At 38.2% G+C, this 60,948-nt stretch overlaps 8 protein-coding genes across 14 annotated transcripts; 2 read left to right on the forward strand and 6 right to left on the reverse strand.

Annotated features, from left to right (window-relative positions):
- Window positions 1-13,463: 13,463 nt before the first annotated feature.
- LOC141598557 (N-terminal acetyltransferase A complex catalytic subunit NAA10-like) lies at window positions 13,464-18,978 on the reverse strand. The gene is made up of 2 exons (XM_074418231.1): window positions 18,575-18,978; window positions 13,464-13,995 (listed from the first exon to the last, which is right to left on the reverse strand). Exons 1-2 carry the CDS (start codon window positions 18,872-18,874, stop codon window positions 13,744-13,746), a joined length of 552 nt encoding a protein of 183 aa, XP_074274332.1. The 5' UTR covers window positions 18,875-18,978; the 3' UTR covers window positions 13,464-13,743.
- Window positions 18,979-25,417: 6,439 nt separating this feature from the next.
- On the forward strand, window positions 25,418-30,939 carry LOC141598565 (NADH dehydrogenase [ubiquinone] flavoprotein 1, mitochondrial). Its single transcript, XM_074418245.1, has 3 exons — window positions 25,418-25,687; window positions 28,292-29,790; window positions 30,517-30,939. The coding sequence occupies exons 1-2, from the start codon at window positions 25,685-25,687 to the stop codon at window positions 29,774-29,776; spliced, it is 1,488 nt and encodes a 495-aa protein (XP_074274346.1). The 5' UTR covers window positions 25,418-25,684; the 3' UTR covers window positions 29,777-29,790; window positions 30,517-30,939.
- A 2,064-nt stretch (window positions 30,940-33,003) lies between these two features.
- LOC141598558 (uncharacterized) lies at window positions 33,004-37,638 on the forward strand. 4 transcript variants are annotated; one of them, XM_074418234.1, is made up of 10 exons: window positions 33,004-33,235; window positions 33,560-33,636; window positions 33,904-34,533; window positions 34,783-35,513; window positions 35,600-35,849; window positions 35,950-36,165; window positions 36,283-36,456; window positions 36,603-36,767; window positions 36,856-36,969; window positions 37,102-37,638. In XM_074418234.1, the coding sequence occupies exons 3-10, from the start codon at window positions 33,913-33,915 to the stop codon at window positions 37,432-37,434; spliced, it is 2,604 nt and encodes an 867-aa protein (XP_074274335.1). In that variant the 5' UTR covers window positions 33,004-33,235; window positions 33,560-33,636; window positions 33,904-33,912; the 3' UTR covers window positions 37,435-37,638. The 4 variants fall into 4 exon arrangements, with proteins under 4 accessions (XP_074274335.1, XP_074274336.1, XP_074274333.1 ...); XM_074418232.1 differs by having other exon boundaries at window positions 33,095-33,235; window positions 33,478-33,636; XM_074418235.1 differs by lacking the exon at window positions 33,560-33,636.
- A 131-nt stretch (window positions 37,639-37,769) lies between these two features.
- Window positions 37,770-40,479, reverse strand: LOC141598559 (E3 ubiquitin-protein ligase AIRP2-like). The gene is made up of 5 exons (XM_074418236.1): window positions 40,273-40,479; window positions 38,931-39,093; window positions 38,777-38,843; window positions 38,252-38,486; window positions 37,770-38,151 (listed from the first exon to the last, which is right to left on the reverse strand). Exons 1-5 carry the CDS (start codon window positions 40,353-40,355, stop codon window positions 37,944-37,946), a joined length of 756 nt encoding a protein of 251 aa, XP_074274337.1. The 5' UTR covers window positions 40,356-40,479; the 3' UTR covers window positions 37,770-37,943.
- A 1,557-nt stretch (window positions 40,480-42,036) lies between these two features.
- On the reverse strand, window positions 42,037-44,780 carry LOC141598564 (E3 ubiquitin-protein ligase AIRP2-like). The gene is made up of 5 exons (XM_074418244.1): window positions 44,422-44,780; window positions 44,065-44,227; window positions 43,555-43,624; window positions 43,112-43,340; window positions 42,037-42,577 (listed from the first exon to the last, which is right to left on the reverse strand). The coding sequence occupies exons 1-5, from the start codon at window positions 44,514-44,516 to the stop codon at window positions 42,361-42,363; spliced, it is 774 nt and encodes a 257-aa protein (XP_074274345.1). The 5' UTR covers window positions 44,517-44,780; the 3' UTR covers window positions 42,037-42,360.
- A 948-nt stretch (window positions 44,781-45,728) lies between these two features.
- On the reverse strand, window positions 45,729-47,995 carry LOC141598563 (uncharacterized). Its single transcript, XM_074418243.1, has 2 exons — window positions 47,813-47,995; window positions 45,729-46,996 (listed from the first exon to the last, which is right to left on the reverse strand). Exon 2 carries the CDS (start codon window positions 46,880-46,882, stop codon window positions 46,094-46,096), a length of 789 nt encoding a protein of 262 aa, XP_074274344.1. The 5' UTR covers window positions 46,883-46,996; window positions 47,813-47,995; the 3' UTR covers window positions 45,729-46,093.
- Window positions 47,996-49,475: 1,480 nt separating this feature from the next.
- LOC141598561 (putative LRR receptor-like serine/threonine-protein kinase At1g67720) lies at window positions 49,476-60,294 on the reverse strand. Of its 3 annotated transcripts, none has more exons than XM_074418238.1 (15): window positions 60,119-60,284; window positions 58,657-59,197; window positions 58,017-58,528; window positions 57,777-57,909; window positions 57,594-57,665; window positions 57,356-57,424; window positions 57,195-57,266; window positions 57,043-57,111; window positions 56,756-56,928; window positions 56,416-56,669; window positions 56,180-56,306; window positions 55,739-55,804; window positions 55,470-55,656; window positions 55,222-55,351; window positions 49,476-50,106 (listed from the first exon to the last, which is right to left on the reverse strand). In XM_074418238.1, the coding sequence occupies exons 1-15, from the start codon at window positions 60,186-60,188 to the stop codon at window positions 49,783-49,785; spliced, it is 2,799 nt and encodes a 932-aa protein (XP_074274339.1). In that variant the 5' UTR covers window positions 60,189-60,284; the 3' UTR covers window positions 49,476-49,782. The 3 variants fall into 3 exon arrangements, with proteins under 3 accessions (XP_074274339.1, XP_074274338.1, XP_074274340.1); XM_074418237.1 differs by lacking the exon at window positions 49,476-50,106 and adding an exon at window positions 54,363-55,015 and having other exon boundaries at window positions 60,119-60,294; XM_074418239.1 differs by lacking the exons at window positions 49,476-50,106; window positions 60,119-60,284 and adding exons at window positions 54,363-55,015; window positions 59,554-59,847.
- LOC141598562 (putative nucleoredoxin 1-1) lies at window positions 50,197-52,587 on the reverse strand. Of its 2 annotated transcripts, none has more exons than XM_074418240.1 (2): window positions 52,434-52,587; window positions 50,197-52,323 (listed from the first exon to the last, which is right to left on the reverse strand). In XM_074418240.1, exon 2 carries the CDS (start codon window positions 52,305-52,307, stop codon window positions 50,307-50,309), a length of 2,001 nt encoding a protein of 666 aa, XP_074274341.1. In that variant the 5' UTR covers window positions 52,308-52,323; window positions 52,434-52,587; the 3' UTR covers window positions 50,197-50,306. The 2 variants fall into 2 exon arrangements, with proteins under 2 accessions (XP_074274341.1, XP_074274343.1); XM_074418242.1 differs by having other exon boundaries at window positions 52,439-52,540.
- Window positions 60,295-60,948: the final 654 nt, after the last annotated feature.

Here is a 60,948-nt window from a genome sequence, read left to right on the forward strand (position 1 = left end):
GAAGACATTTGGGGGTGACGGTGTGCCACAAACCAGCATTCGCCGAACTTCGGATTATCGTGAAAAATGTGTTAAAGCTCGTTATTTCAGGCTGAAATCGAACAGATTAATTCCTGAAATGAGCTCGGACGCGTGATTTAAAAACAGGAAGAAAAAAAAAACAGTGTCTAGTACGACCTTCCGAACGGCTGAAATTGAAGTATATAATACACGGTTTTTCGGGATTCCGGGGTCGCGGAACAAAATTCTCCGGAAATCACGCGGAAAGTTCCTCTGGTCAGATAAAGCGGCCACGCAAAATTTGAGCACCAACGGAAGACATTTGGGGGTGTCGGTGTGCCACAAACTAGCATTCGCTGAACCTCGGATTATCGTGAAAAATGTGTTAAAGCTCGTTATTTGAGGCTGAAATCGAACAAGTTAATTCCTGAAAAGAGCTCGGACGCGTGATTGAAAAACGGGGAGAAAAAGAAACAGGGTCCGGTACGACCTTCCGAACGGCTCAAATTAAAGTGTATAATACACGGTTTTTCGGGATTACGGGGTCTTGGAACAAAATTCTCCGGAAATAACATATAAAGTTCCTCGGGTCAGATAAAGCAGCCACGCAAAATTTGAGCACCAACGGAAGACATTTGGGGGTGCCGGTGTGCCACAAACCAGCATTCGCCAAACCTTGGATTATTGTGAAAAATGTGTTAAAACTCGTTATTTGAGGCTGGAATCGAACAGGTTAATTCCTGAAATGAGCTCGGACGCGTGATTGAAAAACAGGGAGAAAAAGAAACAGGGTCCGGTACGACCTTCCGAACGGCTGAAACTGAAGTGTATAATACACGGTTTTTCGTGATTCCGGGGTCCCGGAACGAAATTCACCGGAAATCACAAAGAATGTTCCTCAGGTCAGATAAAGCGGTCACGCAAAATTTGAGCACCAACATAAGACATTTGGGGGTGCATGTGCCACAAACCAGCATTCGCTGAACCTCGGATTATCGTGAAAAATGTGTTAAAGCTCATTATTTGAGGTTTAAATCGAACAGGTTAATTCCTGAAATGAGCTCGGACGCGTGATTGAAAAACAGGAAGAAAAAAAACAGGGTTCGGTACGACTTTCCGAACGGCTGAAATTGAAGTGTGATACACGGTTTTTCGGGATTTCGGGGTCCCGGAACAAAATTTTCCGGAAATCACATAGAAAGTTCTTCGGGTCACATAAAGCGGACACACAAAATTTGAGCACCAACAGAAGACATTTGGGGTGCCGGTTTGCCACAAACCAGCATTCGCTGAACCTCGGATTATCGTGAAAAATGTGTTAAAGCTCGTTATTTGAGGCTGAAATCGAACAGGTTAATTCCTGAAATGAGCTCGGACGCGTGATTGAAAAACAGGGAGAAAAAGAAACAAGGTCCGGTACGACCTTCCGAACGGCTGAAATTGAAGTGTATAATACACGGTTTTTCGGGATTCCGGGGTCCGGAACAAAATTCTCCGAAATCACGTAGAAAGTTCCTCGGAGTCGATAAAGCGGCCACGCAAAATTTGAGCACCAACGGACGACATTTGGGGATGCCGGTGTGCCACAAACCAGCATTCGCCGAATCTCGGATTATCGTGAAAATGTGTTAAAGCTCGTTATTTGAGGCTGAAATCGAACGGGTTAATTCCTGAAATGAGCTCGGACGCGTGATTGAAAAACAGGGAGAAAAAGAAACAAGTTCCGGTACGACCTTCCGAACGGCTGAAATTGAAGTCTATAAAATACACGGTTTTTCGGGATTCCGGGGTCCCGGAACAAAATTCTCCGTAAATACAATAGAAAATTCCTCGGGTCAGATAAGCGGCAACGCAAAATTTGAGCACCAACGGAAGTTATTTGGGGGTGCCGGTGTACCACAAACCAACATTCGCCGAATCTCGTATTATCGTGAAAAATGTGTTAAAACTCGTTATTTGAGGCTGAAATCGAACAGGTTAATTCCTGAAATGAGCTCGGACACGTGATTGAAAAACAGGGAGAAAAAGAAACAGGGTCCGGTACGACCTTCCGAACGGCTGAAATTGAAGTGTATAATACACGGTTTTTCGGGATTCCGGGGTCCCGGAACGAAATTCTCCGGAAATCACAAAGAAAGTTCCTCGGGTCAGATAAAGCGGTCACGCAAAATTTGAGCACCAACGGAAGACATTTGGGGTGCATGTGCCACAAACCAGCATTCGCCAAAACTCTGATTATCGTGAAAAATGTGTTAAAGCTCGTTATTTGAGGCTGAAATCGAACAGGTTAATTCCTGAAATGAGCTCGGACGCGTGATTGAAAAACAGGGAGAAAAAGAAACAGGGTCTGGTACGACTTTCCGAACGGCTGAAATTGAAGTGTATAATACACGGTTTTTCGGGATTCCGGGGTCCCGGAACAAAATTCTCCGGAAATCACATAGAAAGTTCCTCGGGTCAGATAAAGCGGCCACGCAAAATTTGAGCACCAACGGACGACATTTGGGGATGCCGGTGTGCCACAAACCAGCATTCGCCGAATCTCGGATTATCGTGAAAAATGTGTTAAAACTCGTTATTTGAGGCTGAAATCGAACAGGTTAATTCCTGAAATGAGCTCGGACGCGTGATTGAAAAACAGGGAGAAAAAGAAACAAGTTCCGGTACGACCTTCCGAACGGCTGAAATTAAAGTGTATAAATACACGGTTTTTCGGGATTCCGGGGTCCCGGAACGAAATTCTCCGGAAATCACAAAGAAAGTTCTTCGGGTCAGATAAAGCGGCCACGCAAAATTTGAGCATCAACGGAAGACATTTGGGGGTGCCGGTGTGCCAAAAACCAAAGATTCGCCGAATCTCGGATTATCGTGAAAAATGTGTTAAAGCTCGTTATTTGAGGCTGAAATCGAACAGGTTAATTCCTGAAATGAGCTCGGACGCGTGATTGATAAACAGGGAGAAAAACAAACAGGTTCAGGTACGACCTTCCGAACGACTGAAATTGAAGTGTATAATACAAGGTTTTCGGGATTGCGGGGTCCCGAAACAAAATTATCCGTAAATCACATAGAAAGTTCCTCGAGTCAGATAAAGCGGCCATGCAAAATTTGAGCACCAACGGAAGACTTTTGGGGGTGCCGGTGTGCCACAAACCAGCATTCGCCGAACTTCGGATTATCGTGAAAAATGTGTTAAAACTCGTTATTTCAAGCTGAAATCGAACAGATTAATTGCTAAAATGAGCTCGGACGCGTTATTTAAAAACAGGGAGAAAAAGAAACAAGTTCCGGTACGACCTTCCGAACGGCTGAGATTGAAGTGTATAAATATACGGTTTTTCGGGATTCTGGGGTCCCGGAACGAAATTCTCCGGAAATCACAAAGAAAGTTCTTCGGGTCAGATAAAGCGGCCACGCAAAATTTGAGCATCAACGGAAGACATTTGGGGGTGCCGGTGTGCCACAAACCAAAGATTCGCGAATCTCGGATTATCGTGAAAAATGTGTTAAAGCTCGTTATTTGAGGTCAAAATCGAACAGTTAATTCTGAAATGAGCTCGACGCGTGATTGAAAAACAGGAGAAAAAGAAACAGTTCCGACGACCTTCCGAACGGCTGAAATTGAAGTGTATAATACACGGTTTTTCGGGATTGCGGGGTCCCGAAACAAAATTTTCCGGAAATCACATAGAAAGTTCCTCGGGTCAGATAAAGCTGCCATGCAAAATTTGAGCACCAACGGAAGACATTTGGGGGTGCCGGTGTAACACAAACCAGCATTCGCCGAACTTCGGATTATCGTGAAAAATGTGTTAAAGCTCGTTATTTCAGCCGAAATCGAACATTAATTCAAATGAGCTCGGACAAGTGATTTAAAAACAGGGAGAAAAAGAAACAAATGATGTCCGTACGACCTTCCGAACGGTTGAAATTGAAGTGTATAATACACGGTTTTTGGGATTCCGGTCCCGGAACAAAATTCTCCGAAAATCACATAGAAAGTTCCTCGGGTCGATAAAGCGGCCACGCAAAATTTGAGCACCAACGGCGGACATTTGGGGTGCCGGTGTGCCAAAAACAAACATTCACCGAACCTCGGATTATCGTGAAAAATGTGTTAAAGCTCGTTATTTGAGGTCAAAATCGAACAGTTAATTCCTGAAATGATCTCGGACGCGTGATTGAAAAACAGGAGAAAAAGAAACAAGTTCCGATCGACCTTCCGAACGCAGTGAAATTGAAGTGTATAAATACACGGTTTTTCGGGATTCCGTGGTCCCTGAACGAAATTCTCCGGAAATCACAAAGAAAGTTCTTCGGGTCAAATAAAGCGGCCACAAAAAATTTGAGCATCAACGGAAGACATTTGGGGGTGCCGGTGTGCCACAAACCAGTATTCGCTGAATCTCGGATTATCGTGAAAAATGTGTTAAAGCTCGTTATTTGAGGTGAAATCGAACAGGTTAATTCCTAAAATGAGCTCGGACGCGTGATTGATAAACAGGGAGAAAAGAAACGAGTTCCTGATTTACCTTCCGAACGGCTGAAACCGAAGTGTATAATACACGGTTTTTCGGGATTGCGGGGTCTCGAAACAAAATTCTCCGGAAATCACATATGAAGTTCATCGGGTCAGATAAAGCGGCCATGCTAAATTTGAGCTCCAACGGAAGACATTTGGGGGTGACAGTGTGCAAACCAAAGATTCGCGAACTTCGGATTATCGTGAAAAATGTGTTAAAGCTCGTTATTTCAGCCGAAATCGAATGTTAATTCCGAAATGAGCTCGACGCGTGATTTAAAAAAAAGGAGAAAAAGAAACGATTATGCGTACGACCTTCCGAACGGTTGAAAATTGAAGTATATATAATAAACGGTTTTTCGGGATTCCGGGGTCGCGGAACAAAATTCTCCGGAAATCACGCGGAAAGTTCCTCGGGTCAGATAAAGCGGCCACGCAAAATTTGAGCACCAACGGAAGACATTTGGGGGTGCCGGTGTGCCACAAACTAGCATTCGCTCAACCTCGGATTATCGTGAAAAATGTGTTAAAACTCGTTATTTGAGGCTGAAATCGAACAGGTTAAGTCCTGAAATGAGCTCGGACGCGTGATTGAAAAACAGGGAGAAAAAAAAACAGGGTCCGGTACGACCTTCCGAACGGCTCAAATTAAAGTGTATAATACCCGGTTTTTCGGGATTACGGGGTCTCGGAACAAAATTCTCCGGAAATAACATATAAAGTTCCTCGGGTCAGATAAAGCAGCCACGCAAAATTTGAGCACCAACGGAAGACATTTGGGGGTGCCGGTGTGCCACAATCCAGCATTCGCCAAACCTCGGATTATTGTGAAAAATGTGTTAAACCTCGTTATTTGAGGCTCGAATCGAACAGGTTAATTCCTGAAATGAGCTCGGACGCGTGATTGAAAAACAGGGAGAAAAAGAAACAGGGTCCGGTACGACCTTCCGAACGGCTGAAACTGAAGTGTATAATACACGGTTTTTCGAGATTCCGGGGTCCCGGAACGAAATTCACCGGAAATCACAAAGAATGTTCCTCAGGTCAGATAAAGCGGTCACGCAAAATTTGAGCACCAACATAAGACATTTGGGGGTGCATGTGCCACAAACCAGCATTCGCCGAACCTCGGATTATCGTGAAAAATGTGTTAAAGCTCATTATTTGAGGTTGAAATCGAACAGGTTAATTCCTGAAATGAGCTCGGACGCGTGATTGAAAAACAGGAAGAAAAAAAAACAGGGTTCGGTACGACTTTCCGAACGGCTGAAATTGAAGTGTGATACACGGTTTTTCGGGATTTCGGGGTCCCGGAACAAAATTTTCCGGAAATCACATAGAAAGTTCTTCGGGTCACATAAAGCGGACACACAAAATTTGAGCACCAACAGAAGACATTTGGGGTGCCGGTTTGCCACAAACCAGCATTCGCCGAACCTCGGATTATCGTGAAAAATGTGTTAAAGCTCGTTATTTGAGGCTGAAATCGATCAGGTTAATTCCTGAAATGAGCTCGGACGCGTGATTGATAAACAGGGAGAAAAGAAACAGGTTCCGGTACGACCTTCCGAACGGCTGAAACTGAAGTGTATAATACACGGTTTTTCGGGATTGCGGGGTCTCGAAACAAAATTCTCCGGAAATCACATATGAAGTTCATCGGGTCAGATAAAGCGGCCATGCTAAATTTGAGCTCCAACGGAAGACATTTGGGGGTGACAGTGTGCCACAAACCAGCATTTGCCGAACTTCGGATTATCGTGAAAAATGTGTTAAAGCTCGTTATTTCAGGCTGAAATCGAACAGATTAATTCCTGAAATGAGCTCGGACGCGTGATTTAAAAACAGGGAGAAAAAGAAACAGTGTCTGGTACGACCTTCCGAACGGCTGAAATTGAAGTATATATAATAAACGGTTTTTCGGGATTCCGGGGTCGCGGAACAAAATTCTCCGGAAATCACGCGGAAAGTTCCTCGGGTCAGATAAAGCGGCCACGCAAAATTTGAGCACCAACGGAAGACATTTGGGGGTGCCGGTGTGCCACAAACTAGCATTCGCTGAACCTCGGATTATCGTGAAAATTGTGTTAAAACTCGTTATTTGAGGCTGAAATCGAACAGGTTAAGTCCTGAAATGAGCTCGGACGCGTGATTGAAAAACAGGGAGAAAAAAAAACAGGGTCCGGTACGACCTTCCGAACGGCTCAAATTAAAGTGTATAATACACGGTTTTTCGGGATTACGGGGTCTCGGAACAAAATTCTCCGGAAATAACATATAAAGTTCCTCGGGTCAGATAAAGCAGCCACGCAAAATTTGAGCACCAACGGAAGACATTTGGGGGTGCCGGTGTGCCACAATCCAGCATTCGCCAAACCTCGGATTATTGTGAAAAATGTGTTAAACCTCGTTATTTGAGGCTCGAATCGAACAGGTTAATTCCTGAAATGAGCTCGGACGCGTGATTGAAAAACAGGGAGAAAAAGAAACAGGGTCCGGTACGACCTTCCGAACGGCAAATGGCCAGAGTGTATAATACACGGTTTTTCGGGATTCCGGGGTCCCGGAACGAAATTCACCGGAAATCACAAAGAATGTTCCTCAGGTCAGATAAAGCGGTCACGCAAAATTTGAGCACCAACATAAGACATTTGGGGGTGCATGTAGACCTGGCAAAACGGGTCAACGGGTCGGGTTCGGGTTGGGCCAATTCGGGTCGGGTCAATTCGGGTTTCTCGTTGAGTTCGGGTTAATTCGGGTCGGGACGGGTCTTTTCGGGTTTCGGGTCTACTTCGGGTTTGTTGTCGGGTCTGTTTCGGGTCAAGCGGGTCGGGTCATTTTGGGTCGGGTCATTTTCGGGTCAATGAATAATAGAGAAATAGTCATTTCAAGTCTTTTCGGTTCAATTAGAGTTATATTTTGTCGGGTAATTTTCGGGTTTAGTGGTTCTGGATCAGGTTATTTTCGGGTCGGGCCAGTACGGGTCAAGGAAGTTCGGGTCATGTTCGGGTCGGGTCGGGTCAATTCGGGTTTTCGGGTCACATTCGGGTGATGTAGTTCGGGTCACTTCGGGTCTCGGGTCAGCTTTTTCGGGTCGGGTCAATCGGGTCGGGTTGCTTTTGCCAGGTCTAGGTGCATGTGCCACAAACCAGCATTCGCCGAACCTCGGATTATCGTGAAAAATGTGTTAAAGCTCATTATTTGAGGTTGAAATCGAACAGGTTAATTCCTGAAATGAGCTCGGACGCGTGATTGAAAAACAGGAAGAAAAAAAAACAGGGTTCGGTACGACTTTCCGAACGGCTGAAATTGAAGTGTGATACACGGTTTTTCGGGATTTCGGGGTCCCGGAACAAAATTTTCCGGAAATCAGATAGAAAGTTCCTCGGGTCACATAAAGCGGACACACAAAATTTGAGCACCAACAGAAGACATTTGGGGTGCCGGTTTGCCACAAACCAGCATTCGCCGAACCTCGGATTATCGTGAAAATGTGTTAAAGCTCGTTATTTGAGGCTGAAATCGAACAGGTTAATTCCTGAAATGAGCTCGGACGCGTGATTGAAAAACAGGGAGATAAAGAAACAAGTTCCGGTACGACCTTCCGAACGGCTGAAATTGAAGTCTATAAAATACACGGTTTTTCGGGATTCCGGGGTCCCGGAACAAAATTCTCCATAGATCACATAGAAAATTACTCGGGTCAGATAAGCGGCCACGCAAAATTTGAGCACCAACGGAAGACATTTGGGGTGTGCTTGGTGTGCCACAAAACCAACATTCGCCGAAACTCGGATTATCGTGAAAAATGTGTTAAAACTCGTTATTTGAGGCTCAAATCGAACAGGTTAATTCTGAAATGAGCTCGGACGCGTGATTGAAAAACGGGAGAAAAAGAAACGGTCCTAGACGACCTTCCGAACGGCTGAAATTGAAGTGTATAATACACGGTTTTTCGGGATTCCGGGGTCCCGGAACGAAATTCTCCGGAAATCACAAAGAAAGTTTCTCGGGTCAGATAAAGCGGTCACGCAAAATTTGAGCACCAACGGAAGACATTTGGGGGTGCATGTGCCACAAACCAGCATTCGCCGAAACTCTGATTATCGTGAAAAATGTGTTAAATCTCGTTATTTGAGGCTGAAATCGAACAGGTTAATTCCTTAAATGAGCTCGGACGCGTGATTGAAAAACGGGAGAAAAAGAAACGAGTGCAGTACGACCTTCCGAACAAATTTGAAATTGAAGTGTATAATACACGGTTTTTCGGGATTCCGGGGTCACGGAACAAAATTCTCCGGAAATCTCGTAGAAAGTTCCTCGGGTCAGATAAAGCGGCCACGCAAAATTTGAGCACCAACGGAAGACATTTGGGGTTCCGGTGTGCCACAAACTAGCATTCGCCGAACCTCGGATTATCGTGAAAATGTGTTAAAGCTCGTTATTTGAGGCTGAAATCGAACAGGTTAATTCCTGAAATGAGCTCGGACGCGTGATTGAAAAACAGGGAGAAAATGAAACAGGGCCCGGTATGACCTTCCGAACGGCTGAAATTGAAGTGTATAATACACGGTTTTTCGAGATTCCAGGGTCCCGGAACAAAATTCTCCGAAAATCACATAGAAAGTTCCTCGGGTCAGATAAATCGGCCACGCAAAATTTGAGCACCAACGGCAGACATTTGGGGGTGCCGGTGTGCCACAAACAAGCATTCGCTGAACCTAGGATTATCGTGAAAAATGTGTTAAAGCTCGTTATTTGAGACGGAAATCGAACAGGTTAAGTCCTGAAATGAGCTCGGACGCGTGATTGAAAAACAGGGAGAAAAAGAAACAGGGTCCGGTACGACCTTCCGAACGGCTCAAATTAAAGTGTATATAATACACCGTTTTTCGGGATTACGGGGTCACGGAACAAAATTCTCCGGAAATAACATATAAAGTTTCTCGGGTCAGATAAAGCAGCCACGCAAAATTTGAGCACCAACGGAAGACATTTGGGGGTGCCGGTGTGCCACAAACCAGCATTCGCCAAACCTCGGATTATTGTGAAAAATGTGTTAAAGCTCGTTATTTGAGGTCGAATCGAACGGAGTTAATTCTGAAATGAGCTCGGACGCGTGATAGAAAAACAGGAGAAAAAGAAACAGGGTCCTAGTCGACCTTCCGAACGCAAATGGCGAAGTGTATAATACACGGTTTTCGGGATTAAAGGGTCCCTGGAACGAAATTCACCGGAAATCACAAAGAATGTTCCTCGGAGTCGATAAAGCGGTCACGCAAAATTTGAGCACCAACATAAGACATTTGGGGGTGCATGTGCCCTGAAACCAAAGATTCGCCGAACCTCGGATTATCGTGAAAAATGTGTTAAAGCTCGTTATTTGAGGTTGAAATCGAACAGGTTAATTCCTGAAATGAGCTCGGACGCGTGATTGAAAAACAGGAAGAAAAAAAAACAGGGTTCGGTACGACTTTCCGAACGGCTGAAATTGAAGTGTGATACACGGTTTTTCGGGGTTTCGGGGTCCCGGAACAAAATTTTCCGGAAATAACATAGAAAGTTTCTCGGGTCACATAAAGTGGACACACAAAATTTGAGCACCAACAGAAGACATTTGGGGTGCCGGTTTGCCACAAACCAGCATTCGCCGAACCTCGGATTATCGTGAAAAATGTGTTAAAGCTCGTTATTTGAGCTGAAATCGAACATGTTAATTCTGAAATGAGCTCGGACGCGTGATTGAAAAACAGGAGAAAAAGAAACAGGGTCCTGCGACCTTCCGAACGGCTGAAATTGAAGTGTATAATACACGGTTTTTCGGGATTCCGGGGTCCCGAAACAAAATTCTCCGGAAATCACGTAGAAAGTTTCTCGGGTCAGATAAAGCGGCCACGCAAAATTTGAGCACCAACGGACGACATTTGGGGATGCCGGTGTGCCACAAACCAGCATTCGCCGAATCTCGGATTATCGTGAAAATGTGTTAAAGCTCGTTATTTGAGGCTGAAATCGAACAGGTTAATTCCTGAAATGAGCTCGGACGCGTGATTGAAAAACAGGGAGAAAAAGAAACAAGTTCCGGTACGACCTTCCGAACGGCTGAAATTGAAGTCTATAAAATACACGGTTTTTCGGGATTCCGGGGTCCCGGAACAAAATTCTCCGTAAATCACATAGAAAATTCCTCGGGTCAGATAAGCGGCCACGCAAAATTTGAGCACCAACGGAAGACATTTGGGGGTGCCGGTGTGCCACAAACCAACATTCGCCGAATCTCGTATTATCGTGAAAAATGTGTTAAAACTCGTTATTTGAGGTCAAATCGAATGTTAATTCTGAAATGAGCTCGGACGCGTGATTGAAAAACAGGGAGAAAAAGAAACGAGGTCCTCGACCTTCCGAACAGGAAAATTGAAGTGTATAATACACGGTTTTTCGGGATTCCGGTCCCGAACGAAATTCTCCTGGAAATCACAAAGAAAGTTCCTCGGGTCAGATAAAGCGGTCACGCAAAATTTGAGCACCAACGGAAGACATTTGGGGGTGCATGTGCCCAAAACCAAAGATTCGCCAAAACTCGATTATCGTGAAAAATGTGTTAAAGCTCGTTATTTGAGGTCAAATCGAACAGTTAATTCTGAAATGAGCTCGGACGCGTGATTGAAAACGGGAGAAAAAGAAACAGTCCCAGTCGACCTTCCGAACGCTGAAATTGAAGTGTATAATACACGGTTTTTCGGGATTAAAGTCACGGAACAAAATTCTCCTAAATCTCGTAGAAAGTTCCTCGGGTCGGATAAAGCGGCCACGCAAAATTTGAGCACCAACGGAAGACATTTGGGGTTCGGTGTGCCACAAACTAGCATTCGCGAACCTCGGATTATCGTGAAAATGTGTTAAAGCTCGTTATTTGAGGCCGAAATCGAACAGGTTAATTCCGAAATGAGCTCGGACGCGTGATTGAAAAACAGGAGAAAATGAAACAGGGCCGGTTACCTTCCGAACGGGTTTGAAATTGAAGTGTATAATACACGGTTTTTGGGATTCCTGGTCCGGAACAAATTTCTCCGGAAATCACATAGAAAGTTCCTCGGGTCAAATAAAGCGGCCACGCAAAATTTGAGCACCAACGGCAACATTTGGGGGTGCGGTGTGCCACAAACCAAAGATTCACCGAACCTCGGATTATCGTGAAAAATGTGTTAAAGCTCGTTATTTGAGGTCTGAAATCGAACAAAGTTAATTCTGAAATGAGCTCGGACGCGTGATTGAAAAACGGGAGAAAAAGAAACAAGGTCCTATGACGACCTTCCGAACTAGTGAAATTGAAGTGTATAATACACGGTTTTTCGGGATTCCGGGGTCCCGGAACAAAATTCTTCGGAAATCACGTAGAAAGTTCCTCGGGTCAGATAAAGCGGCCACGCAAAATTTGAGCACCAACGGAAGACATTTGGGGGTGCCGGTGTGCCACAAACCAGCATTCGCCGAAGCTCGGATTATCGTGAAAAATGTGTTAAAGCTCGTTATTTGAGGCTGAAATCGAATAGGCTAGCTCCTGAATGACCTCGGACGCGTGATTGAAAAACAGGGAGAAAAATAAACTGGGTCCGGTACGACCTCCCGAACGGCTCAAATTGAAGTGTATAAATACACGGTTTTTCGGGATTCCAGGGTCCCGGAACAAAATTCTCCGGAAATCACATAGAAAGTTCCTCGGGTCAGATAAAGCGGCCACGCAAAATTTGAGTAGCAACGGAAGACATTTGGGGGTGCTGGTATGCCATTAACCAGCATTCGTCGAACCCGGATAATCGTTAAAAATGTATTAATGCTAGTTTAATGCTCGTTATTTGAGGTTGAATCGAATAGGCTAGCTCCTGAAATGATCTCGGACGCGTGATTGAAAAACAGAGAGAAAATGAAACTGGGTACGGTACGACCTCCCGAACGGCTCAAATTGAAGTAAGGCTCAAATTGAAGTAAGACCTGAGCAATTAATCTATCAAACTCGGAATCATTATAAACAACAGTTCATCTGCAACGGAATGTTGGGGAGAAAGTCAGTTGTAAATTCATTATTGGCCGCATTTGTCGCAAGACTTGAGCAATTCATCTATCGGAGGACTCGGACAAGGCAATCGTCGCATCAGAATTTTGCAAAATGCGTTTACAGGACGCAAATCGTCGAAAGTTATTGTAGCTCTTCACGTATCAACTCTCACAAAGCAGTGAGTCACAATTACCCATTTTCCATTTTTGCTAAACCGATTCACTATTTTCGTTTAGTATTAACTAAACCAATTCTTTTATCATCATTTTTGGGTAAATTTCGACTGTCCAACAAATATGACATATACACGACATGACATATTATACCTTATCGCGAGTCACTTGCCTTTTTCTTTAAATATGTGCCATACGAAATGAAGCTAATCCAAGTAACTGGAGGGATAACTAGCAATCCGAAGTCTGGGTATAAAATTTTGGTATCGCACTCCACACATTACAGACACACCGTGATCCAAAGTCCTTGAAAAGACGAACTTAAAAAGATTAAGATTTGAGTTAAAACTGGACAGTTTCAAACACCAAAGAAGATGAGTCTATCTATCACTACTTTTCAACTCATGGTTCACAAGATGTTCAATGACTATGAAAGAGGGTTGAAATGGCCAACTCCGGCGAGACGTATCTCTCAAGTAAAAGGTTATGTAATCAAGATGTTCAACCACAATCCAAAGATACTCCTTATAAACAACTACAGTCCCAATTCACGGTTTCTGGCTTTCAGAGAGCATAGGTCCTCAGCTTTTACTTATAGCACACATTGCGATTTGTGAACTATTGAATAGTAGCACAAAACAGCATAGCCTCGCATCAAAATCTTCCATTCACTTTCATGTTAATCTAATACCTAAAATAACAACACTTCTCGTTTGATATTCACTTGCAACCACTTAACATTCATCAATCATAATTCATATCATCAAAAGTGAACCAACATTCATACTTTCACAAGATACTTTTTCGAATCCAGATTCTCCATTATAAATATGGAGAACACAAAACAAATTCATACTTAATTTAAATACTTGCAACGAAAAACACCATCTTGCATCCAGAATTCCACATTATGGCAATATTATCATAAATTCATCGTGACAACTCCGAAATACGGTAACAAGAACTGGACTTTTACCTCTAAGACCTCAACCCTACGCACCACCAGAAGCATGAGAAGAAGAGCAACACCCCCCGCCATGATGATGATGGTGTCCGTGTCCATGTCCATGCCCTTGTACAGCTTTAGGCTTAAATGTCTTCCTCATATCATAAGCATCTTCTCCATCCGCATAGTACTTAGCCTCAATATCATGAATCTTATAATGCAAAGTTTCAGTATACAGCTTGAATGCAGCTCTATTACTCTTCCTCACATGAAGCGACACATATTCCGCTCCATACACCTGGTCCAATGGCGTAATCAGTACTCAAAGTTAGGGGCCTAAACAATAAGTTGAAATCTTAATGCACATCAAACTATTAATGCAATCGAGTAACTAGAAACAAAATATTAAAAAATGATTATTTCAATTTTTTGATTGATTATGGACCATTAATACAAAGCGGAGACTGGATTTAAGGTTAAGGAGCTAAACAATTTGCTGACTTTCTTTAGAAAAGACAAAACAGTAATGCAATGAGTAAAATCAAAAAAACTAAAAATTCAGATTTCTTATTGACTAGCTGCCATTAAGCTAGTCCAGTGGCTGTGTCACGATTCAAAGTTAGGGAACTAAACGATATGTTGACTTTATTTAGAAAAGTCGAATTAGTAATGCAATCGAGTAACTTCCGATAAACTCAAATATTAACAAAAAAATACTATCTAAAAGTTCCAAAATTTCAGGGCCAATGGGGTAAATGATTGAAATTGCAGGGACGTTGAACTAGTAATGCAAAACAGTAACTTAAAACACAATCAAATTCTAGTGACAAATGGAACTGACTTGAGTAGAGGGAGTAACAAATACCTACAAGTTCCAGATTTTTCACGGCTAAACAATATGCTGACCATCAACTTAGTAATGCAAGGAAGTGTGAATAAAATTGAAATGCTGGGAACATCGAATTAGTAATGCAATCGAGTAACTTAGACTACAATCAAATATAACAAACAGCTAGAATTTTGATAGATTAGAGACCATTAACATGGTTAAGTGGCGGAGACAGGATTCAAAGTTAGGGATCTAATTAGGGATCTAAAAAAGATGTTCCCAGCATTTAGTTTATCATACTTGATTGCAATACTAACTAGACTTTTCAATAGATAGTCTCATTTTTAGAATGAGAGAAACAACCATTTGCACATGCAACCTATCTATAATTGTGAACAATTCGGTAATCTTTGTCACATGTGAGTTCTAAAGTATCAAATTTTAACCATAATAGAAAAATATTGAGCTAGAGAATAAAACCTTAAAGTAGGTGTTACTCCGAAACTTCACTTAACTGCCGTGTCGCGTGTCAAAGTGTAAATTTGACACGGTAATCAAAGTGTAAATTTTAGCCAATAACTAATTAGCATAAAAAATGCAGCAATAACATTATCGTTCTGGTTGCCTCAAAGAGAAATTATCCATATACTTTAAAAGTACAAGTCATATCAAACAAGCACAAGTCATATCAAACGACACGAAACACAGCAATTCAGCAAGCTAAAAGCTACTATGCCTTTAGCAAATTGTTGCGTTTCTTGGGTGCTGATATGACTCGTACTTTAAAGTATATAGACAGAAGTCTCTTTGAGGCAACTGAATGATAATGGTCATGCTGAATTTTTATGCTAATAACGAGTTATTCGGGAAAATTTACGCTTTCATTACCAGGTAAATGTTTGCGCTATGTAGTATGTTCGTGTGTAATCATACATGCAGAGCAAATTGTCAAGGAGCATTACATGTTATTCACATGTGACAAAAATAACCGACAGGTTCACAACTTCACCTAGGTTGAATGTGCAAATGGTTGTTTCTCTCATTCAAAAAAATGTTGAGTTATTATTGCAATCAAGTGTGATAAACTAAATGTTGGGAACATCGTATTAGTGAAGCAATCGAGCGTAGAATTAATAATGCAATCTGAGTAACTTAAGACTAAATGAAATGTAAAAAAACAACTAAAGTTTCAAACTTTTCATTACTTGTAGGGCCATTAACTTGGTCTAGTGGCGGTGTTAGGATCCAAAGTCAGGCGATTAAATAACAGATTGAAATTCAAGGGACGTCAAATTAGTAATGCAATCGAGGAGCTTAAAATACAATCAAATATATAATAAATAATTACAAGTTTCAATCTTTTCATCGCTTAGGGCCATTAACCTGGTCTAGTGGAAGACTGGCAGTCTCAGAATCGGTTTATTGATATTAATAATAATAATAATGCAATCAAGTAGTTTAAGCGACCCGATTGCAGAGCAGTGGTGGTCACGGTGGTGGAAATTCGGCAGGTGGGTGCGAGGACTACGCCACGGACCAGTTGTTTGCGAGCTCCCCATTCCAGCTCATTTTATGCACCAGCCGGGTTCGGCGGCTGCGTATGTGCCGGTGGCGGCGTTGCACCACCAGCAGATGGCAGCGGCGGTGGCAGTCGGACATTATAATCATCATCAGCAGCAGCAAAGGCAGATGGGGGAGGGGACACTTTGGGGGACCGGCACCTCAATTTGATACTAGTAATCTGTTTTTGACAAAGCAGGCCCAAACAGTAACGGAAATGGAAAATAATTCTTGCTCCCACTCAACTTCATGTATAATCATGATTCTTCAATCATGTGAATGAAACCATTCTCAATTATCACATGAACGAAAAGTATAATCCTTTGATGCTTGCTCAGAATCATTCTAGGATTGCTTAAGTAAGCTCACTTTCTAAGAAGACAGCCTCACTAGACACAAACACTTTGTTTTCATGAGGTTTGTAGAAGTAATAGCCTCGGGAGGTATTAGGGTAACCTATAAAGATGCATTTTTCTGATCGTGGGGCTAGCTTGTTGTCAGTCTTTACCCTGACGTAAGCATCACATCCCCAAATCTTCATATAGGATATATTAGGAACCCTTCCTTTCCACATCTCATATGGAGTCTTTTCGGTTGCTTTTGTTGGACTATTGTTCAATGATTTGATTGCGGTTTGGATTGCAAATCCCCAAAACGAGTCGGGTAACTCGGTTTGACTCATCATAGATCGAACCATATCTAGTAGGGTTCGATTTCTCCTCTCGGCAACACCATTTAGTTGTGGTGTACCGGGTGGGGTGAGTTGTGACACAATGCCACAATCTTTAAGTGTGAATCAAATTCATTACTAAGATACTCTCCACCACGATCGGATCGTAGTGCTTTTATCTTTTTGTTCAATTGGTTTTCTACTTCATGTTGTGGTGTGGAAGTGAAATTTACATCAATAACATAAATTTCAGAAGAAATTTTACCGAGTGTAATAGCAAGTCCATCCCTAATATTTCCCAGATATATGGGGCAATTCCTCATCCAATGTCCCATGCCATGACAATAATGGCATTCATCATCAACTTTGGCTCCTTTGGTAGTCTCACTAGCCATCTTGTTTCCATTGTTAAATTTTCTACCTTTCTTTCCCTTCCTTTTGAACCATTTTCTTTTAGTTGCAAGAGCTTGCTTGCTAGGACTCCCACTAGTTTCGGCATCCCTTTCTTCCAAAGACAAGGATCCCATAGATTTAGTGACATGGTCTTCCCGAGCCACATTCACAAAAGTTCCAAATTCATATTAACTAGTGGGAGTCCTAGCAAGCAAGCTAGATCTAATATGAATTTGGAACTTTTGTGAATGTGGCTCGGGAAGACCATGTCACTAAATCTATGGGATCCTTGTCTTTGGAAGAAAGAGATGCCGAAACTAGTGGGAGTCCTAGCAAGCAAGCTCTTGCAACTAAAGGGAAATGGTTTAAAAGGAAGGGAAAGAAAGGTAGAAAATTCAACAATGGAAACAAGATGGCTAGTGGGACTACCAAAGGAGCCAAAGTTGATGATGAATGGAAATGGAAATGGAAACGGAAATGGTAATGGTGTGTTGTTGCAGACTAATTCCGGGTTTATTTTTTATGTCGAAAAAACTTTTAAGATGTTCTAATTCTTGTCGGTAACTTTTTAAGTGTAATTCCATTCACAATTGTTTAATCATCGTCTAGTGTAATTAAGTTATGTTCAACAGTGATTTTTACCTTCTTTTTTTTACTTGGGTTTCTAGTGACCGAGTCATTTCGATCGTAATGTCACTCTTGGGGGGGAGCAGCCTGTGACTTTAATCATACTTTATTGGGTTTTCGGAAGTGATTGGAAATTGAAAATGATGATAAAGGAGATATCTTGGTTGATGAGGGCAGCTGTAATTGGTTGGAAAGGTCGATTTGTGTTCGAGATGAATTCTTAGGTAAGGCGGTCGAATTCTGTCCAACATCCGCCTCCTTGAACTGCGTTGTCTCATAAGGTGCTAGAGTCGCCTCCAAGCGTTCTTGCTTAGCTATAGAATTCGAGCATTGGTCTCCTATGAGGAGACGGCCTCACAAAAAATGCTGTGTGAGGACTGTCTCCTCTGTGTTAGATTGGGTGCTTCAACATTCTTCCTAATCTAGACAACTAGGGATGTCAAATTAGTAATGCAATTGAGTGGCTTAACTACTCCATCCGTCTCAATCATTTGATATCTTTGATCAGTAAACCGCTCACAAGTCACAAAGAATTAAAAAGGAAAACAAATGAATGGGACGGAGGGAGAACGATCAAATTTCAGGGACGTCGAACTAGCAATGCAATCGAGTAACTAAAAAGTTAAAATACAATCAAATATACTCCCTCCGTCTCATTGATTTGCTTACCTTCATTATTCTTTGTGACGGTATTTTAATCAAAGGTAAACAAATGATTAAGACGGAGGAAGTACATATAACAAATAACTAAAAACTAAAAACTTCAAAATTTTCATAGTGATGAAGCGAATAATTAACCTGATCCATAGCAGATTGAGCAGCGGACATAAGCTTAGTAGCTAACCCTAATTTCCTATGAGTACGAAGAACAGCAAGAGAAGTAATATGTCCATGGCACTCGGAGCTTTCTTCATCCATCTTCGCTAACACGTAACCGACTATTTTACCGTTGTAATCTTCCGCAACGTAGAGCAATTGCGGCCATGAAAGGACATGATAGAGGTAGTATTTCATCTGGTAGTTTTCTGGAAGACATAAAAGATTGCATGCTTGCATCTGGAGAAGATCGTCTGCTGTTGCTTTTCTTATGCACACCATTGTTGGAATTCGAGGTGTGTTACGGTTAGGGTTTGGTTTTGATTTAATTGATTTGGGGATTTTTTTTTGGTTGGTGGTAGAAGAGTGAGAGGGTTGGGTTAGGGTTTTAAATTGGGGAAGATTTGGTTAATTTTTTTATTGTTTTTAGACTCTTTTTTTCCTTGATCTTTCCATAGTTTTATTTTACTACAAATAGATCGAAATTCTCCATATTATTTTTTTAAGAAAATTAATTAGATTCCGTTACAAATCTTCACTATGAAACTCGTAAATCATACCGAACAAATAATTCGCTTTATTAATAAACTTCGTTAATTGTTAATTAGCTTAGATTGATTTAATTTTTATTCAATTAGAGGAAAGGGTGGTGGTACACTGGTCGTGGGCGCAGATAACAACCATGATGTGGATAAGGCCACGAAAGGAAGGGCAGTCGGTGGTGATGTAGGTGTGGTGCGTAGTGGATTGTGGCAAGGGCATTGTGGGTTTATCTGCGAGTGGTGGGTCGAAAAAAGGGGATTGTGAGTTCGGTGAGGTGGCGGTGGTACAGATGGTGGCAAGTGCTTTTTTAAGTGAAACAAGAGAGTTAAGGCCCTATTCTTTTGGATTGAAACTGATCTGATCTTAACTTAACTTATAAGATCTTAACTGAACTGAACTTATAGGATCTGAATTGAACTTATAGAATCTGAACTGAACTTATCGGATCTGAACTGAATTGAACTTATAGGATCTGAACATAACTTAAATTAAGTGACATATAGGATCTGAACTAAACTAAAATGAACTTATAGGATCTGAACTAAACTGAACTTAACTTAACTTATAGGATCTGAACTGAATTGAACTTATAGGATCTGAAATGAAATTAAATTAAGTGACTTTAAGTCAAAAAAAAATAGGGCTTTAGAGTTTATAAAAATTATGTGGAAAAAATGAGAGGGTAATCGCAAAAAAAAACTTGTACCTAATTGATTTGTGTCTTAGAGCCTTGGATGTGGATGTTGTATTTGTGTAGCTTTATTGTTTAACTAAGATAATGATTCTAAACACCACTTTTGTATATTTATCAATTTAACTCATTCTTATATATAATCCATTTTTCTAAGTCAGCAATATAAAAGTGAACAAATGGTTGACAGACATGAGTAATCCGTAATCACTGTCGTGGAGAATTTCTAAGCTAGCCATGAGCCCATGAGCCTGTATCAACCATACTTACCCTCGCGCGTCCCAAGTCCCGACGCTCTTGCCCACTTTCACTTCAACGAACATTATTTTAAATGCAAAAAGTTTTGTATTAGGCTAAAGTAGGCTTATGATATAGAGCATTTATTAATTAAACACATGAACGGGTGGCAACATAGTTAGGAAATATAGTTACCTGTTACATGGCCATCATGTATGAAATCGACACATATGACTTGATGTTTCAGTTTAAATCCTTACCACAGATTTGAACCATGTAGCTTGATTGATTGCATGATGATATGCCTTAAATTGTTTGAAATGGCCTAAAACATTGAATTGTTGTAACGAAAACTTTTAAGAGGCTGTCATGATGCGATTTTACAACTGCTCGACAAGGTTTCATATCAAAATGATAACAAAGACTAAAGAGTTCAACAATTTTTTTTATTGGGATATTCTCTCGTGTATCCCTGAATATTTTTGTTTTTATAAGATGTACCCCTCTTTTCTGCAAAAAAAACTTTGACTGTCAATAACCCTTGGCTACAAGTTCAGAATACGATAAACTTTTTTTTTTCAAATTGATCGTCTTTAAGTGGTCTTCAGTTTGAAAAAGAATTCACCGACGTCTCAACTCGTAGTCGGGAATTATGGTCGGTCAAAGTTTATTCAATTAAAAATCTTTGACCAATCATAACTACCGGCTACGAGTTTAAAAAGCGTTGATTTTTTTTTTCAAATTCAAGGTCTTAACGAGATAATTGGTTTGAAAAAAAAATTATCGTTTTCTGAACTCGTAACAGAGAATTATTGTCAGTCAAAGTTTTTTTGTAAAAAACGAGTAGTACACCATAAAAAACGAAAAAGTTCAAAGGTACTCGAGAGAATATCCCTTTTTTATTTGTATTTTTTTTTATTCGTATATATCACATACAGAGGTATTACAACAATTAATAATCCAATTCCCAAAACTTCATACTAACAAAATTAAAATACTCACAAAAGAAATTTAACCAATACATGATTACATCAACTTTTATTCCAAGGATAACAATATGAGAACTTTTGTGTACTATAATCAAACATGCATGGACCATTATCATGTACATGCCATCGACACCTATCTTGATCATATGCACACCAACCTCTATCCCTTTCTTGCACAAATAAATCAAACCAATGCAATTGTTCATCAAATACAAAACCACAAAAGAAATCAGTGGTTCCCCAAATGCTAAGTTCCGGTTTAAATTCGTACTTTTGATTTGATTTAAGTACATGTACCCCAAGATCATCTTCCTTAGATTTGCAATGAATTTGTAGATGTTTTTTGTTACTTAACTTGTTTAACGCCGAAATTTGGATTGTTCCAAGTCCAAAGGATGCTTCGCTAATCATTGTTAGCAACATGAATATTAGGAAAATAATTGGGGTTTTCATGTAGAATTTATTCATTTTCACATAATCCGGATATACTTGGTGTTTCTTTTTATTAAGGTTTATCTTTGTTTTTTTACTTTGTTTTATTTTGGGGTGCATTAACTTTGTTATTATAAAGGCAATATCTATTTTTAAGATAAATATATGCTAAAATAGATATTGCCTTTATAATATCTATTTTTAAGATAAATATATGCTAAAATAGAATCTATTAAGCCGTTAAACCATAACACAAAAAGAAATGACGGTTCTCAATAATTATAGGAATGTGTAGGGATGTGGTTTCATGTTAAAATCGTGTGTTTAGAATTCTCCACTAACAAAGTTTGAAAAGTTAGGTTGATCTTATCACGAGACAATCTTATATTTTGCATATCATTATCAATCTATGCATTATACGATTTATAACTACTCCAAACCAAAAGTGAACACGTAACATGGAGAAAAAGGAACATACATCGGATGTACTACATCCAACTTTTTTATGTTTTGAGCATATATATATTTTTTTTGAGCTTATTGCTTCAAACTTTATTTATTTTTGAGCATATTAAAGTTTATAAGTTAGATTTTAATATTTTTTCCGTCAAAACTCAAATTTAACTAAACTAATATGTAATATTTTTGAGTTTTATTGTAATTTTTTAAAGCTTAATTTTTAAGTGAATAAACTCAGAAACTTTATAGTAAAACTCAAAAACTTTAAAATAAAACTCAAAAACTTGATTAGAATACTCAAAAACTATAGAATTGAAGGTAATACATCAGATGTATAATCCTCCTACTGAACATGTCCACCCTACTAATTTTATTGGATTTTTCAACAAAACATGAATGAAATAACCCAAACAAATTATAAAGTAAATTGATTATTTTGAACCATAATTTACTTGAACATTACCTAATAATCACTACTTATTATGTAACCACTTTATCAAAAAATAAATAAACATAATATTATCCGAATAACCCATTTTTTGATGTTTCTTTATCTCCTAGTTTTTCCACCATGAGTCTGGGTTCGCTTACGATGTACCCTATCCAATTTCATGCTCAAACAACAAATATACATCGATTTGCACGGTTATCCCATTTTTGGTCAAGCACTCAGTCTGGTTTATTGCCTATCGCGCCCTGAAATGTTTTCCCTTTCTCCTCGAAATTTATGTGCCCGCTTTATTTGACTCGAGAAACCATTTGTGCAATTTCCATACATTTTTGTTTTGAGACCTCGGAACCCCAAAAATAGTGTATTACACTTCAATTTGAGTCATTCGAGAAGTCGTATCAGGTCACATTACTTTTTCTCCCGGTTTTTAGACCACATGTATGTATGGGGTCGCTTTAGGAGGTAACTTCTTCGATTTCAACCTCATATAACAAGTATACATTCCTTTTTCACGATTATCCAATTTCGGGTGAGGCTGGTTTATCGCATACATGCACCCTTAAATCTTCCTCATTTTCTCCTTATAATTTATGCGGCCGCTTTATCTGATCCGAGGAATCCTCCGCAAAATTTCTCAACATTTTTGCTCTAGAGCTCGTAATCCGGAAAATCGTGTATTCGCTTCAAATTGAGCCGTTCGAGAGGTTGTATCGGGCGCCGTTTTTTTTTTCCCCTTATTTTATACCACGTGTCCAGGGTTGATTCAAGAGGTAACTGATCCGATTTCATGCCCAAAAAATAACTACACATCGCTTTTACAAGATTATCCGGTTTTTGACCAAAGTTAGTTTAACGCATAGCGGCACCCTCAAATAATCATCGTTGCTCCTCAGAAGTTGTATGTCCGCTTTATCTAACACGAAGAACACTCAGTTCGATTTCCAAACATTTTAGTTATGGGACCCTAGAATCTTCGAAAATCGTGTATTATACACTTCAATTTGAGCCGTTCGGGGCGTTGTACCTGGTCACATTTCTTTTTCTTCCTATTTTTCTATCACTTAACTCGACGAGACGAACACAATGGTAAAAAAAAAATAATTGAAAAATGACCCATTCGTGTAAAAAACACGAATTGGCCTAGGCCGATTCATGTGATTTACATGAACCTGCCTGGGCCAGTTCGTGTAATCCACATGAACTGGCCTAGGCCCATTCGTGTGATTTGAAAAAAAAAAATTCATCAAAATCGGACACCCGAGCACAAAGTTATGATCGTTTGAAGTTTTTACGTTTTTAATCGTCAATTTTGTTTCGAATTTAATCGTGCTTGATTATTAATTATCGTAAAATGGGTCACCGTCACTCTTATTTTGAATTACCTATAAAAATTAGTTTTGAGAATGTTTTAAAATAAAGGGCAAAGTTGGAAAGTAAAATGAACATTAGGGGCGAGATGAGTAATATAGGGACGATCTTTAGTAATTTTGTTTTCATATTCTACTACAAACCGTCTCATAAAACGGTTTTAGCAGTCGGGTTTGCGAGTACTAGTCACTAGAGAGACTAATCATAAAACGATCTTTAGTAATTTTGATTGGTTCGGTTATCCAAGACATGCATATTATTAGTTTTAACAATTTTTTGTCAAATTATGGTAATATTACAAGTCAAAGCTTTCTTATGAAACTCAATTATCTCAAAGACTTAATTCCAAAAGATGATTTAATTAAAATTATTTTTATTTGGTGGAATGCATGGTTCTATAAAAACGACATTATCTTTAACAATGTTCATATCAATAACAGCAAAATTATTATTTTATGTAATAATAACATTAAGGTCTGGAATGAGACTAGACATAAGGATCTGAACAATCCCGAAAAAGACAAGTCAGTAGAATCAATTCTAGTAAGGAAGAAATATGGTGGGAGAAACCTATAAACAGTTTCTTAAAGCTAAATTTTGACGGTTCGAGAATAGAAGGCAATAAAGCTGCTTTAGGATATTGTATAAGAGGTCATAATGGTAAAGTCGTTTGGTTAGAAGCGAAAAAGTGCGGATCTAATATTATTCTTGTTACGAAAGCTTTCGCTTTAAAAGAAGGTATTTTAGCCGCTAAACACTTATGAATCTCAAAGTTAATTGTGGAGGGTGATAATTTATGTTTTATTAACTCACTTCGTAGTACTTGACAAATTGTTTGGGAAATCTCTAATATTATTAAGGATGTGAAATTAGACCTTTATTTATTCGTTGAAATGATAATTAAACATTGCTTTATTGAAACCAACAAGGTTGTTGACTTCATGACTTCTATTGGACATTCATGTCTCTTTCGAGGTGGTTTGAAAGCCGGTGATTTCAACTTACCTCGCTCATTCGAAAAGATGAGATATGTTGGTCTACCTTAGAGGATCAACCTAATTTTCTCACCTTATAAAAAAAAACAATAAATGGATCACGAAAAACATACAAAAGGCTACAAAAGAACGGTCTCTTGGTAACCTAACGAAATACGATCTCATCCAAAATTTTGTGAAATGAATCTAACTAAACCGCGACCATACTCTTAATTTTCAGAGTAGGTTTTCTAAAAGACGGTCTCTTAATAAGTGTATCGAGAGACTCTTTTACAATTTTAAGAAAAAATGACTAGTATTAGAAGCTAATAAAATAGTTACAAATCACGATTAAAGATAAAACAACTACAATCCCCCTTATACTAAAAGAATAAGAAATCTCCACATTTTCCCGCCTAAATGAATTTAGCTATAATTGAGCTTTCTTTATATCATATCTGTAATTGGGCTTTAATTATATCATATCTGTAATTGACCTTTCTTTATATTATATCTACAACTAGATTATACTGAACTTTTCATTTTCTACCGATTAATACAATTATGTCGCAAACTTCGTATTTTCTTTAATATTCCTATCTAAAAAACCGTGCATTCGCACGAGATCTATATTAGTTATTATATAAATAGCTACGAAATTATTATGTCACAACCAACAAGAAAAGGGTCACGAAACCGTCTCTTCAAAATTTTAGGGTAATTTTCATATTCTACTACAAACAGTCTAATAAAACGGTTTTAGCGGTCGGGTTTGCGAGTACTAGTCACTAGAGAGACTAATCTCAACCGTCCGTAGCTCACACACCTGATCAATTTATTTCCTCACTTTTTATTCTTTTTCTCCTCTCTTAATTAATAATTATAACTCTCCAAAATTTCACACCCAAATCTCCTGAATCGCCAATTTCTTTAATCTTGATTCACACAATGGTATGTTAAATTTTCAATTAATCTTATAAAGTTTGCAACTTTTGATTGTTTCTGGGTTTTTTTTTTAATTGTTTGATCTCTTTTAAGATATTAATTGATGGGTGTGTGATTTGAGCTGTTTTAAATTTGTTTTTCTTGCAATTAGATCTAATTATGAGAATTTTTGATGTGGGTTGTTGTTAATTTGTTCTAAACGCATCGTTTTTGCTTGTTTGTGTAGAGATTGTGTTTGTTTTTAGGTTTCTAGGGTTTGAAAATGATGGGTTCATTACCATTCTTATATGTATTGGAGATTGGTTGAATGAAGGGGTAACCTAAGTGTTAGCTTGTTGTTATGATCAAGACATTTTACCTCGCAATTTGTGGGAGCCATTGAGGCACTGGCGTAATGTTCTTGTTGTTGGTGTGGTTGTGCATCTGTGTTCTCTATAAAGTTTTGATCTTCGATGTATGACGACTTCGGAAATTACAAATGTGATGTGAAACTATGGTTTTTGAAGCCTGAAGATGATTTCAGGTGCTCTCAATGCCTCTGATACATTGTTGCAGACACTCTACATCGTAATCATTTGTCACACCTCCCTTTAACTGGGATTTGATGGTTAGATTAGGTAGCAAGATTTTAGAAGTTGAAGTTACTTTGATTACTGTGAAAGAATGAGTATTGAATAAGGCAAAGTGTGATTGTTAATGGTTGGGTATTATTTAGGAGTGTGATGACGTGCGGAGTGGTGTTATTGCATAAATGCAGAGATGTTTTGCTGCTTGTAGCTGTAAAATGGCAGCCTCTTAGGATGCCTATCATTGATATCTTCCTGCCTTATTCATTTTAACTATGTACTAGTGTTAAGTTGCCAACCGCTTTGATTCCGATTTAACAAGGTTTTACATCTTCATATGGCAATTTAGATTTTAGACTCAGGACCGACTTTTGTGCTGTATGATTGTTCTTATTTAATATAAAGCTATGTTCTTCATGCTTCGATGATGTTAGGAGGAGCTTCCTCTTTAGAGTGTACTTTTTCTTCACGACATTCCATGTTAGCTTCTAAAATTTGGAGTATTTGTTAATTGTTTGTATAAACATATACAGTATGATTTTTATTCAACAGCACAATATCTTACGAAAATACACCTTTTCATTTGGCAATGTAAGGTCAGAATTCAGAACCAACTATAAACATTTGGCTTAGGAAATGTCAATGAGCATTGCTGACACTTGACTGAATCCTTTTTTGAACCCGGGCGCTTTTTCATTCACAGAAAAAGTAGTAGATCACTTTGCCTTTTAGAGTTTATGTTCCATTTAAATGCTTATTGCATCCCTGATACATGGAATGTGTTGTATGTAAAGAGCAACACAGGCGGAATCCATGATATTCCATTTGACAATTGACACTGTAGTGTTGATTATTTTCCGATGTGCCTGTGACTTATTTTTCGGTTTATCGATCGTAGAGAAGTTCCCACAGTCCTGCCTTTGTTCCAACTAGGCCTTCATGTAGATTGGCTTGACAGTTTGTTCAATTGTGGGGATTCTATTTTTATTCCATTAAAATGGGAAGTTAAGAAAAGTCTGTCACTTATTTGATAAAACGGTGTTAGCACTTACCACCCTTTGGAACTGTGCTCAAATTTTCTGTTTAGAATATCAATGACTAGAAGATGCAGAAGGGAGAAGTTGTAGGAGGGTTCTTAGACCTCTTAAGAGATGAAAAACGAGGAAAAAGAAGCTGAGGAAGGTTGATGTTTGCCTGGCCGAAATGATTTAAGATCATTTTGAGACTGAGGTTTCATGGTTCTTGGTTCATGGACAAAGGGTATGTTACAGTGACCAGAGTAAGAGGATGAGGTTCCTTGTTGATGTATGCTTCTATTCTTATAGTCGGTTTCAACAGTTGGGGTCTAGGGAACATCATATCCTATTGACCATTTTTGGGGATCTAGGTCGACTGGCCGAGTTGTAGGGGCTTATACCTGTGAGGGGCTAGAGACATTACTTTTTTCTTTCTTTTAAATATATTCAAGTAACTTTTATTTTTGTTAGGATGTTTACTCTCATGCTCACTGTATTTACTCTTTCTGAGTAACAATCCATTCGTTCCTTGTGAATTTTCTCTAGAATTTTAGTGGACTTCCAGTTTCTCTTTTATGTCGTGTACCGTGATTTTGCTGTTCTTCTTTTTTCTGTCTTTGTTCCTTCTTTTTATTGTACGAAGTGTTAGGGAAAGTGACTGTCACCATTTTCTTTCGGTACACGTGAGAGTAGACAATCTGTTGCCTTTTGTCGTGCCTTGTGGTAGTAAATTCTTGAATTATTTTCTGACAAAGGGCTGTCAACATTCAACAAACAGCCGTTGTTCAGTAGCTTGTAATCCTTATGCAATTCGCCTCTTTATATGTGTTTTGTCCCACCTACTTGTTCACTGGGTTAGTATTGCCTACTTGCTTAGTTTAGCACATGAGTTCTTCATGCACCAATCACGGTAATTACTTATCACATGGGGAACTATTATATGTTGCGAGACTTTTAGCGATGTTATACTTAAGGAAGTTAGACACCCTTTCTTCTAAGTGATATTTCTTTGACACTTTCATTTACAGGCACCCCTGAGGGGCATTCTTAATTTTCAAAGAGCAACACTACTGCAACGTCACTCTGACAAGTGGGGCGCAGGCTACAGCAGATTGTTCAACACCCAGGCGGCCTCCACGTCAAACTCTCCTCAGCCAACTCCCCCTCCTCCTCCTCCAGAGAAAACTCACTTTGGTGGCTTGAAAGATGAGGATCGCATTTTCACAAACTTGTATGGGATTCATGACCCTTTTCTCAAAGGTGCCATGAAACGTGGTGACTGGTATAGAACCAAGGATTTGGTTTTGAAGGGTACTGACTGGATAGTAGGTGAAATGAAGAAGTCTGGCCTTCGTGGACGTGGTGGTGCTGGTTTCCCGTCAGGTCTCAAGTGGTCTTTCATGCCAAAAGTGTCGGACGGGCGTCCTTCTTACCTTGTTGTCAATGCCGATGAAAGTGAACCTGGAACATGCAAGGATAGAGAAATAATGAGGCATGATCCCCACAAACTTTTAGAGGGATGCCTTATTGCGGGAGTCGGAATGCGGGCTAGTGCGGCTTACATCTATATAAGAGGTGAATATGTGAATGAGCGCTTGAACCTTCTAAAGGCCAGGCAGGAAGCTTATGATGCTGGATACCTGGGCAAAAATGCATGTGGGTCCGGTTATGATTTTGATGTTCATATCCACTATGGTGCTGGTGCCTATATTTGTGGTGAAGAGACGGCTCTTTTGGAGAGTCTCGAGGGAAAGCAAGGCAAACCAAGATTGAAGCCTCCATTTCCGGCCAACGCTGGCTTGTATGGATGTCCTACTACGGTCACAAATGTGGAAACCGTGGCTGTATCGCCTACCATTTTAAGGCGAGGGCCTGAGTGGTTTGCTAGTTTTGGAAGAAAGAACAATGCAGGGACAAAGCTGTTCTGCATTTCAGGTCATGTCAACAAGCCTTGCACTGTTGAGGAGGAAATGAGTATTCCATTGAAGGAACTGATTGAAAGGCATTGTGGTGGGGTAAGAGGTGGATGGGACAACTTGCTTGCAATTATACCCGGAGGATCGTCTGTCCCATTACTTCCAAAACACTTGTGCGATGACGTGTTGATGGATTTCGATGCACTTAAGGCCGTCCAATCAGGTTTGGGAACTGCTGCTGTGATTGTGATGGATAAATCGACTGATGTCGTTGATGCAATAGCAAGGTTGTCGTATTTCTACAAGCATGAGAGTTGTGGACAATGTACTCCATGTAGGGAGGGAACGGGCTGGCTATGGATGATTATGGAGAGGATGAAAGTTGGGAATGCTAAGCTGGAGGAAATTGACATGCTTCAAGAGATAACAAAGCAAATCGAGGGACATACCATTTGTGCTTTGGGAGATGCTGCTGCTTGGCCAGTTCAGGGTCTTATCAGACATTTCAGGCCTGAGCTTGAGAGAAGAATAAATGAACATGCAGCCAAGGAGCTGATCGAGGCTGAAAAAAGAGGTCTCCTTGAGGCTACTGCTTAGATCCTACCCTGCAGGTTATTGATTGGCCTTTTCTTTACAGCTTTATTGTGTTTAATCTATTACTCCCTCCGATTCTTTTGAAATCCCCCACTTTTTAAGATTTGTGAGGATTATTTTAATCAAATGGGGCAATTCCTAATAATCGGAGGGAGTATGTTGCTTAAGGCTAGTCTAACGTTAATGCAAAATTCTGTCATGACCTAGCGACTAAGCCGCATGGGATGAAAATTCCCCTGCTATGACGGCTAGGGTATGTAACACCCATTCCTAGTGGAATTACAGTCGCTGTTACGTTATTTTCTGTTATATAATTTGCCGTTGATATTTTGGCCGTATCAACCAGTCTTTTTAAGATAAGCAACACTAACCATTGTCTTGAGTAAAAAAATACAGGGAAACATATATAATTTCAAATGTTGCATGTATTTCTGAAAAAAAAGGCAAGAGAGACAAGATAAGTTGTAAACATGGAAAATCAAGTTGAAATTTCAAATCTTTAGCAGAAGTGACGATTTAATGTGTTTGATAAACTTTGTGAAATTGCAGTCGCATCGGCTGCTACATATTATGTGACATCCATGGCATCTGAAACCGACATTTTCGCGACTACCACATTTTAACTAGTTTCACGATGGTCTATAAATAGACTTGCAAACATGAAACTGGTAGATAAACTTCTAGGATCTTTGAGAAGTTGCATTTGTAGCTCGATGACCGTTCTGATGTGTTTTCCTTTGCAGAGGTCTTCAATTGTCGGAGAGTTGTGTAATAAGAGAAACTGTAGTGATGAACCCATTGTAGTTTACGTCTGAAGTTCAAGCACATGAATGTCTCGGCAATTTGTTCTGTTTACAAAATGCAGCAGCTACTTTGCTGTATTTATCTACTTCATTAACTTTGTTACCATTTTGAAGACGTGTCTGGATAGACACAGTTATTATCATGTTTTCATGTTATTTTCTCATTGTAATTTGTAAGGCAATGCCAACCTACCATTGGATAGACTTCGACAAGGAAAGCTGTGTCGCTATTCGTCTTAATTATTATTTTCTCAATGGGACTGAAATAAGAAGAGAAAGGATTTTAGTCGGCACACTTACTTTCCAATATGTAAACTTATGAATTTAGACTTAGAAATCATATGGAACTTGAAAGTTTGGTGATTTGTTTTTGTACTGCCTGTGTTCACTACTGTCCCACCTCAATGCCGTAAAAGGAGGAGATTTGTAACAGGTGTGGGGCCGCTATTGTACCGCCATTGTCTTGTATGAGACGATCTTAAATCTCACATGAGACCAATACATATACTGGATCATTTCTTATTTGATTATAGGTTAATGTGTCTCGACTCATATAAGACCGTCTTATTTGCGTGGTCTTTTCCCTGCGTGTTTGTAGGGTATCGGCTAGATGGTTTTTTGGGGATACGGACATCTACTGTATCCAGCCTGCAGAAAATAGGTGAGACCGATACACACATACGGGCTCATTTCTTTTTTGATTATGCGGTTAATGTGTCTAGGACTCTGGTCTCGTATAAAACCGTCTCATATATGTTTTTACGAGTTTCTTTTCCTTTTGCGTGTGGAGGGTATCCGCAAGATGGTTTTTTTGGGGATACGAGTGTATTGTATCTGAACTGCAGAAAACAGGTGAGAGTGTGAGACCAATACATTTACAGGCTCCTTCCCTTTTCGATTATATGGTTAATGTGTCTGGTCTCATATAAGACCGTCTCATTTTCGCCGATTCTCATTTCAGACCGGCATATGTGATCATTTTTGTGGTAAATGTGACCATATAACGATAAAATGTTTTAGCTAATCTTTTCCTTACTTTTTTTTTATCAAAACGTGGTCACATTTGGCTGTATAAGGGTCACATATACCTGTTTGAAAGTTTGAGACCGTCTCAAGGGAGATTTAGATTTGCTGATGGATTTTTTGGGGAAATGAGCCTCTACTGTATCCTTCCTTCAACTTGCAGAAAACAGGTGATACATTTACTCACGTCTTGTAATAATTGAAAGGATGCATTTACTGATCTCTGCATGACTGCTTGAAATGGTAACAGCAAATGTAGCTGTAACAATGTTGCCATTTAATTTGTGCATTTCTCAGTAAAGCAGTAAAAATGTAATAGAAATAATCATTTGAACGTGAATGCTTCATGTTAAAAGAGACTGGGTTAAACCAAAACTTTCAAGAAACTTTTTTTTAACCTACTTACTAGATTGTATGTAATAGAGAAATCAAACCGGTTTTACAATAAGACCGTTTTACGTGAGCCTTATTGCGTAAGGTGAAAAGATGCGATAAGAAATTACACAAATTCTCATTATAGACGGACACTATCCGTCTATTCGATAAACGGATACCATTTTCCTTCACAAAATACTCATTTGCCATAAAGTGGGAAGCACATGGGGTGCCCAACCTTGTCCCCCCTACCCATTTTATTAGAGGTCTTTATCCGTCTGTTCGCCCCACTCGTCTATACCACAAGACCTATTGAAGAAATTATTGTCCTACGAAGTATGAACAGCATTGATTGCCAAACAAAACATGAAGGACACAATCATATCTATCGTGGCAATCAACTGAAATGAAAGACAGACCTTTTAAATTCCATTAATAATGCTACCTGACTTCTGACATTGTACAATATTTGTAAAGCAGATGGTGTTTATAACCTGGGTTCAAATCCCGTCTTGTAACTCCCTTTAAAAAAAAAAAAAAAAAAAAACTATCGTGTTAAATCGTCCTAGAGTTAACGATCTTTTTACATATAAAAAATAAATACTCGGTACTATTTACTGACAATAATAGATGCATATTTAACCAATAAAAAAACCGTCTTATACAATAAATATCGGACATTGTATAATATAAAGTTTGTCCTTAGAATGAACCAGTTAATGTATTATACAACTGGTTATATATACAACTTATTTAATTTAGTTGAGTTTTGTTATAAAGTTATCGAGCTCTACTAACAAGATTATCGAGTTATGATACAAAGTTATTGAGCTTAACAGAATCATTATTAAGCTCAATAACTTCATAAAATAGCTCAATAACTTGTACGATAGCTCAACAACTTTGTGTATGTGCTCAACAACTTTGAGGCGGTTGTACAATGCTACCATACAACTGGTTGTAGGATAATATTTGTGAGAATGGACGGCCTACATATATTTTCAGTTGATGGTCGTGCTATGAAGTAAGTAATGTCATGTAGTCTTGCATGACATACCAACAAAGTATATACTTAAGTGGGTAACCATACTTTTTTGCGTAAATAACGGCATTCTTAAGTCAAATATATATAATAATATAGTTTATAAAACTAGTTTACATTTTTTTGAAAAAAAAGTTTAAACTTTTCATCATTCATATTGCTTTTTGACTTCTGTTTTTGCAGCATTATATTTTAGTTCCACAAACAGGAAATCTAAAGGTAAATTTGTCTTTGATTCTATATATTTCTTAAATAATCTGTTTAATTCAAATACTTCAAACTCAGTTATAGGTATCCGGTGCAGGTATGTGTCCAGGTGTCTGACTCGACTCGGCTATTTTCATGCTTGCATGAAGTTAGATTAGCCTCTCATTGCACCCTTTTCATTTTTTAAACCTATGTTAGTCAAACACGACAATTTTCATGTTTTTGGTGTAAAATGAAGTCGTGTTCTGTGGCAGAGCCAGGATTTGACGTTAGAAGGGGCGAGAAACTCCAGTATCGAAAATTTCAATTGAAACTTTCAAAATTTTCATTGTTCAGCAGGGCGATCATACCTACTATAGCCCGGCTTCATACCCATATCCGAGTTTTTGCAGTTTATAGACTATATATCTGAGGTAGTACCTCTTATTGTTTATTTTCTGAGTTTTATTTTAAAGTTTTTGAGTTCTGCTTTAGTATAAAGTTTTTGAGCACAATTACTAAAACATTACACTAAAAAAAATATAATATTGCACAAAAACTATATTTATAAATGGTAATATGCTAAGAAAAAATGTGTATATGCTCAAAAACTACAAGGTTTGAGGTACTACCTCAGAATCTCAGATGCATAATCCTTTTTCTCGAGTTTTTGTAACCCGAGTTATTTTCTGTTGTGTCAGGAAATCAAAATGGTGTTAGGAAAGAAGAAGAAAAAGGGGATGACATTACAAGTAGACTACATTGTGAGTGTACTAGAGATCAAACCGTGGCCGCCTTCCGTTGCATTATGTTCAGTTCAGACTGTATTAATCCAATGGGAAAATGGAGAGCATAGTTCAGGATTCTTACCTCCTGGTGTCCCTTCCCTTAATGGCTTCGACGATGGAAAAATCGAGTTCAATGAGTTTTTTAAGCTTCCTGTCACCTTACATGGAAAAAATACTCAGGGTTTTCAGAAGAATAACTTGGATTTCAACCTGTATGAGCCGAAGAAAGATAAGGCGATAAAGGGTCAACTGCTAGGTACTGCAAGTATAAATCTTGCAGAATTCGGGATTATTAAGGATGCGCAGACGATTACTGCTCCGATTACAATTAAGAAAGTATCGAAAGATGCTTATCCTGTTCTGTATGTACAGATACAGCCTTTTGATAATGATGGTATTGAGTCTGTTCTGAGAATGATGAGTGAGCATTGTGACGATGATGAGATCGCTTCTATTACTGATGATGATGAGTCGAGGACTCCGACTGGTTTTGCAGCCGGGAATTCCACTTTTAAGATGGATGAAATGCTCAGCTTTGTCAATGTAAGCATGCTCTGCAAGTCTGCAACTTTTAGTTTATTTTGGTTTTCCTCATTATCCTTCTAGGCCGATTTTGATGTTGACGGGATTTGAACCCTGGTCATGAGCGCCACCTCTCATAACTTTACGAACTAAGCTAGTTGACATCTGCAACATTACTTGTAGTTTAAAATGTGCAATTAGTTATAGTGTAATTACTGTATTTCTTTTTAGTATGGGGTCTAAAAGACGTAAAACTTGTATGATTTTTAGGCGGGTATGAACTTGGATATAGTCGGCTCATCAGAGGCGCAAGAAAATGTAATACACGACAGAAAATCGTCAGAAATCAGGAAAAAAGAAAAGAAAGATCAGGCAGAAATAGGAGTGGATGAATGGAGCTCAGGGAGGAAAAGCTCGGAAAGAGAGAATGTATTCAGCAAATTTTCAGAAGTCGCAACGACAAGAAAACAAACAATTAGAAGTACAAGTAACCTGATATTCGGAAAAAAAGGGCTTGATTTACAAGGACTTGGTGATAAATTAAAGCATATGAAATCAGCCAGGCATACTTGTTCGGATACTCTTGTTATATCCGCTCCTTTGACTGCTATGCAGTTATCTGACAGGTCAAGAGAAGAAACCGCTATCAAAGAAGTTTTAGTTGATGTTAAAAGTCAGGAAAAACCAGAGAAAAAAGAAAAGAAAAATGTCGGTAAACCTGACAGTAATGCAAATAATAGTAGTACAGGTGAACTTGAGTCGAGAATTGAGATGCTTGAAGAAGAATTGAGAGAAGCTGCTGCACTTGAGATTGGACTGTATTCAGTATCTGCTGAACATCTGAACTCGAAAAGGAAGGTTCATGCTTCTGCTAGACGTCTTTCTCGATTTTATCGTCATGTTTGTAAGACTGGATCACAGTCTAAGAGGGGTAGTTGTGCTACCAGTATAATTTCAGGACTGGTTTTGGTTTCCAAGGCCTGTGGGAATGATGTTCCGAGGTATGATCGGCTTTATCAAATCACTGACATTTTCTCTATTATATGATGGAATACAGCAAATTTTTTCCGGTTGTTTTGATGGACAGGTTGACGTTCTGGCTATCAAATTCGATTATTCTGAGAGCAATGGTTAAGCAAATAATAGAAGAAATTCCAGGATCAGCTGAACTGATAAGATCAGAGACTAAAGCTGGAAGAAAGAAATCGGAGAAAAAATCTCCGATTAATGACATAGATATTTTAGGTGATTGGGAAGATCCTCAAACATTCATCATGGCATTAGAAAAGGTTGAAGCTTGGATCTTTTTCCGCATTGTCGAGGGATTATGGTGGCAGGTTCTGATAATTCTTCCTGAATGCTGTTTTTTTTTTCCCTATCAGTTACGTCTTCTGTCGTAATTTAGACTGGCATTTTTGATACCGTCTGTTTCCGCAGAGTTTTATTCCTCATATGCAAGCTACAAAGAAGAAAAAAGGGAAGAGACTAACGACAAAAAAAACTCAGACATGGAGATTCGGTTTAGGCGATCAAGAGCAAGGGAATTTCTCCATAGAGCTTTGGAAAAAAGCATTTCAAGATGCCTGTGAAAAGCTATGTCCGATTCGTGCTGGTGGTCATGACTGTGGTTGCTTGCCAATGTTATCTAGAATGGTATATTTCTACCTTTTCTTTATTTTCATCGTCTAGTTTAGTCCTGATTCGAGTTGGGTAAGACCACAAGGTTACAGGAAGATTCGACATTCTGATGTGTGCTGTCATGTTCTCTAGGTGATGGAGCAATTGGCAGACAGACTAGATGTCGCGATGTTCAATGCAATTCTTCGGGATTTAGATGAAGGAATGCCGACAGACCCAATGTCTGACCCCATTACCGAACTTAAAGTCCTTCCAATTCCGGCTGGGAAATCAAGTTTCGGCTCTGGTGCTCAGTTAAAGAATGCTGTAAGTATTTATTGTGCCTTGCCTTGCCTCTATACGAGTATTTCCGGGTAAAGCGGGCCATACAATAATTTTGATGTTTTCTGTTCACGACTTTATCAGCTACGCTAACTGACTTCAATGCTGAACATCTTGGTTACTATAACCAGGTTGGAAGTTGGTCTAAATGGCTTGGAGATTTCTTTGGAGCCGATGACGATCACGATGAATCAAATGATGAATCAACCTTCAAGGCTTTCCATCTCCTTAGTGCATTGGGAAATCTCATGATGCTTCCTCTTGGAATGCTCTTAGATGCAACCACAAGAAAAGAGGTAACAAAGTCCCTTACATTTTACAACCCGAAATGCTTTTTTTATCCGAAAAACATTATGTTGATATACTGAATTGCTAATTTTGAAGGTATGCCCTATACTTGGAGGACCTCTTGTCAAAAGGGTTTTCATAAACTTTGTACCAGATGATTTCTCTCCAAATCCCATTTCACAGCAAGTCCTAGATGCTTTGGATTCTGAGGTTAGTCCTTGTATACTCGAACACTGTCTCGACAAACGGGTTAATATGGTATTTTCACATTTCGGGTCAGGTCAGTTTTTCGACAGATGGCCGAAACTGAAAATTTCCTGTCATTTTTGATTTCATTCTCAGGACGGTCTCAAGGACACAAACGATTGCATAGTAGGATTCCCGTGTGTCGCAAGGCCTGTAGTATACTCACCTCTCCCAACGACATTATTCGCAAGTTTGTTAGGAGACGTAAGTAATAAAGCGAATAAGAAAAACGGATCATCGTTGCTAAGAAAATCACACAACAGTGATGATGAGCTAGATAAGCTGAGTGTTCCTCTAGCTACAATCAATGTTAAGAAACTCCGTATTTCGCCTTCCTCGTCGAAACCAAACTGGATGCCTAAGGGAAAGGGAGGTAGAGATGTCATGAGGTATCAACTTTTGCAGGAAGCATGGGCAAACGGAACCTGATTTCTGCGACCAGAAGGCATTGCATCGGAATTTTCACCAGGTTCCGTCACTGATCAACTAAATCATGTAATTGTTGGTTTAATGTGTAATTATAGACTAATTACAAGGAGGTTGATGCTCCCAAAGGGGCGCGACAATCCCTTGCGTGTAATTTTCTCAATCGTCCAGACGTTTTTTTGTTGTTGTTGCAATTCAAGGTTACAATTACAACCAAAGGTCACCATTCAAGTCATTTCCATACATTTACTCAAATTACGTGAGAGGAATTATGAACAAACGTAAGGAAATGACTTGAAGTGACGGAATATTCATCATCAGCACCCAAAAGAGTATCATACAGTACACCACAACAATTTATTCCGAAATTATTGAAACAGTTACACAATGCTGTAGCTTGACATTTCCTTTCCCTGATTCTAAAAGGCAGGGTTTCAGGTCAAGCATACCTGTGCTTGTCTCCTACATTAAGTTACAATTTTTTTTTTTTTTTTTTTTTTTTCTGGTGCGGATTATATCATGTAGTCGTACACGTAGATATTGGTATCTGGTGCAACGGGTGGAAGGCTATCAATGTACAAGTAAAAACGGGTTAAGTTCTCTCTGGCTATGGTGACTGAATCAACTACCTCGTAAATATTAGTTAAAACCCATAAGTCTTTTGAGCTAACCCGCTTTAGGCTTCCTCGGCAAAATGGGCAGGACCGCGATCTTGAGTTCCTATCAAATAGCAACATTGAACATAATCCACAGAGATCACTTAGGCTGCATATCAAATAACCGTCTCATACAAGTTTCATAGGGCGGATGGTGAACATACCAGTCGTGAAAGCAGCGGATGCACATAGAATGTCCACAGGTAGGCAAGACCATCTTGGTGCCGAGTTCCATACAAATCCCACACTCTTCATCCCTCTCCGTTTCCTTATCAAACAACTTTCTTTTCTCCTCCATTCTCTTCCGGCTTAGACTATCTGATATCCTGGTTTGTTTCTTACTTTCTTCGAGGTCAATTAAATTACCTTCTAGTTGCCTCAGCGACGGGTATATCACAGCTGAAAGCAAAGAATTTTTGCGTACTTCATTAACAATGTCGCTGATTACAGTAATTCCCAGAAGACTCAGGTTCAAGCCTCCCCAAGAGCAAAATCTTGTGGAGCATCTTTGGCCCGAGTCCATGCCTAATACTCTAATAGACTTCGAGTCTGTCACCCTCGGGTGGCTTACCTGGTATCACGTACACCCGAGGGTTTACCCAGTGCGCACCGAAGGTAGCGGCTGCGGGTTCCCTCGTCATGCAAAAAAAAAAAAAAAAAAAAAAAAAAGGAGTATCAAGTAACAGTACCATAGAATTCCCTTAAAGTCGCCTTCTTTTCTTGGGACGACATAGTTGGCATTCCATCAACGTACGCCTATCAAAGCATTCAATTCTCGATAAGATACCAACCACAGAACAAAAGACGATTATGCAAAAACAGGGAATTTTTTCAATGACGGACCTTATATAGTAAAATCTGATGCAGACCCAAAAAACTAGGGAGAGCATCGGTGCAGCTACAATCCATCCATTCTATCAAATATAGAAGGAAAGGCGCTAACGGACTGTATGACAGTCTCATCTGAACACTGTCTCCACAGTAGTCTTTTGGAAGTGAAGCCGCCCTGAGAAATTCAGTTCAGTTTTTTTCATTAACAGAACAGATGACAAATTACCAAATACAAACGGATAATTTAGTGCCTTAGATACTCTCGCCTAGGATAAGGTAAACAAACCAACTCCAAGAGTAGAATATTTAGCGAGCCATTTTGGTTTATTCCATTGTATTTTAAACCCAAAGAATAGCGAGTTTTTGGCTTCATTCAAAACGGAAATTAATCCAAACATTCACCATTTCTTCATGATTCATTCATTCATAAACAAGATTAAAAACCCGGAACCAATTGAATTTTTCGGTTAAGCCAAGTCATACATATTAAACAATTAAGACCAAAACTAAGTCATACATACACATAATAATTTATATTCAAGGATTTGATTAATTCTGTAGTTCAAACTCTAAACTCTGCAAATTCTTTAAGAATTATAAATATAATATAATTATAATTAATCATTTGCGTGTTACAAAGTCATATTTGTCCAAAAGCCAAAGAAAGCATCGAATATTCAACCTTATTAATTTTCAGCCTATCAATAATCCAAAAAGAACACAAATTATAAAATAAAACCGTCTTACAGTCTTCTAATTGAGAGCGGATTTCCTGTCCCATACAACGGTCTTAGACAATAATTACAGAAGAAATGCTACAGTTTAGACTTTAGATGAACAACTTTTTGAGCATTCTAACATCAAAAGATTAAAACTTTTTCTTTTGACATTAACAAAAGATCAAAACTTGATGCTTTTAAGAGCCATGAACAGATAACAATTCCATGCTGATAAATTATACTCCCTCCGTTTCAATCATTTATTTACGTCTTTTGTCACGAGTATTCTAACCAAAGTTAAACAAATGATGAAGAAAGTAAATAAAGCTAGCTAAAATTGAGCTAAACTTATACTCCTCCATCGCAATCATTTATTTACCTTTTCATATTATCGATTATTTTAGTCAAAGATAAACAAAGGACGGAAAAGTATATCAAGCTAAAATTCAGCAAAATTTCACACAAGAACCAAACTTTACCAACAAAATATATTGGTGTATACAAATTAACCAAAATTATAATATAAGCATAAAAATTCAACATTTATACATAAATAATCTATCTAAACATAAACTTAAAAACCCAAAAACATAAAAGAAATAAAAAAAATAAAAATTGAAGAACAGCAAACTTACAAATTGTTGGCATGTTGTATATCAGCTTCAAGAGTTTTAATAGATTCTCTGTAACAAGATTTACTGGCTTGTTTTTGCCACATATGTTCCTTTTTTTATTATTATAATATTATATTATATTCTTTATTACAATTAATTTAAATTAAATTAATGGGATTTTTTAGAGAGAGAGAGATTTTTTTTTGAGATAGAATGTTAATAATAATGGGTTTTTGTTGAGGAAAAAAAGCAAATTTATTTAAGTAGGAAATGGTGATGTTTTGTGGAGTTGTTGTTGTTGATTAAAGATAAGATTAAAAGGATTTAATTAAATTAAAGCCACTTGCTTAGTAATCAAACTTTCTTTTTATCTCCAAGGAAAGAAAAGGATGGCTTCTTATCATTTCTTTCTAACTTTGTCTTAATTCTTTTCTTTGAATAAAGATTGAAAATGGGTTCGAATCGTCGTGTTATTTATGGTAATTCGGTATTTTGTAATATCAGATAAACTTTACCTTTATCTGATTATATTATGTAAGTTTTTACGTGGTATTTATTATCCTGTATTAAACTTGATTCAGTTTATAAATTAAAATATTTAAATATTACAAAATTTCTAATTTTATTTCAAATATACAAAGTGGCCAAAAAAAAATGGAGATAATGAGTTATCAACAGTCGTGATCTCGTGCAATAGTATTAAATACAACGAGGATTTGCAATTTTAAGTAAGTAAGTCGAAAATTTTTCACAGTTAATTAGTTAGGCAATAAAAAAAGAGTTTCAACCTAAAAGCTTATGCTAATAGATTTCGATGCAAAACATTGTTAATCATATTCGTTATAGATGGCGCATATCCGTCTTTAACTAAAGACGAACCAAATACAATACCACATTTCTAATAGGACAAGCAACAAGTGGGGTGGTGGGGGCCAAAAATATCACCACTTTCAAACTATTTGACCCGTCTTTAGCTATAGACAGATATATCCATCTATAGCAAGACTAGCCGGAGGAAGTAACCTACCAAAAATTGAACTAAAAGTTAGTCTAATCACCAACTTGTGTCTTGTACTATTATCAAAATAGCTAATATACTTTTGGTTAGTTAATCACATATGCTTAGTTAATTTAATTAGTGGAATTTTGGAAATTTATGAAATTAATTGTCCTATCAAATCCTATCATTGTCAAGAAGTTTGATTTATTTGTTATGAGCATCTATCAAACTTATACTGAAATGAACCAAACCATGGAGTACTTGATGGATGAAAATAGTGAAAACTAGGTATAAGTTGTACCCAAGTGGCCAAGATCACCCTAAAGTGGTAGATATCGACCCGATACAGATAGATTTGATTCGGGTCTTATTCTTAAATCCAAATTTGGTAGTTCGATTTGAGGTTTATATTTTTATATTTTAGGTAGATTGTTATAGGTCTTATTTGGATGCCCGATAATAGTACATTTGATTTTGGACTTATTTTTTAGATCCGATACTAACCTTATCGTTTTGTCTTGAAATTAAAATGCATCCAGACGAGTTTCGAGTTCAGATTAGAACCTTAGACATGTCATCAACCTTAGTAGAAATGCTTTGATCATCAAAAATCTAATTCTGGTAGATTTGATTTGGGTCTTATTTTTTTGACCGGATACAGGTAGATTTTGGAATGAGATTCGAGTTCAACTTAGACATGTTGTCAACCCTAGTAAAAATGCTCTCATTAAATATGTTATAGGCCAAAACTTACCCTAGGAACTTTGTCACACAAATAACAATGTGACCAATTCAGCATAATTCAGAAAATTATTACAGTCAACAGAATGCACCTATTCTCATAGATCTGTACTGTTCTAACTTCTAAGTACAGTTTCTGAACCATTAAAACAAAGGCAAGAAATCCCTAAAAAAGTCTTCTTTGAAGACTATTCTTGAGTCATTTAATGGTAAAAACATTTATTATAACAGTTGACATATTACAACTGTTGGAGCCATATTGGATATACCCTAGACGGTTTCAGATGATGATTCATGTCAGTCGACCCAAATCATTTTGGAAAAAAGGTTCTGATGTCGTCGTTGTTCACATACTAATAACATGGATTTCATATTAAGTAGTCATAGTAGACCCAAAAAGAGGCTTCTTGAGTGTCCTTAATGTTAGGAAGACTTTGAATGTAATGGTAGAATCTGGAAACTTCTTCTTTTGAAACTGTCTCTGCATCTATGACTTCAGATTCATTTGTCAGAACCCATAAATCTTCTGATTTTACTCTTCTTAATCCTTTTCTGCAAAATGGGCATGATTCTGATCTTGTACTCCTGCAATTTTTACAGATTAATAAAACGGACAATGCTAGGACGTCACCAGTTGATACCGAGTCTCTATACCACCCTCTCACTGTTTTACATGTCCACCCTTATGTAGGGTTCGTCATTTTAATGGACCCTACATGTATGTGAGAGGATGGTAATGAGACTCGGAACCACTTGTGACTTGACAGCACCATCTCAATTCCCTTTTTGAACATTAGCATGCTTTTCACTGATGGTTAGGGAATAAGAGAGTTATTTGTCATTTCAGGTAGTTTTTGGTTGATTTGGGTCGTTTTCAGGTCATATCGGGTCAAGTTGTGTTTTAGTTATATTCGAGGAGTTAAATTTGGAATTTGGATATCGAGTGGGACAAGTAACCATAAGTTTTGCCGGGTCTACTCTTAAGTGATCATTTAAACGATAGAATAAAGAAGGTTATTGTATAGGTAATAAATATCGATTTGGGTTGGTCTAACAATAAGACTGTCTTATACGAGATTCACCAAACAATTAGAAAGCGAAAAGAAAGCATAAATTTACCAGTTACGATAACAGTTGATGCACATTTCATGACAGCAACCAGGCAGGACCATCTTAGTAGTAGGCACCAAACAAATTCCACATTCGTCCTCTCTTTCTCGGCCTGGAGCAATTTGGCGCCTTCCATTCCCGTACAAGTTCTTTGTGTCGACCTTCAGTGTCGAAATATGTGTAGCTTCTTGTTCCACTAAGTCCTTGTGAAGTCTTTTTAGTGAAGGAAGTATAATGCCTGCCAATTTCGGGTTTTTAAGCAACCAAGTTAATTAAGTCAATGAAGAAATATACATTAGTCTTTTCTGTCATGTTAAGCTCAATAACTTTGTATCATAACTCGATAATTTTGTTAGTAGAGCTCGATAACTTTCGAACAAAGCTCAACTGCATTAAATAAGATGTATATTCAACCAGTTGTATAATACATTAACTGATAAATACATGCTTACCATAAAAATCTCTAATTGTTGCCTTGCTCCCTTCTGAAGACATGTTCAGTCTCTCATCATCTGGATATACCTAAAAAACATCGATGATTTAGAAAGGTTCTTACCTATAGGCTATAGCGAGATAAGTGGGTTAGATATACACGGCTTTTATTCAGTGTTATAATTTAGAAGCATACGAGACAGGTTTCAGATGACTCAGAATGAAAAGTGCATTAACATTTACATCAACCGATTTGGTGAGCCATTTTACTTTATTCCGCTATGTAGTCTAAGTTATGTATTACTCATCCTTGAAAACTCTGAATGAAAATTCACTGTTACAGAACAATTAACCTAACTTTCAAGAAATACCTACCTTCCTGTTTTACTTTTTACCAACCTAATAGATAACAACGTCGAGAACTACATCGACTGACTGCTACAAACCTTACTCCTTACTCTTTATACAAAGAACCACCGGTTTCCAAATGACCCATAATGAAAATTACGTCGAGAATAATATCAACTGACCTCATATATAAGAATGTGGAAGAGATTGTAGTAAAGTGGGAAGAAGCAAGAACAAGACCCATCAAACCATTGAAGTAATAAGAACAACAATGGAGCAAATTGATTATATACCAACTTCATTTCTAAGCAACCTCCTCCTTTTTGTTTAGGAATTGCAACTGCCCTGAAATTTTTCATACGTTTGATTAAAATACTTTTCACGTATATTCAACAAACCGTATGAAAATGAAATGAACGGCGAGACTCAAGAGTATTAGACATATACAATAATTTCATACGTTTGATTAAAATACTTCTCACGTATATTGAAAAAAGACTGTATGAAAATGAAATGAACGGCGAGAGTATTAGACATACAGGGCATTGGCATGTTGAATATCAGCTTCTAACAGCTTGAGTGAATCCTGGTAAGAAGAGCTTCCTAGGAGAAGTTGGTAGTGTACCATCTCCATTATTTGTGTGTTGTTTTTCCAAAAGAGATTATTTTGTTTTAAAGGCCTTTTTATAGGAATGATTTCTGTTATGCACTATTAATACTTTTTGGGATGTTTTAACCTATAGTTTTATGAATATAATAGCATTGTCAAAAGAACTACAAGGACTATATTTTGTTAGGAAAACCGATAATATAAAGAGGTGAAATGATTTGAACTTGTGATATATTTTGTTTTATATACTAAGTAATACAGTAAAATAGGTTCGTTGTATGCGTAGTTGCGTACAATGACTTATTTGAATCAGACATCATACAGTAAGAAACCGTCCTTTTATTTGACTTATTTGTTTGTTTTAAAGACCTTTTTATAGTAATGAGTTCTGTTATGCAATATTAAATAAAATTGTCAAATAGTGACAACTTACAAGGACTACATATTTTGATTTATATACAAGGTAATACCATAAACTAGGTTTGTTGTATGCGTACAATGACGGAGTATTTGAATTAGACGTCTTATGATCGGAATTTTTTTTACTAATTATTAAAGAAAATAAAATAAAGAAATCTGTTTTTTATAAGTTGGAGAATGTGCCTTTTTGAATTCTGATTAAAGTGACCTTAATTAATTAATGTTACCTTTTAATGTTTAGAGGAAGTTGTTCCTATTAGGGGAGGTTCTATTCTTGGCACTAGTATTTAGTAAAGTAGTTGTTGGTTGGTGACCCTTCTTTTTTGGTTAACCTACAACTACTTACAAATTAATATGAGTATTTGGTAGCATCTCTATTCATTATTGATAGGATTTGTGTTCAGTAGCGAATTTAGAAAAATTTCTTTCTAACTCCCATGAAAAATATAAGACCTAATACATGAATAAATACATTGATTGGGCTTGTGTTTAGTAGCAGGTTCAGAAAAATTTCTTTCTCAGTAAGTCTCCCTTGTGAAGCTTGTGACGGACTAACTCCGCCACTGCTTGTGTTGTGGGAATGAACCTTTAACCTTCCTACCTTAGCCCTTACTTTTCAAACTCAAATCTTATTAGCTATCACTCTTGATTTTCTCTAATAAGTCTCGCTTAAAACCGCCATACATTTGAGACAAATCCAGTTTCATATTTTCGAAATTCATAAATGCTTGCTTAGTCGCTACTAACTCGGTATATGAGTTGCTTGAAAACTCGTTCACACATACAAATGTTTTAAATGAGGGAGTGTTCTCCTCGAGATGTAGACATATTTGAGTACACATCACTATTGTACCCTGTTAACATAAAACGGTTTTACAAGAAACAAATATTTCGCTTACATTTCTTATAAATCTCGAGTTAAAGCTACTACGCAAGCGGTTTTTGAAAAGAACCAAGGCCACTACATCAACAACACAAACCAACATTCATCCTAATTCCTTAAAGAAAAAGGCCTTCTTAATCTTGCAATGAAAATTACCTACGCTGCGCTAATGCTAACCTGGAATCTGAGTAGTATCAATTAGACGATAGAAGTCCGGACCATCTGGGTGCGTGTCAAAATGCTAGTCTAGTAGTGACTCGGCAGGATTTCCTTCAGCTAATGCCTTCTCCGCCCGCTGTTACTTTCCTGGTAGTGTCTCAGCAGGATTTCGTTCAGCTAATGCCTTCTCCGCTGTAACTTTCTCCGGAATGAAATCTGAAAGGAAGTCATACTGCTTTACTTTGCTGACAACTGAGGAGAGGTGCTTGTAGGCAACAAAGCTTTTACGATCTTCAACAGCACAGCCATAAGCATCTTCAGATAATAAGTCGATGAGCTTCTCAGCAGCTTTGTTGATGAGGAAAACAGCCTCACCGGTAATCTTACAGTCCAAGCCGTCACTCTTAATAATCCGAGTAATCCTAGCTGTAGGAAATGCACACTCCAAACCCTCGTCTTCATCCTTGTCAGTCTTCTCTTTCTTCCTCATTTTAACCACATTCACATTCACATTCACAATCTCATCTTCTCCCTTTCTCTTTTTCTCAGCTTTTTCGGGTTTCGGCTTAGGTTTTAGGGAACCATCAGAGACAGTCTTCTCATCTTCTCCCTTCCTCTTATTCTCAGCTTTTTCGGGTTTCGGCTTAGGTTGCTTTGGTTTTAGGGAACCATCAGAGACAGTCTTCTTCTTCTTCTTTTCTGAGGGTGGTTTTTTTTGTTGATATTTAAGACCCAATATGGTGATATTTGTATGATTATTATCGGATTTGTGTTTTTCCTTAGATTTATGTTCGGTTGTTACGAGTAGTTTTTCACCGGTGGTTTTGGTTTTCTTCTCTGAGGCGGTGGAGGTGGTGGCGGTTTTATCCTTCTTCTTCCTTGAGAATGTCTTCTCAAATCTGTCTTTAGACTCCTTACTGCTGCTCATCTTCGTCCCTCGCCTTTTCACACTCAAGAACAGACACAAAGACAAGGTCGACGAGGTCTTTTTTTATAGGGCAAATCAGTTGGAAAGCATTTCCAATTGGTGGTGTTTAAAGGCCTATCAAAATCAATATCAATATCAAAATTTGATATGTCTATAGAACGATTTTACATAATAATTATGGGACTAACGATTAATGAACACAGTACAAATCAAATTAACGATTAATGAAAACCAGCCAAATTAACGAACATAATTCAAATTAACGATTAACATTGATGATTACAGAACAAATCAAATTAACGATTAATGAAGACAAGTCAAATTACGAACATAATTCAAAACGATTAACGATTGATGAATACAGAACAAATCAAATTAACGATTAATGAAGACAAGTCAAATTACGAACATAATTCAAGTTAACGATTAACGATTGATGAATACAGAACAAATCAAATTAACGATTAATGAAGACAAGTCAAATTACGAACACAATTCAAGTTAACGATTAACGATTGATGAATACAGAACAAATCAAATTAACGATTAATGAAGACAAGTCAAATTACGAAAACAATTCAAATTAACAATTAACCATTAATGAACAAGAGTCAAATTAACGATTAACGAACACAAATCAAACTAACGATTAATCAAGACAGTACAAATCAAAAACTTAAATAATCTTTAATTAAAACAAAGAACCTAATCTTTATGCACAAAAATTAACGAATTGAAATCAAAATGAAAACAAATTCATATCGTCTGAGACGATTAATATCTCGATAAAATTACGACACAAGAAGTTCGTATTCGTATATTAAAACCGTATCGTATATGAAAAGAATGATGAATCTACAATAACAAACAATCTTTAATTGAAAAAGAAGCAAATAATCTTTAATTAAAGAAAGAATGATAGATCTAAACCTTGGTAAGAGAGGATGAATTCGTACGGCGTGGTGACAGGTGAGTCTAGTGGCCGGCGACTGGTGTTTGGTGCGGTGGTGCGTCCGGTGGCTGTTGATTGGTGCTTGGTGGTCGAATTTTTAGGGTTTTAGGTGAGAGGGTGAAGGAGGGACTGAGGGAGGGAGAGAATGTGAATGTGTGATTATGTGAGCCGGGTTGAATATGAGATTGATTAAACGTGTACCCGGTTTTGATTTTTCCTGACCCGGACCCAATAGGGTTTTTAAAAAAACTGTATCTGATATACGGAAACTAGGGGTGAGCAAAACCGTGTACCCGGTATGGTTTTGAAAACCGTATCGGGAATACGGTTTTAAAAATCGCAAAAATCACTATACGGATCCGATACGGTTTAACCGTATATATGGTTTTCGGGTACCCGGACAACCGTGTATACGGAGTCCGTATATACGGATACGGTTTGGTGACAAATGTCCAATTAAACATTGTAATTATTCAAGAGCTAATAATTACCTCTAACATGACCACCTTTTATAAAGGGCTGATTTTTGTTTATTGAGATAAGTTAGTAAAAAAATTGTAAAAAACATTAAAAGAGTGGAGTTGAAACAAGAACTTTGCATTTATTTAATTTTTTTTATACAAAAACTTCAAACCGTGTCAGAAACCGTATATACGGTTTCGCTTTCGCCCGACCCGGATACGGTACGGTTTTATGAAAACCGTATCGTATATACGGATTTTCGTATCGTATATACGGAAATCCGTATAACTCAAACTATATACCATATCGTATCCGTATTATAAAACCGTATCGTATATTTTTGCTCACCCCTAACGGAAACACGTATAATTAAACCGTATAAAGCATTGAAATCCGTATTATTGTTTAAAACCGTCTTATAATGTGAAATTGTACGATTGTGTGAAACGGGAATTTGTATTAGGTACACGGAAATTCTTGCATGCTGAGAATTTGCATATGGAGTACATTGTAATCCGTATAATTGTGTGAAACCGTCTTATAGTGTGAAACAGTGGTTTTACTAGTTACACAAACACCAGCCATTACTTCTGATATCTCTAGAGATGACAATCGGGTCGGGTCATATCGGGTTCGAGTCATATCGAGTCAGGCAATCCTTTCGGATCGGGTCGGGTTCAGGTCATTATCGGGGGTCATTTTGGGTTAAATGATGTATTGGATCGGGTCGGGTCATTATCAGATCGGGTAATTTCGGGTCAAATAATGTATCGGGTCGGGTTAGGGTCACTGATCATCGGGTCATGCCGGGTTACGGGCCGGATCGGGCCACTGATCATCGAGTCATGTCGGGTTACATATTGTCATCAGGTCGGGTCGGGTCGGGTCGGTTTCGGGTTGCAATATTCTCGGATTCTGGTCGGGTCAGCCTTGCAAACTCTAGATACCTCCCACGGTAAGACGGTACTCTTATCATTTGGGTCTAGATCAAAAGCATCTCTTTTCCAACAAAGAAAATTACAGATTTTGAAAAGAGGACCAATGTTAGAGGATAAGATCATCGATTGGGGGTCTCAACCATCAGCTTAAGGTTTTGGTTGAGACTCTATCAGTAATCTTATCCTCGAACTACCAATTTCTATAACATGAAATATCGAATAAAATGGAACCGCGGGAGTACTCGAAAAACGAGTATATCATAGTATCATACCAGTAGAAAAACAGAGGAGTAGAATTTATATGGCTATATAATCCCCCAACTGTTATAATTAGGCTGTGGTTATACCCCAGAGACAAAATAATTTGTACAAAACATCCTACTTTAATCTTATAGTACATAGTTATGAGACAATATGAACAATTTGTTCGATATTACTACGACAAGTCACTTACTCACTCTGGTTGCATGTCAAAAACACGACACTTCACTTCAGACCAAAAAATTGTCGTGTCCAACCCTTGTAGTCGAGTCAGTGAAACATAAAGTTTATCGAGCAGAAGGTGTAATGCCACCGTTGGATAAATCTGGACTTTGTATTTCAAGGAAGCTAGTGAGCAATGTTTTTCTTGAAGAATGTGCTTTAATACTTCCTGAAGACATGCTTTGGTTGTTTTCAAATCCTTTCTCTAACTTGATAGCATCTTGTATAGCTAATATGATTTCCTGCATTCTTGGTCTCGATATTCCATGTTGCTCTACACATTGTATGGCAACTTCTGCTACTCTCCATACTGATTCCAGTTTCATGCTGTCTGATAGCAGTGGATCTATCATGCTTCCAACGTCTCCTTTACGTATCAATGACCGTGCCTACATCAGAAAATAATGACTGACCAAGCCCTGTACTTGACAGTCCCGGAAAATAATCCGATGCAATTTCCACAAACAAACAAGTTTATAACACACGTCAAAAACGAATGCTAGAATAATCCATAACTTAAAAACAAAACATAGCTTGATGATAATGTCAATAAAACAAATCTAGAAACCAAAAGCAGACACAAATAACATTAATAGAAATCGTTGTATAAAGGTATGGTAGCCAACACAAGAGCTAAGTCGCATTCCAAAACATCATCAAATAGAGATTCGGTAACCCCATCAGTGTGTAGTCGGTGTTCAACATCTCTCGAAACTATCTTGCCATCTTTCCCTACAGCAAAGAGGTAAACAGCTTTCTCGTCTTCAGGGAAAAACAGTTGTTTCTTGATAGACGCTTTAGCTTCAGCAGTGGGAAGCATATAACAAGGCCATGGCATCTGTTTCAAGTTGAAACATGGACACTTGTGACAACTGATAGGATCACCCATAGGCTCATCCACCCATTCTTTATTCCAACGGCGGTGCTCGTAGTCTAGGAGAACAAACACAACTTCCCAACCCATGGCCTTGATTTTGGGGTAATGCTTCTTCACCCGTTTGTAACCGTCACATTGGCTCCACGTAAGGTAAAGGAGCACGTTCTTGCCTTTGAGCTGCTCCGAGTTGAACTCCTGACCATTCTGAATCATCGGACAGTTGTTGAATAATGTTGAAAAAATCGGGATGAGTGATCTGACATATTCCAACCTTTGTTGTAGGATAGCGGTTCGAGTGAAGGGATATTGGTCGACTCCCAAATTGATTAGGACTTCTCTTCCACACAGCTCACCAGATTTGCAATCAGGTGGTATAATGATAAACTTTTCCCCGGGCCAGGGAAATCCCCGGCCAAATATACGCCACAGCTTGCGACAAACCCCGTTAGGGCAGGAGTATAGAAACCAGGATTTGATATTTAAAGACCTGAGGGCCTCATGGAGTTGTTTAATGTGTGTTTCTGGTTCATCCCAAAAAGGCATGGGTACGAGCATAATCTCAAGCTGTTGGTTGTTTGCTAAGCAATGGTCGTGGGCCGCCTTAATGTCTTTCATGATATCCCCATTAATGAACAGGTACAATCCTACATACTTACGGGACAGATCTAGGACCGTAGAAGAGAGTTCATCATCAGTTTCAGAAGCAGCATCAAATCTGTGGAGAGTGAAAAGGGGATCGCAAAGCAGAATATCCCCGTGAAGGGATAGAGGCTCTTGACAAACCTCGTCAACAACATCGTCAATGCCATACTTCTTTGCGTACATAGGATTCAGCTTGTAGAGGAATGTCCGAGGCGAGTTCATAGGATCCAACCTACACCTCAATACGTTATCTTGTATTCTAATCGCGTCTAAAGTGGTGGGGAGAAAAGAGGGAGCCCACTCGGAACCAAAATACAAAAAATGGTCAGGGGCTTCTCCACCCTCCAAAACGATACCCTGGGGATCGACCAAAATGGCCGATTCTAAGTCCAAGTGAGTGCCGCCACGCATACACGAGTGTATATAATCACGAGTCTCAAAATCAGAAAAGGGTATAGCAAGGCAAGAGAAGGCAGAATAAAAATGATCGAAAGCAGCCTTTAGATCATAAACAATATCAGTTCTCAAAATAGCTACCACAACCATCTCAAAAGGATAACCAAGTTCAGATAACTCGTTGTATGCGTCTATTAAGGAACGGCATTGTTGAGCAATGCTGCTGCCACAAAGCATAGGTATGTGGAAACAACAGATAAGGAGGTATTTTCCTGAGAGGGAATCAAATTCAACAGGTTCGTCTTGGAGAACACCTTCCTCAAATCGTACCAAGTGAGACGTCTTACCATTATTCGACAAAAACCGTCGAATCCCGCACTTTAATTTCTCTCCTTTGACAATCTTGATTGTTTTTCTTTTAGGTTCGTTACGCTTCGAGCCTCCTGACTTAATAATAATATTTCCTTTGCCTTTGCCCGAATCAACCAGCTCGTTATAACCATAAATTTTTCTAAGGTAAGACTCACCATAAATTTTTCTAAGGCGAATATTATCACCATAAGTTATTCTAATGTGATCCTCCTCTGACACGTAGGCAGTTTCTTCTTCTTCTTCTTCTTTGGGTGAAATTCTTTGATTTTTACTGATGATATCAGTAGAAGACGGGAAATACATCTTGAACCAAAATTAACTGGATTAAATTAAAAAATTAAACATTAAAAAAAGAATTAACTGGATTAAATTAAAAATTAAAAATTAAAAAAAGAAATTGAGAATTGAGGATGAGAATGAAATCTTTACCTGACCTGCCCTGCCCTGCCCTGCCCTGCCCTAATTCCTCCCGACTTTTATCCAGATCGGCTTGATAGTTGATACCCTCCGTTTAACAACAACGCCGCGCTCGCGCGTTCTCTCTCTCTCTCTCTTTCTTTCTTTTATTTTTCTTTTTTTTTGGGGATATTTTATGGTGTACCCTTGTGTTTTTCGGTTTTCCACGTGTACCCTACTTTTTTTTATATTCTATGGTGTAACCCTAAATTCTATACATTAATCTATACCATAAGCTTATTTATTGTCTTTGTTAACTTATTTTCTTAAATGACCTATTAAATCGTCTATTTATCATTCCAATTATTCGATAACCTATTTATTAACTTATTAGTTCGCCGAATTACTCATTAGCCCAAGAAATTGTATACGAAACTAACTAAAAGTTCAAAAAATCTCCATTATCATGTCGTTTTTAATAGTAGTTGGTGCTTATTAAAAGTGATTTGTGATGTTTCTCGTATAGAATGATCAGAATAAAGGTCAAAGTACGGTCGTTTGATAGTTATAAAGTTAATGGAGACTTAAACAAGGTTATGATGGAGAATTTAGTAAGAAGTTTAGGGGTACAATGTAGAATTAAAAAAAGGGAGGGGTACAACTTAGAAAACCGAAAAACTCAGGGGTACACCGTAGAATATCCCATTTTTTTTTATTAGGTAAGAAAACTAGGTTGATCCTCTAGGGTAGGACCAACCTATCTCATCCTTTCGAATGAGGGAGACAAGTTGAAGCCACCGGCTATCAAACCACCTCGAAAGAGTTGGACATGAATGTTCAATAGTAGCCATGAAGTCAGCAACCTTGTTGGCTTCACGAAAGCAATGTTTAATTATCACTTCATCGAAAGAATGAAGGTCTAATTCTACATCTTTAATAATACTAGAAATTTCCCAAAGAATTTGCCAAGTAACTCGAATTGAGTTAATAACACATAAATTATCACCCTCCACAATTAACTTTGAGATTTCTAAGTATTTAGCTGCTAAAATACCTTCTTTTAAAGCGAGAGCTTCAGCAATAAGGATACTATTGGATCCGCACTTTTTTGCTCCCAACAAAACGACTTTACCATTGTGATCTCTTATAGAATATCCTAAAGCAGCTTTATTACCTTCTATTCTTGATCCGTCAAAATTTAGCTTTAGAAAACCGTTTTTAGGTTTTTCCCACCAAATTTCTTCCTTGTTGTTTCTAGCTGACCCTTCTATCTCGGGATTGTTGAGATCCTTAAATCTAGTCACATTCCAGGTCTTAGTGCTATTATTACATAAAGTAATAAGTTTGCTGATACTTAAATTAACATTATTAAATATAATATCATTTCTATAAAACCATGCATTCCACCAAATAAAATTAATGAAATCATCTTTTGGAATTAAATCCTTGAGATAATTAAGTTTCGTTAGAAAACTTTGACTTGTAATAGTATCATAATTTGACAAAAACTCGTTGAAACTAGTAATGTTCAGGTCTTGGATGATAGACCCAATCAAGGGACATTCGTAAAAGAAATGATCTTTGTTTTCAATAGGATTGTTGCACAGAACACAATGAGGTGGGACATCAATATGACTCTTGATAAGTCTACTTTTCGTTGGAAGGCCGTCAACACAGGTTTTCCAAAGAAAAAATTTCAATTTAGAAGGAATATTCAATTTTCAAATCCACTGAAATTCACATTTGTCAAGAGCTTGATCGAACAAACCTTGCGCTAACCAAGTTGCTGTTTTGGTAGAGAAATTTCCATCTACGGACAACCCCCAAATGAGGGTATCTGGAATATCATTATGTGGCACTGGAATGTTAGTAATCTGATTAACAATATCGTTATTCACTAAACTGGATAATTTACAAACATCTCATTGCTTGTCTGAGGTTATGAAATCTTTAACCAAAAGATTAAGATCACGGTTACTATCATTATCAACCATACTGCTTGTAAGTGGGTGTGAAAAAATCCAATTATCAGACCAAAACTTAAGTTTGTGCATGATGATAATTAGGCCTTGTACAGTTTATACCCCAGAGACAAAATAATTTGAACAAAACATCCTACTTTAATCTTATAGTACATAGTTATGAGACAATATGAACAATTTGTTCGATATAACTTCGACAAGTCACTTACTCACTTTGGTCGCATGTCGGACACAACACGACACTTGACTTCAGACCAAAAAATTGCCGTGTCCAACCCTTGTAGCCTAGTCAGAGAAACATAGAATTTATCGAGCAGAAGGAGTAATGCCACCATTCGATAAATCTGGACTTTGTATTTCAAGGAAGCTAGTGAGCAATGTTTTTCTTGAAGAATGTGCTTTAATACTTCCTCCTGAAGACATGCTTTGGTTGTTTTCAAATCCTTTCTCTAACTTGATAGCATCTTGTATAGCCAATATAATTTCCTGCATTCTTGGTCTCGATATTCCGTGTTGCTCTACACATTGTATGGCAACTTCTGCTACTCTCCATACTGATTCCAGTTTCATGCTGTCTGATAGCAGAGGATCTATCATGCTTCCAACGTCTCCTTTACGTATTAATGACCGTGCCTACATCAGAGCATTTTTTTGGTCAAGCCAGACATATATCTTCGGAAACTGTTTGCAGATGATCTTCCCTTGTGAATTAGCAGTCAATAAACAAATCTCGATGCATTTTTCATTATGAGATATTCAGAAACACAAGGGTGCGGATGCAAAAGTACGAGCGACTGAAAATAAATTACTCCTAATTTCAGGATCAGAAGCAAACATACCCAGTGAACAATATTCCAATCAATCCCATAATCTTCTGTGACGGGTTTTCTTCCCGAAATGAGTTCCAAGAGAACAATACCGAAACTATACACGTCACTTTTTTCAGTGAGCTGCTGATATGCATAATACCTACACAAGAATGTATAAAATCAGTTAGGCTCACACACCGTGAACTTCTCAAGTCTTGGGAAGCTCATTTTTCGGTAGGACCAGCACCAAGTTTTTGCAAAATGTTCATCATACTTACTCTGGGTCTACGTAGCCTAAAGTTCCTTTAGCTACGCTTGATATATGGGTGAGATCATCTTCTGCCTGCCTTGAAAGTCCGAAATCTGCTACTTTGGCCCTCATATTTATATCTAGAAGGATATTGCTAGTTTTTACATCTCTATGGATAATGCTAGGATTGCAACCCGTGTGCAAGTACTCGAGGCCTGTACAAACCCATTTTGTGAGCATACGATAGCATGTTTTCAATACCGTATCATGTAGAGAGAGCTAGAATACATGTAATACCTTTAGCAGCATCTTCTGCTATTCTGAGACGAGTTGGCCAGTCTAGCTGCTTTTGTTTGACAGGATCTGTTGGATATGACATATACTCCATATTAGACTAGAATGTCTTTCCGTCTCTAACTGTAACACATGCGTCATGCAGAACAACGACAAAGCCTTATTCCATAAATGATTCCGGATCATATTAGTCTCTAATGTGTTTCTGGCTCTAACCGTAACACCTACGTCATGTAGAACAACGACAAAACCTTATTCCAAAATATCCCTGTGGCACCCCTAACACCCCAAAAAAAAGGATTCGGGTTTGTCTAACATGGAATGTAACAAGGAACCATAATTATAAAGTGTCAAAAGCAAAATACGGGTCCAAGTGGAAAGATTCAGGCATATATACTTTACGAGAAAAAAAAAAAAACATTGAATTAGGTCGGAAAACCAGACCGTGGATGTGATCCCGAAGTGTTCCATTGTGCATGTATTCATAAACCAGAATCCTGTGGCTTGCTTCTTCACAATATCCAATTAGAGGGACCAAATTTCTGTGATGAATTCTCGACAACAATGAAACCTGAAATAAGTTGATCGCTTAATAAGGTTGATTCAAGTGTATAGCTCCTCAAACACAAGATTGAAATCTTTGAGTCGAGCCTAAAAAAGCAGAAATAGTATTATATTACCTCGGTTAAGAATTGCTTAGTTCCTTGGCTAGTTGGATCAGCTATGATTTTAACTGCAACCTCTTTGCCATCCTTCATCTTTCCATAATAGACGATTCCAAAGCTTCCTTTTCCAATGTTCATCGAGTACTTATCAGTGGCCGCTTCTATTTCAGAGAGCTTAATGTAGCAAGCTACACCATCTTCCTTAATGTGTCCACCCTTTGCTAGAGTGTGCCCTACTGAAGCCCGAGTACTCGTACGCAAGGAGCCACCTAATTCACATTAAACAGCTTTAAAATCTGAAATATATTCCTTTTCACAGTATATACCTTGGAAATGAATGATAAACATATTAAACCTTTATTATCATTTCTCCGCCTAGACGCATTTCTTTTGTTTTTCCGCAGTAGTAGCAGAATTGCAACGATAAGAGCTATAAGCAATCCAAGTACCCCTACTGAAATTCCAATAATAAGCTTTGATCTTCTACTCAATTGTGTCCCCACCGTTAGCTTAGAATTGCCTTCAAAGCTATAAAAGAGGACGTAAATTTCATTACAGGTGAGATTTGTCACAGAAAAGCATATATGAGACGGACTTAAAGGGTACTCTGACGTTATCAGTATTTGTTAGAAGAACACTCACTTGAACACTAATTTCTTGTTTAGCAAAGCCGACGGTATCCTGCCACTAAAACAGTTGTTCTGTATGTACCTGTCAAGGTAAAAAAAAAAGTGAGCAGAAATCGCTTCCTTTTATACAGTTAAAACTTGCATCTAAATTTAGCGCAGACTTACAGCTCGCTCAAACTCGGTAAATTTCCAAGGTAAGTAGGTAAAGATCCATTCAGTTTGTTGTTCTCTATATGCCTGTAATATATGATAAATAATCTAAGACAACAACATTAATTTGCTAATGACTTGTGATTGTGCCATGTACCGCTATAACTGTAACTTACACAATCTTCAGGTTGATTAGGTTACTGATATCCGGGATGGGTCCACTGAGGGAATTACCATCTAACCACCTGCACAATTTGATTATGAATGTAAAAACCCGAGTTAGGCATTCACTTGGACACTTTATTTTAAGCCAATAAACATGATCTTTGTTTAGACAAATTCAACAGATGGACAACCAACTCATGTCCGGCACTTTTAATTAAGGCAGAATGACATTATAGAATATAGACTTACAATTCCGTCAGTGCATCCATATTCTGAATCTCAGATGGTAAAGCCCCCGTCAGATTCTTTCTTGATAAACGTCTGCATAAAACCACGAGAATGTTAAAAGCATATAATGCTTCATGAAAAAAGAATTGCTATAATGATTAATGATCACGCCTTGCAACTGGTATGCGAATTGCTGTGACTTACATTCCAGTAATTCGTGGTGGTGAAGTTACGCTGCAGATTACCCAGTCCCAGTGCACTGGAATGCAAGGATCTCCTGCATTTTGTGTTGCAAGGCTGACAGGCAACATGGCACGGATGGCATTCAGGGCAATCACTACCGACAGATAATAATATCAACATTATCAGCATGTCAGTCTCATGAAAATATTACAGCGGACTCAAGTCTCAACTGAGAATTTGTGATTTGGACAGAAAACCTACCATCTTGAGCATCAGTCTTAGAGCCAATCTGCAGATATTTGCTGATCTCTATCGCATTGAGGATCGGACCCTTTGTAGAGTCCTCGGTCTGAACAAACGAAAACGACAGAACAAAATCAAGGGTAATATTCATGTAGCTAGGTTCATAGAGCTTGTAAGTTCCGTTAGCATTCTCTGCTATATTCACAACTGCATTGCTGTAATCAGGTACATAAGGTTGTAACATCCTGAATTTTCGAGTCTCGTTTGATTTCAAACTTTCAATCTCAGCAAAATACGCAAATGCCCGAGCATTGGCAGGAAAATCATCTAGGGTTAGCCTGTAGCTCAAGTTCCCTTCAGTGCCAACTACTGCTGTTTGCATCACTTTAACCGGTGGATACTCTCGTGTGTTCACTTCTATGTCCTTGGTTGTGTTAATCCTTTCCGTACCAGGAGCTACCCCTACTAAAAAATTCGGCCTTTTAACTTGATCCGATTCCCATATTCGATCATATGGGTCATCTGGGTACCTTAACAAGAAAAGCTACTGTCAAGTGTCAAGCAATTTGAAGTTGTCCATATTTTTGACCGAGGTGTCAAGTTTCAGATACATGCACAAGACAAAAAATGAAGAGTCGCAACATAGATCGATCCATACCTAACGGAGTCTTTGGATGGAGCACCGAAATTGACTCTAGCAGAAACCTTCAAGTAGAAATCATCCTCATAATCGGTAGCGTACATAGAGAGATTCAATGGCCGGAGCTCCAACGTCGAGATGAAAGGAGACCCGGTAGCAGCACAACAAAGACAAACATCAACAGAATTAGACGGTGCCCTAATAATCATCTCTTCAACATAAGTTCTTGACCCATCAAATACAGTCACAGTAGCCCACTTAGTTGCATCCAGATACAGCTGAAAACTCGGATATGCACCGACATTTCCTGGTGTACCATACAAAAAAGTAGCCCTTACAAGATATCTCCTCCTTTCTTGGGTGTATAATGTGTAACAGTATTTCCTGTCATCTGTCGGAAAATCCCTTCTTTTTTGGTAAGGTTCCCAATCTCCATTCGGGTTTTGTACTACATTTACTGATTTTCCGTGGCTCATCATTTCTGTGTCTGAAATCCATTCTAGTCCTGTTCTTTTGTCTGTGTAATTACTTGATCCTCCACAGTCGATGCTGATAAACTCTGCATAAATACCGCGAATTTTTAGGATCAGCTAACTTGAATCTTCAGATTACAAAATTGTAGACCAACCAACGGATAATCAGTGTTCAAAACCCGTCTACCTCATCACAATCCTTCCACTCTTTTTACTCAAAAATCATGCTACTCTTGCAATTGAAACTCTATTTCACAGTTCAAACTCGCGAATTAAGATGGGATTGGGGCTTGAACACTCGACTTCATACTCAAAATATTCGCCAATCAATCAATTATCCAACAAGTACAAGCAATTTTAGCAATATACCGAATATTATAAATCAAAATGCATAAAAACTTGAAAAGCGAGTCCCTCTTAACAACAACATTACCCCAGTTACCTCAATAACTCCGTAAATTATGAGGTAAGGACAATCAAACTTGGGAGGGGTCAATCCATTCAATTGCCTTCAGTACCCCGAAGGAGATTGCCCCAACTGTCAGTAGGGATACTCCTGGTCAATACCAAAAAAAATCTCAAAACAACACCACCAGCACCACTACCCACAAAACTAAACAAGAGTGCAAGGGCAGTACAATATCGGGGATGAGGGGATTCGAACCTAAGACCTATTGTAGGTTATACCTCAATCTTACATTCTTACCAGTACCACTAGCCTAGAACTTCCTTGGTACTCAAATATCAAACATATGACAAAACAAGTATCAATCATTCCCCAATCATTTGTTTACCTTTTAAAATACTCTGAATATAAAAGGTAAATAAAAGAGCGAGATAAAAAGAAACCAGGAATGTAATAAGGTAAAAACAAGAACACTTCGTCTTAATCATTTGATTACCTTTTAAGATACCCTCATAGGCTCATACCCCTCACAAAAAATATTAAACGTAAATAAATGATTGAGACGAAAAGAGTACAATATTAGACTACATGTTTTACATACCAGTGAGTTGAGACAAAGCAAATGAAGCATAGAAGAGAAGCAAAACCAAGACATTAAAAGATGAACCCATTAAAACAACTCTTTGAAGTTTTATGCTTGTTTCGGTATTTGAATAACAAACATTTTGTTTGTTTACACTTTGGTTTTTTCTGTTTTATTTTTCAGCTTTTTCTTTTAAATTATTATCTCACTTTAACACTTTTTTTAGTGTTTTAAATAGACTGAGGATAGTGAGCAATGATTTTTTTTTTTTTTTTTTTTTTTTTTTTTTTGGTAACGATGAAATCCGCAGTTGCTATCTTTATTGGGTAAACTCGCGGGTGTACGTGATAAGCGCAAAACCACGTATACTGGGTAAAACACCCGGGTGTGTTCGCCTATTAGGCGTGACTTAGGCAAGAATCTTTCACAAGATTTTCTTTCTTTGGGAGGCTTGAACCTTGGTCTCCTGGGAATTTCATCCAAGTTTTAACCACTAGACTTCACCCTTGCGGGCAGTGAGCAATGTTTATTCACGGTTGTCTAATCTTTTCCTTAATCACGGCTTTATTTAATTAAACTAATTAATTAAATAATAATTATGCATGTTTAGTATTGGAATCTGCTTTTTCTTGGGATAAAGTTAATCACAAATTTGTTTGGTTTTTTTAGGTTCACTTTTTTTTTTTCTTTGCTTTAATAAAGAATAGTATATCATGTTGCTTTAAAGCCTAAGATGGACCATGAGGTTTTGAAAGAACAATGTGGAAGTGAATTGTACTCCTTATTCCTTTCACTAGGGTCCGACTCTTTTTGGCGGAAATGTGTGGAGCTTAACTAAATTGAGTTAA

Source organism: Silene latifolia, chromosome 9 (assembly GCF_048544455.1).
Source record: "Silene latifolia isolate original U9 population chromosome 9, ASM4854445v1, whole genome shotgun sequence".
Lineage (NCBI taxonomy): Eukaryota > Viridiplantae > Streptophyta > Magnoliopsida > Caryophyllales > Caryophyllaceae > Silene > Silene latifolia.

What these genes read in the sequence shown, in the direction of transcription:
- LOC141598557 (XM_074418231.1), bottom strand. Translation starts at nt 18,874, where the DNA reads ATGGTGTGCATAAGAAAAGCAACAGCAGACGATCTTCTCCAGATGCAA. An exon ending in CTCAATCTGCTATGGATCAG is followed by an intron (nt 13,996 to 18,574) that starts GTTAATTATTCG and finishes CCATTGGACCAG; the next exon opens with GTGTATGGAGCGGAATATGT.
- LOC141598558 (XM_074418234.1), top strand. Translation starts at nt 33,913, where the DNA reads ATGGTGTTAGGAAAGAAGAAGAAAAAGGGGATGACATTACAAGTAGAC. An exon ending in AAATGCTCAGCTTTGTCAAT is followed by an intron (nt 34,534 to 34,782) that starts GTAAGCATGCTC and finishes TATGATTTTTAG; the next exon opens with GCGGGTATGAACTTGGATAT. An exon ending in TAGATGCTTTGGATTCTGAG is followed by an intron (nt 36,970 to 37,101) that starts GTTAGTCCTTGT and finishes TTTCATTCTCAG; the next exon opens with GACGGTCTCAAGGACACAAA.
- LOC141598559 (XM_074418236.1), bottom strand. Translation starts at nt 40,355, where the DNA reads ATGTGGCAAAAACAAGCCAGTAAATCTTGTTACAGAGAATCTATTAAA. An exon ending in ATACAACATGCCAACAATTT is followed by an intron (nt 39,094 to 40,272) that starts GTAAGTTTGCTG and finishes TGAATTTCTCAG; the next exon opens with GGCGGCTTCACTTCCAAAAG. An exon ending in ATCAGATTTTACTATATAAG is followed by an intron (nt 38,844 to 38,930) that starts GTCCGTCATTGA and finishes ATGCTTTGATAG; the next exon opens with GCGTACGTTGATGGAATGCC.
- LOC141598564 (XM_074418244.1), bottom strand. Translation starts at nt 44,516, where the DNA reads ATGGAGATGGTACACTACCAACTTCTCCTAGGAAGCTCTTCTTACCAG. An exon ending in ATTCAACATGCCAATGCCCT is followed by an intron (nt 44,228 to 44,421) that starts GTATGTCTAATA and finishes GAAAAATTTCAG; the next exon opens with GGCAGTTGCAATTCCTAAAC. An exon ending in TCCACATTCTTATATATGAG is followed by an intron (nt 43,625 to 44,064) that starts GTCAGTTGATAT and finishes GATGTTTTTTAG; the next exon opens with GTATATCCAGATGATGAGAG.
- LOC141598563 (XM_074418243.1), bottom strand. Translation starts at nt 46,882, where the DNA reads ATGAGCAGCAGTAAGGAGTCTAAAGACAGATTTGAGAAGACATTCTCA.
- LOC141598562 (XM_074418240.1), bottom strand. Translation starts at nt 52,307, where the DNA reads ATGTATTTCCCGTCTTCTACTGATATCATCAGTAAAAATCAAAGAATT.
- LOC141598561 (XM_074418237.1), bottom strand. Translation starts at nt 60,188, where the DNA reads ATGGGTTCATCTTTTAATGTCTTGGTTTTGCTTCTCTTCTATGCTTCA. An exon ending in CCATCCAAAGACTCCGTTAG is followed by an intron (nt 58,529 to 58,656) that starts GTATGGATCGAT and finishes TTTCTTGTTAAG; the next exon opens with GTACCCAGATGACCCATATG. An exon ending in CTAATCAACCTGAAGATTGT is followed by an intron (nt 57,267 to 57,355) that starts GTAAGTTACAGT and finishes CATATATTACAG; the next exon opens with GCATATAGAGAACAACAAAC.